This window comes from Lithobates pipiens, unplaced genomic scaffold (assembly GCF_037356315.1).
Source record: "Lithobates pipiens isolate NorthernLeopardFrog02 unplaced genomic scaffold, aLitPip1_a1.2 Scaffold_1, whole genome shotgun sequence".
NCBI classification, from domain to species: Eukaryota; Metazoa; Chordata; class Amphibia; order Anura; family Ranidae; genus Lithobates; species Lithobates pipiens.
The window spans coordinates 64,771,663-64,843,751 of NW_027507685.1; the positions used below are offsets into that span (position 1 = coordinate 64,771,663).

A 72,089-nucleotide genomic window follows, 5' to 3' on the forward strand; every position below is an offset into this window, starting at 1 on the left:
TGGCACCTGCACTCTGCATATAACTAGCTTGGTGTAAATCAAGAACACCCATAAACATAAGTAAGCAAATAAACATAAGTAAACTGGATAGAAGCCCGGTGGGCATAACACTCCCAGTCTGACGTCATGTGATGTCACTTACAGTCTTCTGTAGAAAGCAACAAAACAAGTTCGGCCACTGGTCTTAGGAATACTTTGGCCTCATTCTGCCGGAAGATCTTGACTTCAACTTTATGGACATGCTTGTCTTCACTTGGTAGAACTCTAGTGACCAGACCAGACCTAAAGGCTACTCATTCCTTCGTGTCTGGCAATCTCTCATGAGCACATCACCAGGTTTAAGATTAGGTTTTTCAATATGCCATTTTCTCCTTGGTTAAAGAGTGGAGATATATTTCCTCCACTGACTCCAGAAGGTATCAGCAAGGGTTTGTATTTGTCTCCACTGATGTTTGTAAAGGTCCTTTTCACAAAACTCTTCAGCAGGAGCACCAACAAGGCCAGTCTTTTGAGTGAGTAACATAACAGGTGTGAGAATCACTTGATCCTCAGAGTCACTTGAAATAGATGTCAAAGGTCTGGCATTAATGATGGCTGTGACCTCTGCCATAAAGGTCACTAGGCATTCATGTGTAAGCCTTGCAGTTCCTACTTGCAAAAAGATGGAGTCCAGAATTCTGCGGGCTATGCCTATCATCCTTTCCCAAACACCTCCCATGTGAGAAGAGTAAGGTGGGTTGAAAGTCCATGTGCAGCCTTGCTTACTCAAGTATCTTTTTACACTGAGAGTGTCCAAGTTGGAAGGAATTTGCAGCTCCTTTGCTGCTCCTACAAAATCAGAACCTCTGTCAGAGCGAATAAGTTTCACTGGGGCTCTGATTGCAATGAAACGTCTAAGAGGATTAATGAAACTTGAAGTGTCTATTGTTTCAATCACTTCAATATGGACAACTCAAATAGACATGCAGGTCAATATGACTGCCCAGCGTTTACTGTCTGAATGTCCCCCTTTGGTGTACCGGGTGGTGACAGACCAGGGACCAAAAACATCAAGTCCAACATTAGTGAAAGGCGGATTCATGCTAAAGTCTGTCAGATGGTATATTGGCCATCTTTTGTGTCTGTAACATTCCACAAAATTTATGGCAGATAACACACATGAAGAGGAACCTGCTCACTTTATTGTCCGTGTAGAACTCAGCTTCTTGAATCTCTATCTTTGTCTCCGTTGCAATTAATTCAGCTAGCTCTACAGCCAATACTGCAGCACAAAGTTCCAATCTAGGTATGGTGTGTTCAGGGAGTGGTGCAAGTTTTACTTTACCCTTTACAAACCCGATATGGCATTGCCCTTTAGTGTCTATGGTCTTGAGCTAGGCTACAGTAGCATTTGGCTTAACGGAAGCATCAGAAAATACACAGAGTATTTGCATCTGAACTTCTGTTGATGGCATGGAGGCATATGGGAGTGGAACTTTGAGGTTAGATAGGGCTTTTAATGAGTCCTTCCACTCTACCCATAGGTTCTTCCTGTTGATGGGGAGAGGGTTGTCCCAGTCTAACATCTCACAGGTTATGTCTCTTTTTCCCCATACACACTATCAGATTTTCTGCAGATTTTATCCTTCAAGTTTACCAAAATCATCAATGCCTGATTGCATACAAATTGAAACTCCTAAGGTTTGACTTCATATTATATGGTTTTGGTAAATCTGAAGCAGAAAAACTGATAGTGTGTATGGGGCTTAAGTCGTGTTTTACCCCGGATGATAACAGGTGCTGAAAAACCCATAGGATCATATGGGCTGTTTATGGTAGACAGGACACCTCTATGGATAAAGGGCTTTTCCTCTGTGTTTACTTGGAAAGTAAAAATGTGACATTTTAATTCCCAAAGCAAACCAAGGCTGCATTGTATGGGAAGTGAGTCTGTGCCCTAATCTAAGTCTTTTAACTCACTAGAATGATCTTGGGCAGGAAGGGCTTCTATAAGATTTTCTATAACTTCCCTACTGTTTGAAGCAATCTTATGAAGTCTTAAGTTGGAGCAAGCAAGCATTGCCTGAGCTCTTTTGAGGAGACTGATTGCGGCTTCATTTGTGATGTAAAAAACATTTGCAAAGAGTGGTTGTATTGCCTTTACTTCTACTTTGTTTTTATATCTGCCTGAAGTGCACTTTAGAATAAAATATTGGAAACTTATAAAAAACATTAAAATTAAATTAAAATTAAATTAAAATCTCACCAATCCAATCACAGCACACTCCCTTAAAGTGTGGTATAAACTGTGGACCCCCCATATTCTTCAATCCCCCCACAACCCATTACAATCCTACCTTAAGAACCCGTCTTTTTACCCAGCAATAGCCTCCCCCTCCTCATTTCAAGCCTGGTGTTCAGTTCGTCTTCTGCACCTCCATACTTTTACCACCAACTCTGACTTCAAATCTTTTCTCACCCTATTGATGTAAAACATACTTAACCCACTGTGAAATCCTTTATCTACCTAAGTAATCAGATCTTCTGCCCCTGACAAGTAATGTCTTGTATTGCCTAGCACCCATAGATCTGAATACCTTATTGTACCCCCAGTTCTCCTGTTGTACATTTTTCTTTTTTGTTGCTCTTGTACATCTCACAATGGTTTCCTTGCCCACAGTATATGTTGTTAACTAAACCCTTCTTTCCTAAAAAAATGTTTGAACAAGAAAAAAAAATTACATTTTTTAAATTTTATGTTGTATACAGCATGCTGTAGTTCTGCTTTACCTGCCACAGTGTGAGATCTAGTGTAAGATATTCCAGCATCATGTTTTTGTTCATTCTTTCTGCAATACTAAGGGAGGGTATATTACTTTATATATATATAGCTAGTATAAGCCTCCACTGATGAATAGACATCTATAAATATTACCAAATCCCATTAGTGTATACATACAGGGGAATAATTTTACTTAATGTTATATGTAGGAAGGGAATACATTCCTAAGAAAACTTTTATATCAATTATTTAATTCAGTAACACAAACTTTGAATGTGAACCTGCAATGTTCACTAAAGTTTATAAAGTTAATATTACTGGTCCATACCTGTGTTTGTCTTCAAATCAGTTTCCTGTTAGTCTGGGGAGATGCCTCGATCCTAACGCCATATTGTATAGACTGCCTTGACTGTTTTCAAGGTCAAAAATAAAAGAAATCTGTATAGAAAGAAATATAGGGATTACATTACTGACATTTCCTCTCTAAAAAATGATTAATTCTAGTATTTTTAATACGTTGTAAGTTATTTAATACTTTGTAAGCTCTAAAAATTCTTGCTGAACAGGAGTTTTCTTTCATGGCAGTAACTCAAAAAGTACAGACCCAGATAAGCATTATGATAGCCAGGCAACCAGCATTTTCATAAGGAGGTCAACAATAGCAGGCTAGATATTTCTGTCTTCACGTGTTTCTTTCAAGTCCTGCCCTTATGGCACTAAACTCTGACCCCCATTATTGTACAGTCAATGTAAAGGATTCGGGAGTTTGGGGAATGTAAAACATAGCACAATGAGAGAATTATGACAGTACAGTGTTGGTTAGTGGGGAAGGGCTTTGTTGCACATGTACCAATGTAGAAAGCATTTTAATACCATGTAGTGGGAATCAGGCTTTTACGTTAAATATCAGGGTTATGGCTGCAGCTAGATGCCCTAACTCCGGTATCGTTTTTTCCCCTTAGGCAGCGCGCTTTCCGATAAAAGTGATCCCAGTGGCAGATTTGCCGTAAGATCACTTTTAGAAGCAAGAGATTTGCTCCCCCCACCATTTCCTGGTCATTTCCGGGCTTACTGGAACTGTTGATAATGCCCGGAGGTAATCCAATGTGACCGATGCCTGGGCAGGAAGTCGAGCGAGGGCAAGATGGCCCCCACTCAGCTCTATGCTTTTGGAGGACCCAAGCGACCTCTGACTTCACTTCCAGTTGCCAGGCATAATCACATTATTTTTAATTATTTTTAGTCAAAATGTTAATTTTTTTATTTTTTTGCCTTTGCTTTAAAAGATAAATGAGGTATTTTTGTGCCCATGATCTCTTAATAAAGAGGGCCTGCCATTCTTATTTCTATTACAAGAGATGTCTATATTCCTTGTTATAAGAATAAAAGTGATAAAAAAAAAAAAGTTAAATAAATAAAGAAAAAAAAATGTAAAGTGCCCCATACCTCCGTGCTTGCATGCAGAAGAGAACATTTATGTAAGTCGCGCCCGCATATGTAAACGGTGCTCAAACCACACATGTGAGGTATCGCCATGATCATTTCAGTGAGAGCAATAAATGTAGCAAAAGACCTCCTCTGTATCCCTAAACAGGTAACCTGTAAAAAAATTTAAGCTTCGCCTACTACTTTTTAGGTACCGTACTTTGTCGCCATTTCACGAGCGTGCGCAATTTTAAAGCATGAAAAGTTAGACATCAATTTACTTGACATAAATTCATCTTTCACAATATACAAAAGAATTGGGGTAACTATTGTTTCTTTTTTTTTTTTATTCATTAAAGTGTATTTTTGTCCAAAAAATTGAAAGACTGCTGTGCAAATACAGTGTAACATAAAATATTGCAATGCTCGCCATTTTAATTTCTAGGTTTTAAAATATATGTATGATATTCGGGGGTTCTAAGTAATTTTCTAGCAAAAAATACTAATTTCAACTTGGAAACAAAAAGTTCCAGAAAAGGCCTGGTTAGCAGTGATGGAGCACTGAGTATTGGGACATGGAGGAAAATTGAGAAACTTTCCTCTGTGATCAGAGTGGATTGGTGGCGGGGAATAGGGATGAGCTTCGTGTTCGAGTCGAACATATGTTCGACTCGAACATCGGCTGTTCGCCCGTTCGGCGAATTCCGAACGTTATGGGCCGTTCGCGCCAAATTCGTGTGGCGCTCACGGCCCACAATGCACTGCGATGGCGCAGTGCATTGCTGGCTCATGATTGGCCAAGCATGCACTGTGACCCCGCATGCTTGGCCAATCACAGCGCCGGCAGGGAGGAGAACCATGATTGGCCACAGGCAGGATGCCTGTGGCCAATCATAGCTCAGGCTGTGTAGTACACGCCCCACACTATATAAGGCCGCCAGCGCGGCGGCCTTGTGTAGTGTGTTGGCGTCTGAAGCAGTTAGTGGGTGTTCTGTGTACCTTCAACACAGTATACACCGATCGTTATCAGCCGATTTTTCGTTCTTGCTCTTCTGTAGTGGTTGTTGTCTGCGTGCCCTGACCGCAGTATACACCGCTATATTCACCTATATAGCTAGCGATATATCTATCTTTTATAATAGAGCTTGTAGTCAGTGATTGTGCGTGCTGTCGGCGTGCTATATCCACCTATATAGCAAACTATCTTGCTCGTTTTAAATAGAGCTTGCAGTCAGCGGTAGGAGCTTGTGCGTGCTGTCTGCATGCTCTGAACCCAGTATACACCGCTATATCCACCTATATAGCAAACTATCTTGCTCGTTTTAAATAGAGCTTGCAGTCAGCGGTAGGAGCTTGTGCGTGCTGTCTGCGTGCTCTGAACCCAGTATACACCGCTATATCCACCTACATAGCCCTTCTCTACTTGAGCCATCTGCCATCTGCAGGAGTTAGTGGAAGTTGTGTGTGCTTCCAGTACAATATACACTACCCAATTGCTGTTTTTCCCAACTCCCTTCAGGCCATTACTACATCTGGAAGGCCAGCAAGGAGAGGCAGACAGGCGCGAGCCGATAACAGAGGGCAAGCAGGCTCTGTGTGTAGAGACAACAGAGCTGGTCGTGGACGTGGTGCATCGTCATCATCAGCACGTGGCCATGGGACACGCTTGTCCTTCTTTTCGGCAGCTGGACATGTTGAGCCGAGAGAGGGGATGCTCAAGAAGGACAGCAATCTGGCAGTCATGTTCCACAAGCTGCAGCATACTGCCAGGTTTGCTCCAGCAAAGAAGAGGGAGGGGATGATGAGGTCCACGTGGGTGCCTGGTAGGAGAGAGGAGGAGGAGGAGGCACATGTCCAACGAGGCAGGATGCAGGATGCCCTCCGGGGGCCAGCTTAGAGGCAGCACACCGACTGAATCACACCGCAGAGCTCCGTCTGTGCAGGGCGCTGCCTCTGCGCGTTATTAAAGTTCTTTGGTGTGGGCCTTTTTTGAGACAAGTGCATCAGATCGCACCGCTGCTATTTTCAACATATGTCTCAAGCGTATCTCGCATGGCCAAAACATCAGCCGCTTGGGCACCACATGCTTGACCAGACATATGTTGACCTGCCATGCAGCTCGTTGGCAAGCGTACCTCAAAGACCCACACCAAAGAACAAAGCGGACCTCTCCTTGCTCCTCATCAGCTGGGATCTCCAACCCCACTAGACCTTCAGTCCTCTCTGAAACCTGCTCTGAGAGGAATCAAGGTGTAGAATTAGGTGTGTCACAGCCAAGTGCTTCCGGGCACTCTGCTAGCAGTACACCCACATCCGATTATAGCAGGCAAATGTCCCTGCCCCAGCTGCTAGACCGGCGAAAGAAGTTCACTCCCAACCATCCACATGCTCAGCGGTTGAATGCTAGCTTGGCTAAATTGCTAGCACTTCAACTGCTGCCTTTTCAGTTGGTAGACTCGGCCCCCTTCCGTGAGTTTGTACAATGTGCGGTTCCTCAGTGGCAGGTCCCCAAACGCCACTTTTTCTCACGGAAGGCGATTCCGGCTCTCTACTGGCATGTGGAAGGCAATGTCCTTGCCTCGCTGGACAGGGCGGTCATCGGTAAGGTGCATATTACCGCTGATTCATGGTCCAGCAGGCATGGACAGGGACGTTACCTGTCTTTCACGGCCCATTGGGTCACTCTTCTGGCAGCTAGGAAGGATGCAGGACAAGGTGCAGTAGTGTTGGAGGTTGTTCCGCCACCACGCCTCCAAAATGCTACTATTGGTTGTGACACACCTCTCTCCTCCACCCCCTCCTCTTCTTCTTCCTCCATGGCCTCTTCCAGTGCTCTGTCCTCAGAACCAGCGGTGCTCCGTAGGCGTTCCAGGGGCTACGCAAGTACGCAGGCAAAACGATGCCATGCGTGCTTGCCCTGGTTGTTTGGGGGACAGAAGTCACACTGGGGCGGATGTTTTGTCAGCTCTGCAGGGGCAGGCCGAGAGGTGGTTGACACCATGCCAGCTTAAGCCAGGAATGGTGGTTTGCGACAATGGCACCAACCTCCTCTCCGCCCTCCGACAGGGACAACTGACCTATGTGCCCTGTGTAGCTCACGTTCTTAACCTGGTGGTGCAGCGGTTCTTGGGCAGGTACCCGGGCTTACAGGATGTCCTGAAGCAGGCCAGGAAAGTCTGTGTGCATTTCCGCTGATCATTTAATGCCTGTGCTCGGCTGGCTGAGCTCCAAAAGGAGTTGAACCTGCCCAAGAACCGCCTTATATGTGACATTCCCACCAGGTGGAACTCAACGTTGGCCATGCTGCAGCGGCTGCAGACGCAGCAGAGGGCCATCAATGAGTACCTGTGCGACTACGGCACCAGGACAGGGTCAGGGGAGCTCGGTTTTTTCTCATCATGCCAGTGGGACATGATCAGGGATGCATGCACTGTCCTGTCACCGTTTGAGGAGGCCACAAGGATGGTGAGCAGTGACAGTGCATGCATCAGTGACACTGTACCTCTTGTCCACCTCTTGGAGCATACGCTGTGTGGAATAATGGACAGGGCACTTGAGGCAGAACAGAGGCAGGAAGAGGAGGACTTCCTTGCCTCTCAAGGCCCCCTTTATCCAGACAGTGTTCCTGCTGTGCCACCCATCACACAGGAAGAGGATGAGGAGGAGGAGGAGGATGATTGTGTCAGCATGGAGGTGGAGCCTGGCACTCAGCATCAGCAGCAGCAGTCTTGTAGGGATGATTTACAGTCCCAAGAAACCCGTGGACTTGTACGTGGCTGGGAGGAGGTAGCTGCGGATCATGTTGTCCTTAGTGACCCAGAGGACTCCGGACCGAATGCCTCAGCTAACCTACGCTGCATGGCCTCCCTGATCCTGCAAAGCCTGCAGAAGGATCCTCGTATTCTTCGGATCAAGACTGGCCGGCCACTCTCCTTGATCCACAGTACAAGGGTAAGGTTGCCGACCTTATCTTGCCGTCGCAGAGGGAGCAGAGCATGAGACATCTCCGGGAGGCCTTGCAGAAAGGTCTGTGCAACGCGTTCCCAGAGACTGGGAGGTTACAAACTCCTGGTCTTGGACAACGTGTTGCTGAGGCATTGGTCAGAAGGAGCGATGGAGAAGGTGGCCGTCTGACCGATGCTTTCAGACAATTTTTTAGTCCGCAGCCCCAAGGTATGATCGGTTCCAGCAACCATCACCAGCGTCTGATTTACATGGTGCAGGAATACCTAGGGGCAAAGTCAGACTTGGACACCTTTCCCACCGAAAATCCTCTGGCTTACTGGGTCTTGAGGATGGATCATTGGCCAGAGCTTGCACAGTATGCAATTGAGCTACTGGCCTGTCCTGCATCCAGCGTTCTTTAAGAACGCACCTTCGGTGCTGCTGGTGGCTTTGTTACCGATCACAGGGTGCGCCTGTCCACCGAATCAGTTGATCGACTGACCTTCATCAAGATGAATCAGTCTTGGATCACCCACAGCTACCAAGCACCTGAAGCTGATGTAACCGAATATTTTTTTTTTAAATATCACATCCCTTCAAGACTGCCTATGCTGATGCTGAGTGACTGTCCTGTTATGTTGATTGTCTATCCTCTTCCTCCTCCGCTGATATGTTGGAAGAACATTTTTGGTTCTGGGTGATGCCATCAGCCCAATTTTTCTGCCCCTGTTTAACAGGGGCGTTTAATTACAATTTTTGATGCAATGCTTTGCAGCAGGGCTAATTCCTGCACTACAACTAGAGTATATGGGAGAGGTTGCAGTGTGGTGGCACCAGCACCAGTGCCTAAGGCCCAATTTTTCTGCCTCTGCTTAACAGGGGCGTTTAATTACAATTTTTGATGCAATGCTTTTGCAGCAGGGCTAATTCCTGCACTAAAACTAGAGTATATGGGAGAGGTTGCAGTATCGTGGCACCAGCACCAGTGCCTAAGGCCCAATTTTTCTGCCCCTGTTTAACAGGGACATGTAATTACAATTCTTGATATAATATTTCACAGGAGGGCCCGTTCCTGTGCCCACCCAGAGTAACTGTGAGGACTTATAGTGTTGTGGCACCAGAACCACAACCACCAAAGGTCAATTTTTCTACCACTGTTCAACAATGGCATGTAATTACAATTCTTGATATAATCATTCACAGCAGGGCGCTCCAGCGCCCACCAAGAGTCACTTTGAGGGCTTACAATGTTGTGGCAAAACCAACACCTTGTTCCGCCATTTCTGCAGAGCATATAGGGCAGGCCCCTACTTTCAAACATCCAACTTACAAACATCTCCTACTTGCAAACGGAAGGAGACAACAGCACGTGAGATGAAAAAAGATGGACGACAAAACAAATTATACAGGGGTGATAACCCTTCCCTATGTTTTCCAAAAAGCTTAAAAATCATTTTTTTGACTGGAGCTACACTTTAAAAATGTACCAGTTGAAAATTACAAACATTCAACTTAACACAACAAACCTACACAGTCCCTGTCTTGTTTGCACCGCCTGTATACTGCTGTTCTGAGTATATAGGGCCTGGGGGCCACACGCATTTCCTTTTTTTAATATGGGTACAGGGTTCCCCTAAATATGCGTACAAGACCCAAAGGGGCTGGTAATGGGCAGGGAGGGCTACCCATGCCATTTTTCTCAATGATTTTCAACCATATTGCAGGAACCAGATATAATATTAAAACCGCAAGCAGTTTTAAATGATGTTATTTCCGTTAAATGTCATTTTGTGCAGGGACTGTTCTAAACACGGGAAACACGTGGCACTTCACAGGCATACTACAGACACCCCCCAGGCATGATATTTAAAGGAATATTTAACTTTTTTTTGCACTTTAATCGTCATTAAAATCAGTGCTCCCGCCAAAACGGCCATTTTTAAAAACATTTTAGGCATTGACCCATGTCCCCTGGGGCAGGAGCCAGGTCCCCAAACCCTTTTTAGGACAGCATCTTGCATATTAGCCGTTAAAATTAGCACTTTTAATTTCGAACGTTCGAGTCCCATAGACTTCAATGGGGTTCTAAAGTTCGTACGAATTTGGGGTCCGTTCGAAAGTTCTGGTGTGAACCGAACCGGGGGGTGTTCGGCTCATCCCTAGCGGGGAATCTCAAGCAGAGGAAACCAATCTTGCAACTATTTGGGTGCAGTGTTGAAATCACAATAATGATCATACTTTGGTGCATACAAGTGCAGTATTTGGTAAGTGTTTACTTTGTTTATTTCAGTGATGTGATTTACACTGTTAACCACTTGCTTACTGGGCACTTAAACACCCTTCCTGCCCAGACCAATTTTCAGCTTTCGGTGCTCTCACACTTTGAAGGACAATTACTCAGTCATGCAACACTGTACCCAAATTAATTTTTTGTCCTTTTTTTCCCACAAATAGAACTTTCTTTTGGTGGTATATGATCACCTCTGGGGTTTTTATTTTTTGCGCTATAAATGAAAAAAGACCGAAAATTTTGAAAAAAACACATATTTCTTTGTTTCTGTGACAAAATTATGCAAATTATTAATTTTTCTTCATAAATTTTGGCCACAATTTATACTGCTACATATCTTTGGTAAAAATAACCCAAATTAGTCGATATTATTTGGTGTTTGTGAAAGTTAGAGAGTCTACAAGCTGTGGTGCGAATCGCACAAAATTGATCACATCTGATGTACTGGTGGCCTATCTCGCTTCTTGTGACCCGAACAAGCCAGGAAAGTACAAATACCCCCCAAATGACCCCTTTTTGGAAAGTAGACATTTCAAGGTATTTAGTAAGAGGCATGGTGAGCTTTTTGATGTTGTCATTTTTTTCCCACAATTCTTTGCAAAATTAAGATTTTTCATTTTTTTTATTTTTTTCCACAAAATTGTCATTGTAATAGGTTATTTCTCTCACATGGCATGTGTATACCACAAATGACACCCCCCCAAAAAAATTCTGCTACTCCTCCTTAGTATTACAATACCACATGTGTGGGACTTTTTCACAGCCTGGCCACATAGAGAGGCCCAACATGCAGGGAGCGCCATCAGGTGTTCTAGGAGCATAAATTACACATCTAACTTGTTGACTACTTATTACACTTTTGAAGGCCCTGGAGCACCAGGACAATGACACGTGACACTTATGACAGATGGCACTGATACGTGGCAATGATGACACTTATACGTGGCACTGATGACATGTGGCACTGGGGACAAATGGCACTGACAACAGGTGGCACTGGGGACAGATAGCACTAACAGGTGGCACTGGGGGCAGGTAGAACTGGGGTGGATGGCATTGGGGTGGATGGCACTGGGGGAGGATGGCACTGGGGCGGATGGCACTTTTTTTAACTTTGTTTTTTTTTTTACACTTACGGTCGCTGCAGCCGTTCACGCTGTCTGTGTGAGGAGGGAGAGCGGCGCTGAGAGATGATCTCATATGTTTACATATGAGATCATCTCACATTGGACACGCCGATCACACTGTAAACGGCTGCTGTGATTGCCCGTTTACAACAATCTGTGTTTGCCTGTCTCCGGGGGACACGGCAAACACAGAACTTCCCCGATGCGCACCCGCGGTGGCGCGCATTGCGGAAGTAAACACCAGGACGTCCAGGGACGGCCTCCCGGACAAAAGCGCCTGCTCTATAGCCGTCATTCGGCTATAGGGTGGGCAGGAAGAAGTTAAGATCCTGTACAGGATAAGACTTTCTTCATGTTTAGATTATTCTGGTGAGTTCACAATCTCCTTGGTGATTTTGAACAATGAAGACATTGAAGATTTTTGTCCATGTACATTTATAAACGTTTTATATGTGTTATTTTTAGAAGAACACATAGGATTTCACTTTATATGTTTTGATTGTAACACTTGATGTTTTGAAACACAAGAGTTTTGTTTTTGTTTTGATTGTAACATTTATGTTTTATTGGGGCTGCAAGTTTTACCTTTTATGCCATAAGGGATTCACATACAGTATTTATTATAATAAAATAATATATTAAAAGAAACACTTTTTCAAAAAATAAAAACAACTGTAAATATTAATAATAAGAAAAACGAATTTACAAAGAAACATGATCAAATTATTGTGTCAACATCTAATTCTTAATTAAAGAAGAATTGTGGGGTTTATTAAAAAAAAAAAAAAACACGCATACTCACCTCTATGCTTTGATGTGATGCTGCAACTGTCCCACATCATCTTATATCTGAGAACTGAGCGATCACATGACTGCTGATCACTCAGCTCTTGGACTGCTCAGAGCAGAGAACAGTGATTGTCAGCCATTGCTCTCCACTCTGCTCCTCCAGTGCTCTCTGGAGAACCAGGCAGGGGAGCAGGTAGGTGCAGCTATTAGTAACTTAAAGTAGAAGTATAGGTAAAACTTTTTTTTTTCATTTTGGATAGAGTAAGGGAGGATTATAACCCCTGATAGACTATTTTCTGCCATCTGTGTCCCATTGGTCACATTTGCCTTGGTCAGATTTGCCTTTGCTTCCTGTCCCATATCCAAAACAGGTAGCAGGGGGAAATCTCTAAATAGTTAAGGCAATATCAGAACTAGTGTCCCCATTGAAAGGTTTCTCCTTTAGACCCCTTTCACACCAGGGTGTTTTGCAGGCGCTATAGCGTTAGAAATAGCGCCTGCAAAACGCCCTAAAGAAGCTGCACCATTGTGTGTAGTGTGAAAGCCCGAGGGCTTTCACACTACAGCGGTGCGCTGGCAGGACGTCAGAAAAAAGTCCTGCCAGCAGCTTCTTTGGAGCGGTGCGTTTACCGCTCCTCCACCGCTGCTCCCCATTGAAATCAATGGGGCAGCGCTGTAATACCGCCGGCAAAACGCCGCTATTGCGGCGTATTGCCGGCGGTTTTAACCCTTCCGCAGCCGCTAGCGCCCAAAATCCGCCGCAAATCCGGCGGTAAAATGCCGCTAAAAATTGCGGCGTTTTACCGCCCACGCTATCGGCGGTGTGCTGTGAAAGGGGTCTTAGTACTTTCCAGGGGACAACCCAAAATTGGGATTTTTCTTTTACTTTTGATGATAATGGTAAACAGGACAAGTAGGGAGGGTGAATCTCCATAACGGGGGGCACAGACAGTAATAAAATCTGACAGGTGTCCTTATCCCTCTCCACTCCATCCAAAACTAAAAAATAGTTTTACTATAAGAGCATCAATAAAAGGTATCACCTGAACTTTATATTAATAAAGTATTGTATAAAGTTAATTAATGTCATTTTAATTTACTTATTTCATTTGTTTAAATTATCATGTTCTTGGCTGTGAATACTCTTTTCTATAAATATCTATAAATATCTGCTGTGTCCCTTGTTACTACTTAAAATAAATTTCTGGCAAAGCATAATTATTTATCTCTTTGTGTCTGCAGATAATAAATGAACATAGGACTAATCAGTAGAGTGTAAATACGTCTGAGATGTTTAATTTCACTAATTATAAAACTTCTGTTTTCATTCTTTACCATGGCTTATTTTATTTTTTGTAAACAGTACATATATCAATAGAGTGCTAAAGCTAATAGTAACAAATCATAAAATTCATAAAATTTTGTACTTTATTATCATAGTAACTGACACAATTAAAGGTCATCTGCAATTCAATGCTAGGGGTTTCTATGCGCTTAGCTTAGTCCACTTTGATCATTATATCAAGCAAGTCCAAAAAAATACATTAATCGAACAATTTAATTAATTATGATGTGAATGGGAATAATTAATTAAACCGATGTAATCAGAACACAAATATTACTTTCAAAGATTGTCAAAGTAAAACCAAAAAACTCTTCAATTCGTATTTTTTTTTATTTCAGTTTAATATGTAAAGTGGGTTAACATAGTGTATTTTTTATTTTTTTACAATTTGCTTGTTTGCCATCTTTGTTTATTAGCATGTATGTGGATATTTGGATCTCAGCATGGTAGAGATTACTCAAACAGGTTAGAACACTTGTGATGAATGTATATTTAAATACTTACAATATCATATTCAAAGGCTGAGTCCTTTGTGAGATCAGTTGAGTTACGGACCGATTTATGGAACCCCATAACAATTAATTTACTATACATCATAAAGCCAGATTAGACTATGGTGTTGATTTTCCCAAAGAATAGAGACTGTTCACTTAGAAGAGTGTATGCATACCTAGCTTAGACACCCAATCACATGCAAGCAAACACTTGTTTTTTTTGTTTTTTTTCTTGGAGATTAGGCATTTAAAGTGAACATAATCTCACCTTATTTACTAAGCTAAGTGACCATTCACAAAGTTATTTTGGCTATACTTCCCCTATGTATAACAGGAGTGCAGCTTGTTCTGCATACCTCTGACCCCTTTTATAGCCTCCAGCATTCGGGACCCACCCAGATGCCTGGACAGGCAGCTGGCTCAGCCTCTCAGCATGCCGTTGAAAGCCTAAGCCTGCCCCTACCTCTCCACAGCCCAGAGCTGCCAGTCACCACTCTCTGCTAGGAGCAGAGCGGTAGAACTGATCCATCAGCTTTTTTTGTCATTCCCATACTTCTCTTTTCAGTGCCTCTATTCATTTGGTAAATCAACCAGTGGCTTCCATTTTAAGGCTCCAATGGGCCTTTACCAGTTCCCTTTTTCTCAGGTGAGCCGTGTCAACCACAAGGCAACATAAGCAGTAGAGTAGGACCCAATGTCAAACCCAGCTACAACATTCATTCTCCTGCAGTAAGCAAGGGGGATAGCTAATTGGTCAAAGCTCTGCACATGACTGTCACTCCACTAGAGAAGATGTTCTAGTTGGTGTCCGATGGGGCCAGTACAAACAATGCACGTAAGAGGACATCTCTGTGCCACAATCCTTATTAATGCCAGTAAAAGAGATGGGGGAAAAGCTGTTGTTTAGCCAAGGACCTCATTTTGTCTTAATCTGTCTCTGGTCCTGTGAAATAGATTGCCAATATACAGTAGATTCTCAGGATCTTCAATAGAGTAGTGACATCACCATGCTGTCTCTCCACCTTGCCCATTCAGCGAACACCTTATATTCATTGAAAAAATACAAGATGTTTTGTGAATAAACACAGTGAAGAGTGAGTGACCCCTTATGATTACTATGTGAAAGAAATAGGGGGTAGAAGTGGCGCTATTAAATCCAAAAGAGAAATTTGCTGTCTAAATGCTTTTACCAAAATATATTTTCCTTTGATTATAAAAAAATAAATGCTTTTACCAGAATATGTCTTCATTTAATTACAAATAAAAGTAGAGAAAGGAAATAAATTAAAAGATTTTTTGAGAATTTTTTTGCCTCCAGGGTTTTGCCACATTGTGCACGAGTCACTTTTTTCGACTATAAATTTAGCTGTTTACACATTTATATATTTACTTCATTTTTTCATGCACTTATTGGTTTAATTGTGTTGTAACTTGCACGTTTTTTTTTTTTTTTCACTCAGATTTCACTCAGATTTTTAATATTGAATTTTCACATAGTTTTTAACATACCGTTGCAATAATAAAGCATTGATTAGGCACGTAGGCTTGTCACAACAATCATATTTATATTGGCAGTAGCCACAAATTTCCAACACCATACAGAGGGTCAAACACAAGTTTTTATTTTTTGTATTCCACTTTCATAATTTAATCATTTTTTACTCATAAACCCACCACTTTTCACCATTTGAATATAGGACCCCATATTTAAATACTGAATACTTATTCACCTTTTGTTTTTTTCACTTACATGTGGAATCTCTTTGGTAGCAACAATTTCTGGTCACTTACAAGGCCGGTCCAGAAAGGAATAACGTTTTTTTTCTCCAATTTTTGGAGTAACCCAAAACCCACCAGGGGGTCTAACACCATCAATAAAAAATTCCTTTAAAAATATTATTTAAAAAAAAAATGTTTTCAAAATAATTTCTCAAAAAATCTTTTAATTTATTTCCTTTCTCCACTTTTCTTTATAATTAAAGGAAGAGATATTCAGGTAAAAACATTTATTTTTCTTTATAATCAAAGGAAAATATATTTTGGTAAAAGCATTTAGACAGCAAATTTCTCTTTTGGATTTATTAGGGGATAGCGCCACTTCTACCCCCTATTTCTTTCACACATTTTATTCCACCCAAAAGGGTAAAAATAAATGGTAGAGGCAGCTTTTAACCTTGTAGTACTTATTATCGTATGCCTGTATTATATGGCATATGGTATTCCAATGTGGCATGTTCTACGTTGGAAAGTCCAAAAGACCATTTTTCCATAGAATAAGGCTGCTTTCACACTGGGGCGGTATTCAGGCGTTACAGCGCTAAAAATAGCGCCTGTGTAACGCCTGAAAAAAACCGGCCCCTTTAACTCCAGTGTGAAAGCCGGAGGGCTTTCACACTGGAGCGATGCGCTGGCAGGACGGTGAAAAAAGTCCTGCCAGCCGCATCTTTGCAGCGGTGAAGGAGCGGTGTATTCACCGCTCCTATACCGCTGCTACCCATTGAAATCAATGGGACACCGCGGCAATACCGCCGGCAAAGCGCCGCTGCAGCGGCGCTTTGCGGGCGGGTTTAACCCCTTTTCGGCCGCTAGCGGGGGTTAAAACCACCCCGCTAGCGCCCGCGCACCGCCGCTAAAACGACGGTAAAGCGCCGCTAAAAATAGCGGCGCTTTACCGCCGACGCTGCTCTCGCCCCAGTGTGAAAGCAGCCTTAGGGATCACGTGGGATTGGTTAATGCAACGAATTTTGAGAGCCCTATAATCTGTCACATGGGGCTGTACCATCAATTTGATGCTACAAAGATGACATTTTTTGCTTTAGAATATATTCTCCTAAATGAGAGGGGGTGATGTAGATAAATTGCTTCTACAATGAGCAACAAAATGGATCTTTAATTTGTCTGCTAAGTACTCAGTGTTAAATGATGCGCTCAGCTTTAAGCCATTCTTACAAGGCCATTTATGACCTCTGGATGACTATGACAATCACCCCGATGTGTCTTCTTTCCCTCTTTTTTCCCTCCCTTTTTTCTATCTTTGAAGACGAAGGGGATTATGTAATAGTTGATTTGCATTTTAAGTGTATAAAATTAGTTAATGTTTTTGTGAAGTTTATCTGATGTTTGCTATCTTGTTCCTGATGTGGTTGTGGACTCCTGTGGGCCTCTCTGGCCCGTGGTGGGTTCAATGGAGTGGGTGGTCATACGAACATCCAGGACATCATTCTGGGTGCGTAGGTTCTTCACACTTGGGGGAATTTCCTCGCTGTTTCCTCTTCTTTCCCCTATGGTCTCCGCTTTTTGCTGCAACTTTGCCTATTATTCATATTTTTGTTTCACATATTTTTTACATTTTTGGATAGCTTCTATGCTTCCCTTCTTTCTTTTTTCAAGTTTTCCCTGTTCCTATTTTTTTCTGGACTGTGGTTATGATCATTGATTCTATTTCTGTTTACCTCATGGTCAAATATAGTGTAGTTGATATTGAGTTATTGTTGAATAGACTAAGTGCTCCTGCACTGACCAGGTATATACACAACTGGCACTAACATCTTTCATTTATAGTTTGATGTATTTAGATGTAAATGCATTGTTGTGGGTTCTCTCCTAAGTGGTTGAGGGAGATTCTTGTTGCTCATGTCCTTCCCTTTGCTTTCTGGCCCCTTATTTGGTGTTAGTTCTGGATAGGTGTGTTTGACACAATTGCGGCTTGTTCACGCATGTGTGGGATCCGCTGTAAGGAAATAAGGAGTTTCCAAAATGGCCACGGCGGTTTTGCGCATACACGGACTTGCATGTTTTCTGTTTACAAATCTTCTCCCATTGCAAATTGGAGACAGATGGGATGAGTTTTGGTCAGCCAATGGAAGTCTGCATCCTAGCGGTGGTTTTGCTGTGGCCGTTCGCCCTATCTGATATCTGCAGGGATGAAATTGATGGTTTAAAGTAAGTTGATTCATGGCAGTTTGGTTTGAGTTTAAGCTGATTCTATATGCCTAGTCTGTTTGATACTAATTTGATTATACTATAACTTATAGGGGTTACTCCCTTGGGAATGATTCACTAATTGGATCTTCCCTGCCCTAAAGGTATCACCCTGATGTAGAGGTAAGGAATCTGGTTACCTTTGATGAAGGAATTGTTTAGGTAAGAGGAGTATACCAGATTATTTGCTTCAGATAGGTTAAACTAGTCAGGACAGATTTTTGTGATGGTTTATGTGTCTTTTTAGATGGCATGGTCGTTCTCAAACTTGATACCTTTATTTGAAATGCATATCAGTAGTGATAGGAATATCAGCTTTTTTTATTTTTTTATTTTGTGACCTCTTATCAAAAAGGGTAGGTCAAACTAGACTATATAGGTACTAAATATTGTATGTGTTTCTGCAGGTTTGATTATAGGGTTGTATCTCCTCTATGGCACACAGATACTCTGCCGGACCACCTAGGGGGTCTTGATGGTCCTCTGGAGCCATACTTATGTTTGGGGTGAGAGTGCATCCATCAGATGATCTACAGTGCATTGCAAAAGTATTCATCCCCCTTGGCTTTTTACCTATTTTGTTACATTACAGCCTTTAGTTCAATGTTTTTTTTAAATCTGAATTATATGTGATGGATAAGTCTATAGTCTAAGTCATATAAAAATGAATAATTGGCATGTGCATATGTATTCACACCTTATAAAGACCATAAAAAGTTCTGGTGCAACCAATTACCTTCATAAGTCACATAATTAGTGAAATGATGTCAACCTGTGTGCAATCTAAATGTCACGTGATCTGTCATTACATATACACACCTTTTTGAAAGACCCCAGAGGCTGCAACACCTAAGCAAGAGGCACCACTAACCAAACACTGCCATGAAGACCAAGGAACTCTCCAAACAAGTAAGGGACAATGTTGTTGAGAAGTACAAGTCAGGGTTAGGTTTTAAAAAAATATCCAAATCTTTGATGATCCCTAGGAGCACCATAAAATCTATCATAACCAAATGGAAAGAACATGGCACAACAGTAAACCTGCCAAGAGACGGCCACACACCAAAACTCACGGACCGGGCAAGGAGAGCATTAATTAGAGAGGCAGCATAGAGACCTACGGTAACCCTGGAGGAGCTGCAGAGTTCCAGAGCAGAGATTGGAGTATCTGTACATAGGGTGACAATAAGTTGTACGCTCCAAAGAGATGGGCTTTATGGCAGAGTGGCCAGAAGAAAGCCATTACTTTCAGAAAAAAACAAAATGGCAAATTTGAGTTTGCGAAAAGGCATGTGGGAGACTCCCAAAATGTATGGAGGAAGGTGCTCTGGTCTGATGAGACTAAAATTGAACTTTTTGACCATCCACGAGAGCGCCATGTCTGGTGCAAACCCAATACACATCACCCAAAGAACACCATCCCAACAGTGAAACATGGTGGTGGCAGCATCATGCCGAGGGAATGTTTTTCAGCACTCAGGACTGGGAAACTGGTCAGAGTTGAGGGAAAGATGGATGGTGCTAAATACAGGGATATTCTTGAGCAAAATCTGTACCACTCTGTGTGTGATTTGAGGCTAGGACAAAGGTTCACATTCCAGCAGGACAATGACCCCAAACACACTGCTAAAGCAACACTTGGGTGGTTTAAGGGGAAACATGTAAATGTGTTGGAATGGCCTAGTCTTTGCCCAGACCTCAATCCAATATAAAATCTGTGGTCAGACATAAAGATTGCTGTTCACAAGCGCAAACCATCCAACTAGAAGGAGCTGGAGCAGTTTTGCGAGAAGGAATGGGCAAAAATCCCAGTGGTAAAATGTGACAAGCTCATAGAGACTTATCCAAAGCAACTTGGAGCCGTGATAGATGCAAAAGCTGGTTCTACAGAGTATTGACTTTAGGGGGGTGAATAGCTATGCACATTGACTTTTTCTGTTATTTTGTCCTATTTGTTGTTTGCTTCACAATAAAAAAAAATCTTCAAAGTTGTGGGCATGTTCTGTAAATTAAATGATGCAAATCCTCAAACAATCCATTTTAATTCCAGGTTGTGAGGCAACAAAACATGAAAAATGCCAAGGGGGTGAATACGTTTGCAATGTATATACTATTGTATTGATGTAAATATAGGAATTGTAGATCTTTAGACACATATGGTCTCTATATATATATTGATGTTTTTTTCATTTTCTTGTATGTCTATTTCTGTTTATTTTTATGTTTAGTGATATTGTATATAAGGTCTTAAAAAAGCTCCAGAGGAAGCCATGATTATGGCGAAACATGTAGAAGCAACAATCTTTTGTACTGCGCCGCATGATGTTCTGGTTTTAAATGTAACATATTTTTAATAATGTCTGTTTAATAAAATGATGAAATTGATATTGTTTCTAATCTGTTTTGTGTACCTTTAAACACCCATTTTTGTTTTTTCACATTTCTCAATTGCATTATGGGGAGGTAGTGCTTGAAGCAAGACCTCTTATCTCTGGTATCAAACGTATTTCTTCCTGCAACTACACTATATTACCAAAAATAATTAGGACATTTTACACGCACATGAACTTTAATGGCATCCCAGTCTTAGTCTGTAGGGTGTTCAATATTGAGTTGGCCCACCCTTTGCAGCTATAACAGCTTCAACTCTTCTGGGAAGGCTGTCCACAAGGTTTAGGAGTGTGTTTACGGAAATGTTTGACCATTCTTCTAGAAGCGCATTTGTGAGGTCAGGCACTGATATTGGACTAGAAGGCATGTCTCGCGGTCTCCACGCTAATTTGTTTGATAAGGGTCTGCTGGGAGAGTTCTTGGAAGATTTGGTAGCGGTGTCCCTGGAACATCAGGGAATCTTTGCTGCAAGCAGCTTCCATTAATTGTTCTTTGGTATGGAAGTAATGTAGTTTTATGACAATGTCCCTGGGGGAGCCTTCTTCCTTTCGGACTAAGGGCCCAGCCCCTGAGAAACAACCCACATCATAATCCACTCTTCAACAAATGATTTGGACCAGTGCACAAAGCAAGGTCCATAAAGACATGGATTAGTGATTTTTCCAGTCTTAATCTCAACCTGATAGAATATGTTTGAGATGAATTAGAGCAGAGACTGTGAGCCAGGCCTTCTCGTTCACATCAGTGCCTGACCTCACAAATGTGCTTCTGGAAGAATGGTCACACATACCCATAGACACACACACCTAAAACTTGTGGACAGCCTTCCCAGAAGAGTTGAAGCTGTTATAGCTGCAAAGGGTGGGCTAACTCCATATTGAACCCTACTGACTAAAGCCCCATATACACTATCATTCCTTATTCAGTCTTGATAAGAGGAGATTAAGGGGGATATGATCAACATGTACAAATATATACAGGGTCCATATAGTGAACTTGGCGTTGAGTTATTCACTTTACAGTCAACAAAGAGGACAAGGGGGCACTCTTAACGTCTAGAGGAAAAGAGATTTCATCTCCAAATATGGAAAGGTTTCTTCACAGTATGAGCTGTGAAAATGTGGAATAGACTCCCTGCAGAGGTGGTTCTGGCCATCTCAGTAGATTGCTTTAAGAAAGGCCTGGATTATTTCCTAAGTGTACATAATATAACTGAGTACTAACATTTATAGGTAAAGTTGATCCAGGGGAAATCCGATTGCCTCTCGGGGGATCAGGAAGGAATTTTTTCCCCTGCTTTAGCAAATTGGATATCCTCAAACAATCCATTTTAATTCCAGGTTGTGAGGCAACAAAACATGAAAAATGCCAAGGGGGTGAATACGTTTGCAATGTATATACTATTGTATTGATGTAAATATAGGAATTGTAGATCTTTAGACACATATGGTCTCTATATATATATTGATGTTTTTTTCATTTTCTTGTATGTCTATTTCTGTTTATTTTTATGTTTAGTGATATTGTATATAAGGTCTTAAAAAAGCTCCAGAGGAAGCCATGATTATGGCGAAACATGTAGAAGCAACAATCTTTTGTACTGCGCCGCATGATGTTCTGGTTTTAAATGTAACATATTTTTAATAATGTCTGTTTAATAAAATGATGAAATTGATATTGTTTCTAATCTGTTTTGTGTACCTTTAAACACCCATTTTTGTTTTTTCACATTTCTCAATTGCATTATGGGGAGGTAGTGCTTGAAGCAAGACCTCTTATCTCTGGTATCAAACGTATTTCTTCCTGCAACTACACTATATTACCAAAAATAATTAGGACATTTTACACGCACATGAACTTTAATGGCATCCCAGTCTTAGTCTGTAGGGTGTTCAATATTGAGTTGGCCCACCCTTTGCAGCTATAACAGCTTCAACTCTTCTGGGAAGGCTGTCCACAAGGTTTAGGAGTGTGTTTACGGAAATGTTTGACCATTCTTCTAGAAGCGCATTTGTGAGGTCAGGCACTGATATTGGACTAGAAGGCATGTCTCGCGGTCTCCACGCTAATTTGTTTGATAAGGGTCTGCTGGGAGAGTTCTTGGAAGATTTGGTAGCGGTGTCCCTGGAACATCAGGGAATCTTTGCTGCAAGCAGCTTCCATTAATTGTTCTTTGGTATGGAAGTAATGTAGTTTTATGACAATGTCCCTGGGGGAGCCTTCTTCCTTTCGGACTAAGGGCCCAGCCCCTGAGAAACAACCCACATCATAATCCACTCTTCAACAAATGATTTGGACCAGTGCACAAAGCAAGGTCCATAAAGACATGGATTAGTGATTTTTCCAGTCTTAATCTCAACCTGATAGAATATGTTTGAGATGAATTAGAGCAGAGACTGTGAGCCAGGCCTTCTCGTTCACATCAGTGCCTGACCTCACAAATGTGCTTCTGGAAGAATGGTCACACATACCCATAGACACACACACCTAAAACTTGTGGACAGCCTTCCCAGAAGAGTTGAAGCTGTTATAGCTGCAAAGGGTGGGCTAACTCCATATTGAACCCTACTGACTAAAGCCCCATATACACTATCATTCCTTATTCAGTCTTGATAAGAGGAGATTAAGGGGGATATGATCAACATGTACAAATATATACAGGGTCCATATAGTGAACTTGGCGTTGAGTTATTCACTTTACAGTCAACAAAGAGGACAAGGGGGCACTCTTAACGTCTAGAGGAAAAGAGATTTCATCTCCAAATATGGAAAGGTTTCTTCACAGTATGAGCTGTGAAAATGTGGAATAGACTCCCTGCAGAGGTGGTTCTGGCCATCTCAGTAGATTGCTTTAAGAAAGGCCTGGATTATTTCCTAAGTGTACATAATATAACTGAGTACTAACATTTATAGGTAAAGTTGATCCAGGGGAAATCCGATTGCCTCTCGGGGGATCAGGAAGGAATTTTTTCCCCTGCTTTAGCAAATTGGATCATGCTCCGCTGGGGTTTTTTGCCTTCCTCTGGAACAACTGTGAGTATAAAATTGGGTATATGGGATTGTTTTTTTGTGGTTGAACTGGATGGACTTGTGTCTTTTTTCAAACTGACTAACTATGTAACTATGTAACTATGTAACTATCAGATTTTCTGCTGATTTTTTGTTTCAAAATTACCAAAACCATATAATATGAGGTCAAACCTTAGGAGTTTAAATTCGTTTGCAATCAGGCAGGCCTTTGCACTACATGGTTTTGGTAAATCTGAAGGAAAAAATCAGCAGAAAATCTGATAGTGTGTGTATGGGGCTTACGACTGGGATGCCATTAAAGTTCATGTGCGCGTAAATATATGCCAATTAGTGTATTTTTTCAAATTGGAAAACAAATCTTTGAACAGTTTTCTTCATGGCATTGTGTACCTCCTGGTTGCGCAAAGTGTAGATAATTGGGTTTAAAAGAGGAGTCACTATTGATGGGATGATGGAAACGATTTTATTAAGGTGCATAAGGCCACCAGTACTGGGTCTGACAAACATAAAGATGATGGTGCCATAAAATAGCAAAACAACAATAAGGTGTGAGGCAAAAGTAGAAAATGTTTTGCGTCTTCCAAAGGCTGTTGGAAACATCAGAGTTGTTTGTATAATACAAATATAGGAGATAATAATTAGGAAAAAACATCCCAATATTATGAACAAGCTAAGACAGAAAAACAGTTTTTCAATGCTCGAAGTCTCTGAGCAAGACAGTTTAAGCAAAGGGGCCAAGTCACAGTAGTAATGATCAATTTGGTTCTCCCTACAAAATGAAAGGTTTGCAATCTGTACACATGGAGTAATCACTGCAAGAAAACCACAGGCCCAGGACCCAAGTATGAGTATGGTGCAAACCTTAGGACTTATAATAATTAAATAGTAAAGAGGGTTGCAGATGGCCACATAACGATCATAAGCCATCACGGTAAGGAGGAAGATTTCAGTTGCTCCAAGAGAAAAATGGAAATAAAATTGTGCCATGCACCCAGCTGGGGATATTGCTTCTTCTTTAGTTTTAAGAGACCACAAGAGCCTGGGGACAGTGACTGAAGGATACCAGATCTCAAGGAAGGAAAGTCCACCAATGAAGAAGTACATAGGTTTGTGAAGACGTTTTTCACTTTTGACAATGATAATAATAATGACATTGGCTATTAAGGTAACAACATACATAACTGAAATTATTATGAAGAGATAAAATCTTGTCTCTTTCAGAATGGAGAATCCGATGAGAAGAAATTCTTTTATGACTGTTTCGTTGTTATGTTTTATTGACAACATGATGAACTACAAATAAGACAAAGAAGACAAAATTAATATAAGGCTCCATGCACAATGGACATTAAAATAATGTTCTAAAAATGCCAGTAACTTCACAGTGAGTCTTTCAAATTTTTTAATGCTTTTGCAATAGCATTTATTAGCTTTTTTCAACCTTTTTTCCGCATTAACATTTTTTAGCTTTTTTTGGAAATGTATTTTTATGGATCAAAAACGTTAAAAAACACTGGTGAGCCACATTTTTAAGCATGTTTATCAGCGTTTATGAGCGTTTGCCATTTTTTGTGATCAGAAAAACGACTCCTGAACGCGATTTTATGGCGTTCAGAAAACAGGCCATAAAATACACTACTGATAAACATCCAAACACGTTCATGTGTGCATGGACACATAGGATAGAGCGGAGTTTATGGGCTGTTAAAAAAACGGCAAAACTCCCAAAAACATCAGTTTATGAGCTTCAGTGTGCATGGAGCCTAACAGGGTTTGTTGGTGTTTTGGCACCATCATGCCTTCATCAAGGTAAGCATATGATGATGTCATTACAGATATGTGTCATAGGGATTCTTCAGGCTCATCTTAGTGCACTGATTACAATGTTGAGAAAACTGCAATTTCTCAAGTAGGGATTGGTTTCTTCACCTTCCTCAAGTGCGCAATACAGTTTAAAACTTGGGCTCACAGAGATGATGAGAGAGTTGATGATAATACTAAACAATAAAATATGTACATGTGCTTAACAAGAAACACAAAATCTTTAAAACAATGGCCTCTGTAGCTGCAAAAATTGTGGAGTAACTAATCCTTAAAGCAGAAGTTTGGGGTTTCTAAAAAAAAAAAAACATACATACTCAACTCTATGTTGCAGCTTCAGTGACTGTGGCAGGTGTTCCATGCTGGTACCAAGCCCTAAGCGGTCACATGAATGTTTCATTTTCGGTCTGCTCAGAGCAGAGTGGTAAGTGTCAGTCACCACTTTCCTCTCTGCTCCTCTTGCGTTCACTGGAACATCAAGCTGAGGAGGGGGTAGGCACTGACTCTGACTCCTGATCTGATCCTTCCAGAGCCTAGAGTGGCTCGGTCATATCAGCTGAAAAAAATCTTTGGGCATATTTCTCTTTTAAAGATTGTAAAAGACACTCTAAAGCCCTGTACACACAATAGGATTTTCCGACAACAAATGTTAGATGTGAGCTTGTTGTCGGAAAGTACGTTTGTATGCTTCATAGAACATTTGTTGTCGGAATTTCCACTAACAAATGTTTGAGAGCAGGTTCTCAAATTTGTTGTCGGAAATTCCGAGTGTGTGTACACAATTTCGACGCACAAAAGTCCACGCATGCTCGGAATCAAGCAGAAGAGCAACACTGGCTATTGAACTTAATTTTTCTCGGCTCATCTTACGTGTTGTACATCACCGCGTTCTTGACGTTCGGAATTTCTGACAACATTTGTGTGACTGTATGCATGCAAGACAAGTTTGAGCCAACATTCTTTGGAAAAAATCCACCTCGGAAAATCCTATCGTGTGTATGGGGCATAAGTTGGATTTCAGTCAGTTTCTAACAACTTACCAGTGGCGGTGCTTCCATTAGGGGCGCACGAGGAATGCCTCCTCTCTCCAGCTACCCCCTCTGAGTAGAAGGATAGAGAATTGCATGAATCTATTCATGGGCACTGTAGCCACCCCCTATTCAGGCGTCCGACCCCGTTTCGGACATAAGTGCTAATAGGCTTCAAAAACCTGATTGGCTGAAGGCAGAGGCAATCCCATTGGCCGCCGTGCAGAATAGGAAGAAGATGCACACGGAGCACACAGGAGCCACAGCTCGCCGCCTGTCCTGTTGCCTGACCCACCACCATGATGGGGTAAGTGCCAGCCAGACAGTGGGCGAGCAGGCAAGGGGCACAGTGGCTGCATAATATGGGCACAGTTGGCTGCATATGATGGGCACAGTTGGCTGCATTTGCTGGGCACAGTGGCTGCATATTATGGGCACAGTTGGCTGCATATGATTGGCCCAGTGGCTGCAGTTGATGTTTAAGTTTCAATATTTTTCAGAATTTTTCAGTTTGCGCCCCCCCCCCCAGAATTTTTGAGCACCAGCCGCCATTGCAACTTACAGTACATGCTGTTTAGATTATAAACCTGTCGGGGTCAAGCCCAAGCTGCTGGAAAAAATGAGGCCAACGTCATGTGGAAAGAACTCACCAGCAACAGGATCGCTAGAATATGCAAAGAGAACACTCACCTGTGTGTCATTCTTTTGTTACCTTTAGCAGTGAAGTGTCACTGCTTTGCTGCTGAAAATGCTACAAACCTAAATTTCTGGCAAAAAAAGCGACACCTGCTCCATGCATCTGACAGGGGGGGGGGGGGGTGACACCCACAAACAGGTATTTCACCTCCTTGCTATTTCTTTCATAGTGATTGCAAGTGTGACATCAGCCTAAGGGAGAAGGAGCTGTGATTTTGGAGTCTCAATTGTGAACTTCAGAAAATTATTTTTTCCATAGTGCCTGCAGCTACAAAGACAGAAGGGTCTTCTTTCTAACCAGTGGCTATCATTAATAATTTTATGTTCATAGTCTGGACACTGATACATTTGAAGCCCAAATCTAGAAAAACTGGCTAGAGAGGGGAACAGTTAGAGCCTCCACCAGGTTTTTATTGCCCTCTGTGACCCTATTGAAGAGATTTCTCCTCCCTTCCTGTCAAGACAATAAGTAATAGGAAATCAATTTCTATTTTTAAGCAAAGAAGGAGGAGGAATAAAAACTTCTTAAAAACTGTGTATGCCTTCCTATTCTAATGATGACTGCACCTCTTATTTGTACAGGTGACACTGGGAAGAAGTGAAGGAAAATCTCCCCAGTGGGGTCAACAACAGGCACAAAAACATTAATTTTGAATCTTCCCTACCACATCCAAAAAATGAAAATATCTTGGTAATTATCTGGGGTTAGGCTTTACATCTTGTTCTGTTAAAAAACATTGCCATCTTGATTTTTTGGAATATAATGGTTTGCGTAGCTCTCTGGGCTCTGTTTTTGTTGACCTGTACCCCACACCATACAAACCAGTCTGTATGCCCACCATTCAGGACCTGCATTGAAATGTTTCTGAAAATCAACCTTAGTTTGATGCCTCCTGCTTACTTGTCAATGTACTGCAGTAGTAGATCACATGGGTATCCTCTATTTTACCTTTTCCATATGGTCCAGCCCCAGCAAAGCTTCTCTGCCCACTCTCTCTGCAATCAGTGTAAGCGAATGGACAGGTGGTGAAAGACTGAACAGAAAATATTTAATGGCGACAAATGGGCCACAAAGAACATATTCACAGGCTAAGTTGTTTTAGCCCATGCCCATTTGTTCATGAGCCAAACAATATCAAATACAGATGTTAATACATTTACAATTGTTTAATACAGTAAGAATTGGTATTGTATTAAAGAAGAGGTCTAGGTAGGTCCAAGCACCTGGATTAAAATTTATTGAGACTAATCATGTGCTTTATATACATATGCTGTATATTCCTCCAATCCCATATCTTAATTTTGAAATTTGAGGCACAAGTACTTTTCCACTCCCGGTAATCAGAAGTTGTTGTTAGCCACTTAGAAATCTGTGTGAAAAACCCTGTCATCCAGCCACCTGCAAACCGGAGTACAGCGAGTTGGATTGTAGCACAGGGGTTAACCGTCACCATGTTGCATTGAACAAAGGTCCCGAAATGTTGGCTTTTTTGACTACTATTAGATTGCACTAATAAGATTGCACTGTATATGTCTGCAATTTTTTGCAGTTGGCATCTCATCATTTTACTGTGATTTACGTGGTGCCATCCGGTATTTTTTTACTGGAGAGAGTGGGGAAGGATTACAAAGCCTGTCAGGTGTTTACTGCTATCTTGGGCTCTGTTAAAGAGATTGCTTTAAATATCTTTAACCGAGATGCGGGCAGTAATAAAAACCCACCGATGGGGCTCTTTTTTTCTGATGGATCTCTTGTGAACGTAACAATTGCATAACCTCTACCATGATACCTAGAGTAGAACTGTGAGAACACTTCTAGACATAAGAAACCCATGTTCTTCTTTTGTTGGTAAGAAATGCACTATTTAGGAAAATAAAATTACACATTAGCAAAATGTTCCAATTGTTTAATAAAATAAGAAAGTATTTACAAGGTGTTTTTGATTTGTATGCAGAAATTTATCAAACAGAAATAAATGTTGTTTGCCTAATCAAAAATCAAAGTGCTTTACTTATACGTTTTATACTATACAGTAGCAAGCTACTATTATTTAGTTTTGGATTTACATATAAATCAGTTGGATAATTTACAAAAAGAATTGAGAGTGCAGTTAGCATAGTGAATATTAGCAAAAAAGTGTTATTTTTGAATATCCAACCATATAGAAAAAATAAGGAAAAAGACAGGATACTGCTACCAAATGATTAGGTGATTGACGTGAACAGAGCTTTGCCCTATTTACAAAGCTCAGTGAACGTTCACTTTGCTAAGAGAACAACCTCTACTCTGACCCCAGTGTGTCAGAACTACTGAAGCCACTGGAACACTATAAAAGCCAGGCAACTATCATTTCCAGAAAATAAGGCCAGCCTCTATAATCTCTCATTGCAGGATGTAACATAAAACACACTTTTTAGTCTAACAGATCTTTTGACATTTACTAAATAAAGCAGATAGTATTTAATATAATCTGTTATATTTGCAAATATACACATAATAACTTTTTTCACAATAAGTGTGCTTTTTTTTTAGTTTTTGCAAAGAAAAAACAAAATGTACCACAGTTGTCATGCTTTTTAAAGTTACCAATATACATATGGAATGGTATGGCTGTAAATAATTAACATCACATATATAGAATATTGAAGAATCTTTTTAAGAAAACATTACAGTTATTTATATATATATATATATATATATATATATATATATATATATATATATATATATATATAAATTATTTTTTACCTATACAGATTTGGGGATCTTTTGTAAGATACTCCAGCTTCAAATTTTTCAAATGACATTCTACATAAATAAACACTCTTTATATAACAAGGTAACAATGGCTTTTACTCATGGATATGCAACTCTGAAAAAAAGTCACATGTACATGCAGATGGGAATACAGTTATAAGAAAAGAAAAATGTTCTGAAGAAAACTTTTACTATGTGTTAATTGTTTGTCTCAATAGACCTTCTTTTGCACAAACTTCTCTTCTAAATGAATTTTATTCTAGTGCACAAGTTTATCAGGTGATACAATGCCTTTAAAAGGTATTCATAATCAAGGTAATCAAATTTTCCACATTTTGTCATGTTACAATCAAAAACGTAAATGTATTTTATTGGGATTTTATGTCATAGACCAAAACAAAGTGGCACATAATTGTGAAGTGGAAGGAAAATGATAAATGCTTTTCAAATTTTTTTACAAATAAATATGTCAAAAGTGTAGTGTGCATTTGTATTCAGCCCCCCGAGTCAATACCTTGTAGAACCACCTTTCGCTGCAGTTACAGCTGAAAGTCTTTTTGGGGATGTCTCTACCAGCTTTGCATCTACGGTAGTGACATTTTTGCCCATTCTTCTTTGCAAATTAGCTCAAGCTCTGTCAGATGGAGAGCATGGAGAGCATCTGTGAACAGCAATTTTCAAGTCTTGCCACAGATTCTCAATTAGATTTAGGTCTGGACTTTGCCTGGGCCATTCTAACGCATGAATATGCTTTGATCTAAACCTGTGTAGCTCTGGCTGTATGTTCAGGGTCATTTTCCTGCTGGAAGGTGAACCTCTGCCCCAGTCTCAAGACTTTTGCAGACTCTAACATGTTTTCTTCTAAGATTGCACTGTATTTGGCTCCATCCATCTTCCCATCAACTCTGACCAGTATTCCTGTTCCAGCTGAAAAAAAGTATCCCCATGGATGCTGTGTTCAGGGTGATGTGCAGTGTTAGTTTTCCAACACATATAGCGTTTTGCTTTTAGGCCAAAAAGTTACATTTTGGTCTCATCTGATCAGAGAACCTTATTCCACATGTTTGCTGTGCCCCCCCCCCCCCCTCATGGCTTCCCACAAACTGCAAATGGGATTTCTTATGGCTTTCATTCAACAATGGCTTTCTTCTTGCCACTCTTCCAAGGATGCTCTCCTTGTCTGACCTGTCGGTTTCGGTGGATGGCCATGTCTTGGTAGGTTGCACTCAGTGGCGGCTGGTGTTTTTTTGTTTGGGGGGGCGGCAAACAACCCCCCCCCCCCGCACCACCTCACACCCCCCACCATCTCACCCCCGCTGTTTGCCGGTCCACTGGCACTTACCCGATCGGTGAGGATCATCGGGCGGGGGGACAGGCTGCAGCAGGATACCAATCAGGAACCACGTAACATACGCGTGCTTCCTGACTGGAAGAGAGGCGATTCAGTGTTAGAAAAGCAAATATTAATTTGCTTTTCTAACACATCTGGATGGACTGCGAGCACAATGCTCTGCGCTCTAAGTCCATCTTTTTTGAAGCCTACTAGAGCCTATGACCAAAAAAGGGCTGGACGCCTGAATAGGGGGTGACAGTGGCAGCCATGGATAGATTTGTGCTATGCATAGAGGGGGGTGGGTGGATAGAGGGGGCCGTGCCTGTGTGCCCTTAATGCACAGGCCGACACTGTTTGCATTTGTGCCACACTCTTTCCATTTTCGGATGATGGATTGAACAGTGCTCTGTGAGATGTTCAAAGCTTGGGATGTTTTTTTATAACCTAACCCTGCTTTAAACTTATTCACAACTTTATCCCTGACCTGTCTAGTGTGTTCCTCGGCCTTCATGATGCTGTTTTTTCAGTAAGGTTCTCTAACAAGCCTCTGAGGGCTTCACAGAACAACTTTATATATATACTGAGACTAATTACACACAGGTGGACTCTATCTACTAATTAGGTGTCTTCTGAAGGTAATTGGTTTCACTTGATTTTAGTTAGGGGTATCGGAGTAAAGGGGGCTGAAAATGCACACCACAGATTTCAGATATTTCTAATAAATGTTGACAACCATTTATCATTTTCTTTCCACTTCACAATTATGTGCTACTTTGTGTTGGTCTATCACAGGGATATGCGATTAGTGGACCTCCAGCTGTTGCAAAACTACAAGTCCCATCATGCCCCTGTCTCTGGGTGTCATGCTTGTGGCTGTCAAGAGTCTTGCTATGCCTCATGGGAATTGTAGTTCTGCAACAGCTGGAGGTCCACTAATTGCATATCCCTGGTCTATCATATAAAATCCCAATAAAATACATTTAAGTTTTTTGGTTGTAACATGACAAAATATGGAACATTCCAAGGGGTATGAATACTTTTTCAAAGCACTCTAAGCCTGCCACATGTTATTGGAAGTCTTCTAGCCTTCTTCCATGCATTAAATCGATCCCTTGACTATGGAAAATACCAGGTTTGTTTTAATGCTTCCCTTTGCTACCCCACAACTCTTTTCTGTGTAAAGAAATGCCAAGTACTTCTGGGTATAAGGAGCATGTGACTCACTTGCCATCTTCCCATGTAGTGGCTCTTGTGCTCTGTGATGGTTTCTCAGAAACCCATCAGTGCTATTAACCACAACATGCTTTGATTCAGTGCTGAATCCTCTGCCATTCATTGCATCTTGGTAAAAGATCTATAAGTACTGCTGCAGTACACATTCAGCAAAGGAACTAGTATACTTATTCCTATACTATTTATGTTTACTGTTGATGTATGTACTGACTTGAACTAAATGGGTTTGCCTAAATACAGATGCAGCAGTATTTAGGGACTCCACCCATGCCTAGTGGAGTCTATGCCTATTCACACCACGCTAATCTACCTTGTGATCGGCAGATTGCCTTTTATCCAGGATTTTTTACTCTATTGTAGGACTTGTTACATTATATGATTTCAAATAAACCACTCGGTTTTTATACTATATGGTGAACTTTCCTCTTTTACATTTTAATCACGAATGAGAGAGAGATGGAATAACCGGTGCAGTTGATGTCATTGTCACGTATTCGGTGGATAGATCCCTCATTCTGCATTGAACCCATGCTTTGCTAGGCTCCTATAATGTGGAGTCTGGCCATCTGGTAAGGATACAGCCTTTTCTTATCAGGGTGGAAGGTACTCTTTGGATCATCAGATTTTCATCTATTTGAGACACTATTTACAAAGGATTGTTTTCTAAACATTATTCATTCGAACACTTTAATGTACTGATCACACTTATTTATTGTTGTTCACATAGCAGTTTTTGTTTTTTTTTATAAATAGTTAGGAGCATCAAAGAGCAGGGTTAGTTTACCAGGAGGAGAAAATCTCAGCCAGAAGGGCTGCCAAACCTTCTTGGCTGTCCTGTTAAGTTTTTTGCCTGTCTCATTGAGGTCTCAGTTGTGCTTAGCTGGAGGGCCTTTCCCTCTACAAGTCCTTTGGGAGCCAAAAGTGCGGTGTCATTCGGGATCTGATCTGGGGGCTTTAAAGAGGAGTCTACCTGCCTAAGTCTGTGGGAGACAACCAAGCCTTGGGAAGCACAGACCCAAGGGAAAAGGATCTCAGTGACTCCTGCAGTTGGTAACCCCCGCAGCACCTATTTTAAGGCTTGTCTGGCATGGGACATTGCCAATGGTGTCTCGGCACTGTCCATTTCCTGTCTTACTGCTGAAGGTTCTGTTCTGAGAAGCTGCTGCCAAGTGGAGAGTGTCCTTACATTCCTGTTCTAGTGTTCTGGAGTATCCCACAGCTCCCTCAACCCCATCCAAGTTAATCTGCAATACATTTTTAAAAAGGCAACCTCTAGACTATTTCTGAGCCAGTGGAGTCAAATTGCCTGGCTGTTTCTCCACAGAGGGAAAAAAATCCTGGGACACAAATTAGCGGCCCTTGCTGGGGTAGGGCTACACTGACCTTTGCAGCTGCTTATACTTTCTTTGATTTCCCACCACTGTGATCACACTCTGAGATGACTTGTGTATGGACCAAATCACACTGCTTGGTTAATCGTAAGGTTAATCATTAGTTTCTCAAATCAGCAGGAATGATTCAAACAGATTATCAATAAATACTGGCACATTTTAACTCTGGATCCTATAGCTGGATCCTTTGTGCCCAAACATCCGGCATTTACATTTAGGAGAGACAAACTTGTCTCCAGCGAATTCAGAGCGGGCAGTAAGGATCCCTGCAAAAGGTCCAGTACATTTAAAGTGGTTCTGCACCTAAAAAAAAAATATTAAAAGCCAGCAGCTACTAATATTGCAGCTGCTGACTTTTAATAAAATCACACTTACCTGTCCCAGAGTCCAGCGATGTTGGCGGCAGATGACGAGCGATCGCTGGTCTCGCTGCTGCCCCCGCCGCCATCCTCTGTCAGGGAATCGGGAAGTGAAGCGTTGCGGCTTCACTGCCCGGTTCCCTACTGCGCATGCGCGAGTCTCGCTGCGCGTCTCTTCCGGTCCCCGCTGTGTCCTGGGAACTGTGTGTTTCCCAGAACACAATGGGGGGGGGCAGGGCGTCTGCGGGGGTCTGCGGCGGTCTGTCCCGGAAGTGGGTGCAGATACCTGGATTATCCAGGTAACTGCACCCCCCTCCCCCCTGAAAGGTGCCGATTGTGGCACCGGAGGGGGGGAGGGATCAGATTAGCGGAACTTTCCCTTTAGGGTGAAGAACCGCTTTAAATGCGGGAGATGTGGGTACTGCCATTATGTGGATACTTCCACACATCCAACTCTCCCCAACAGAGTTAAATTTACACCTAGACATTACGGCAATTTTAAAACTAGGTGTATACCTTTTACAATGTGACTGTTCCTGTTTCTATGTGGGAAAGACCAAAATGGAATTCTGTCAGAGAGCATACTGCCATATACTTAGTATGCAATCTTGTAACCCAGATCTACCTCTGGGACGTCATGTTACAGAACTCCATGGCGGTATTTTCCCATGGGTTAAATTTCTAATAGAAAACTCATAATAAAAACCCTGTTTGGGCTCAACCGACTCCAATGACATAAAAGGGATAGGAAAAAGGAAATACACAGCCCACTGCGCAAGTGCAAAAAGTCAAAATGTATTATATCAAAAACACATAATGAAATATAGCCAATGATAAAAACGGAATCGTTCGCAACGTGTCAATCATACTGTGATAACATCTCAATGTCCACCATTCTTGCCCCTATACAGTGACAGTAATATATATATATATATATATATATATATATATATATATATATATATATATATATGTATATATATATATATATATATATATGTGTATATATATATATATATATATATATATATATATATATATATATATATATATATATATACATAGTGAGGAATGTGAAAGTACAATATCATCAATCCTGAGTAGCAATAATAACTTAAAACATAGAAATTGCATGCATGTGAATAGGATGTGGAGCTAAGTTGGCTCCCAATGGGAAATGGATCCTAGGTAGACCAGACCTGGATCCTGGGAAAGAGGCATGCTGGCATATTGTGGTAAATGTTGTTAATACCTGTATCCAGAAGAGGGGGGGAAATTGCTGAGATATGAAAAGGGGAAGGGACGACACCCTGGGTCAGCAGTGGTCTAGAGGAGGTATATGGAATTGAAAGATACAGTCACAGTATGTATGTGGCATGAAATGCCAGAGATTTGAGTGCAAACCAATATCCTGTAACCTCCCTCTCACTGTTGAAAAAAAATATATGATATCCAGAGTGTGCATGCAGGATCAAAGCATATAGTCCAAAGTAGAAAGAGAGTAAATGGATACTTTTTAGGTGCTGATGAAAAAACAATTATTCAGTGCCAGCACCATTGCCGATTTCCAATGAGGCCCATCAGGCTTAATTAAGTGTTCATATACTCCAGTCACAAGGGCAAGGTGGACAAGGAAACAAGAGCGCCTAGCCGGTTTTGCCGGTCACTACTGGCTGTGCCAGAGGCAGCGTGGTCCCATCTATGCAAAAAAGTACACTGAGCTTTTAAATAGCAAAAGTTTCTCCAGGTGTGCAGCATCAACATAAATCACATCATCACTTAGCTGTGTATCATCATGTCATCACTTCCGAGTGAACCCAGAAGTGTATCAACAACTGACAGGGATGTATCATGCTGCACACCAGGAAGTAGACACTGAGTATAGTGGCCAGTCCTGGCACAAATATATGTTGCACTCTCAATGATCTCCACAAGAGGGAGCATCTGTAATATACCCCTGGAGTGTCCACATGCAATTCAAGCAAAGTCGGGCAGGTGTCAGGGACGGGTATGAATGGCTAAATACCAAAATATACTATTTGTTTATTGCTGAAAACAATATACCTAAACCAAACATATATGAAGCACAGTGAGCTGAGAAAAAAAAAACGAAATGATAATATATATTTAAAAAAAAATTAAAAAAAGAGGAAAAGGTTACTTAATTGTTTTAATATTTTAAAAAGGGCATACAACTGATGCTATTATTCAGGTTAGGGGCTTTAGTAGCCTTCAGTTCCCAAATCCATCAGGTTTCATGTTGGAGTACCAATTGATCAAAATTCCCCCTCCCCCTATTATCCTGGGGGACAACATCAAGGACCCAAACCTTGAGGCATCCGGGGTCTCTGTCATGCTTTAGGCATACGTGCCTAGCAATAGGAGCCTTCAAATGGTAAGTCTCGGGGGCCTGGCTTGCGTGCACAGGAAGATGGGCGCTTAAGCCCAGAGCTCCCCACAGCCAACCGGATTACCGTGATTAATGGGCAGGTGAATAATCAGATCGTTATACCGACCGTACCAAAATACTTTCCAGCTATCAGAGACCATTATGTCTCGTAAACGGGGTCAAGAAGGGGGCACGAAAAAGCTCACAAACTTCTCATTTAAACAGAGCGGTGCGCTGAGGAAAAAACAAAATGGCACCACCGGAGCTGAGGAGAATAATACAGCGCTATTTATTGATCAAAAACATGGCCAAACAAATGAAAACTGTACAGGATTATCATCCTCTTATATTACTGACTCTCCTCAAACATCACCAACCTCTCAGAGTCCTGCAAAATCGCGGATGAAAATGGACTCATTTCACCAGAACACTAATGCAGTGAATACAGTAATACAAAGTGAAAGTACCATATCTTCATTACAATCATCCATTGCTGCTTTCCCTACCTCAGGACAGACAGTTTTGGATACTACAATGAAAGATATGCTAATGTCATTGCAGTCCTCAATTGTATCAAATTTATCCTCCTTAATCCACAACTTCTCCCTAGAAATTAAACATATGGATGGGAGATTACATTATATGGAAGATAAAATGGAGGAATGTACTGTAACAGTTAACGAACTAGTCGATGCATATACGGAACAAAAGGATGATTCCTTGTGGGTCAAGGCAAAACTGGCAGATCTCGAGGACCGTTCTCTACATAATAATATTTAACCACTTCAGGACCGCCGTATTGCCAATGTACGTCAGCACAATGGCACAGGCAGGCACAATCACGTACATCTACGTGATTGCCTTCCAGCGGGTGGGGGGTCCGATCGGACCCCCTCCCGCTGGTTACGGCGGTCCGATTCGGTCCAGGAGCGCTCCGTGATGAGGGGATGGCCGTTGGTTTTCGGCCACCCCCTCTGGATCGCTCCTGGCCAATGAGAAGCTTCCTCCCCTGTGTATTGTTTACACAGGAAGGAGGAAGTGATGTCATTCTCCTCGGGGCGGTCTTTTTGACCGGACTACGAGGAGAAGAGTAAAAGTAAGTGTGCACCAACACTACACTGACATGTAGGTACACACAGGCACACAACCCCCCCCCCCCGATCCCCCCCCCCGATCGCCCCCCGATCCCCCCCCGCCCCCCCTCCCCCCCCAGTCACAGTGTCACTGATTGCATTGATCATTTCTTTACTGATCAATGCATTCAGTGTCAGTTGTGACAGTAAAAACTGTCAGGACAGTTAGTGTTAGGTCCAGGGTAGCCCCCTATCACCCCCCAATAAAGATTTAACCCCCTGATTGCCCCTAGAGTTAACCCTTTCACCCCCTTTTGCCAGTGTCACTAAGCGATCATTTTTCTGATCGCTGCATGTGTCGCTAGGTAGCTAGTTATTTTTTTAGGTTCACCGCCAGGTTTTTATATCGCTAGGTACCCCGATATACTACCCAATAATGGTTTTAACCCCCTGATTGCCGCTAGTTAACCCTTTCACCCCCTTTTGCCAGTGTCACTACGCGATCGTTTTTCTGATCGCTGCATTAGTGTCGCTACAGTCGCTAGGTAGCTAGTTATTTTTTTAGGTTCACCGCCAGGTTTTTATAGCGCTAGGTACCCCGATATACTACCCAATAATGGTTTTAACCCCCTGATTTCCGCTAGTTAACCCTTTCACCCCCTTTTGCCAGTGTCACTAAGCGATAATTTTTCTGAACGCTGCATCAGTGTCGCTAGTGTCGCTAGGTAGCTAGTTATTTTTTTAGGTTCACCGCCAGGTTTTTATAGCGCTAGGTACCCCGATATACTACCCAATAATGGTTTTAACCCCCTGATTGCTGCTAGTTAACCCTTTCACCCCCTTTCACCAGCGATCACAGTATAAGTGTCACTGGTGACGCTGGTTAGCCAGTTAGTTATTTAGGTTCCCCGTCAGGTTTTTATATAGCGCCAGGGACCCCCATATACTACCTAATAAAAATTTGAACCCCCTGATTGCTCCTAGTTAACCCTTTCACCACTGATCACCGTATAAGTGTTACGGGTGACTCTGGTTAGTTTGTTTTTTATAGCATCAGGGCACCCACCATTTATTACCCAATAAAGGTTTAACCCCCTGATCACCCGGCGGGTGATATCAATTAGGTTTTAGGGTCAGGGTCTGCGTCGCCCCAGGCAGCGCTAGGTTAGTGCCAGTACCGCTAACACCCACACACAAAGCATACACCTCCCGTAGTGGTATAGAATCTGAACAGATCAATATCTGATCTGATCAGATCTATACTAGCGTCCCCAGCAGTTAAGGGTTCCAAAAAAACGCATTGTTAGCGGGATCAGCCCAAATACCTGCTGGCACCTGCGTTTTGCCCCTCTGCCCAGCCCACCCAAGTGCAGTATCAATCGATCACTGTCACTTACAAAACACTAAACACATAACTGCAGCGATCGCAGAGTCAGGCCTGATCCCTGCCATCGCTAACAGGTTTTTTGGTAGCATTTTATATTCAAATCCGGAAGGCAGTGCTTGGTTTTCGGGGTCCCGTACGTGGCTAGGCTCCCAAAAAGTCCCCCACATGTGGTATCCCCGTACTCGGAAGAAGCAGCAGAATTTATTTTGGGGTGTAATTTGACTTCTGCCCATAGCATGTGTGAGCAATATATCATTTAGTGACAACTTTGTGCAAAAAAAAAAAAGTTTGTAATATTCCCGCAACTTTTGGCAAAATCTAAAATATTCCATGGACTCAACATGCCTCTCAGTAAATAGCTTGGGGTGTCTACTTTATAAAATGGGGTCATTTGGGGGGGTTTTGTGCTATTTTGGCATTTTATGGACTTCGAAACTGTGATAGGTAGTGAGGAGTTAAATCAAAAATTTGCACCCTTAGAAATCCTGAAGGTGGTGATTGGTTTTCGGGGTGCCGTGCGCGACTAGACTCCCAAAAAGTCCCACACATGTGGTAACCCCGTACTCAGGAGAAGCAGCAGAATGTATTTTGGGGTGTCATTTCACATATGCCCATAGCATGTGTGAGCAATATATCATTTAGTGACAACTTGGTGCAAAAAAAAAAAAAGTTTGTAATATTCCCGCAACTTGTGGCAAAATATAAAATATTCCATGGACTCAACATGCCTCTCAGTAAATAGCTTGGGGTGTCTACTTTCCAAAATGGGGTCATTTTGGGGGGTTTTGTGCTATTTTGGCATTTTATGGCCTTCGAAACTGTGATAGGTAGTGAGGAGTTAAATCAAAAATTTGCACCCTTAGAAATCCTGAAGGTGGTGATTGGTTTTCGGGGTGCCGTGCGCGACTAGACTCCCAAAAAGTCCCACACATGTGGTATCCCCATACTCGGGAGAAGTAGCGGAATATATTTTGGGGTGCGATTCCACATATAACCATGGCATGTGTGAGCAATATATCATTTAGTGACAACTTTTTGTAAAAAAAATTTTTATTTTTTTTTTGTCATTATTCAATCCCTTAGGACAAAAAAAATAAATATTCAATGGGCTCAACATACCCATCAGCAATTTCCTTGGGGTGTCTACTTTCCAAAATGGGGTCATTTGGGGGGGATTTGTACTGCCCTGCCATTTTAGCACCTCAAGAAATGAGATCGGCAGTCATAAATTAAAAGCTGTGTAAATTCCAGAAAATGTACTCTAGTTTGTAGACGCTATAACTTTTGCGCAAACCAAAAAATATACGCTTATTGACATTTTTTTTACTAAAGACATGTGGCTGAATAAATTTTGCCCTCAATGTATGACTAAAATTTAGTTTATTCGATTTTTCTTATAACAAAAAGAAGAAAATATCTTTTTTTTTCAAAATTTTCGCTCTTTTTCCATTTATATCGCAAAAAAAAAAAAATCGCAGAGGCAATCAAATACCATCAAAAGAAAGCTCTATTTGTGGGAAGAAAAGGACGCAAATTTCGTTTGGGTGCAATATTGCATGACCGCGCAATTACCAGTTAAAGCAGCGCAGTGCGAAATTGCAAAAAGACCTCTGGTCCTTAAGGTATTTATTGGTCCGGAGCTGAAGTGGTTAAATAAGAGGAGTATTGGAGTCCATTCCACCCAAGGAATTATGTAACTATGCCAGCACAATGTTTTCATCATTACTACCAGATTTATCTCCAATTGAACTTACTATTGACTATATTCATAGACTTCCCGAAACCGCAACACCTAGAAGAATAGATTCCCAGAGACGTCATTCTACGAATTCACTTCTATCAAGCCAAGGAACAAATCTTATCGAAAGCCAGAGAATTAAAAATTCTCCCAGCTCCGTATTCAGATATAAAACTCTTTGCAGATCTCTCGCAATCTACATTGCAAATGAGACGTCAACTAAAGACGATAACAAAAGCAGTATCAAACCATAAAATTATATACAAATGGCGCCACCCGGCCACTATACTAACCCCCTACAATGACAAACAGCATGCCATATCTACTATTGATGGCGGTATGCAGCTACTCTATTCATGGGCTATCATACTAGACCCCCCACAAAATGTTCCTGAACTGCAAAGGAAAACCAAAAGTTTTTCATTTCGGACACAACAAGGAACAGAGTAAAGCCTAATTTAAATGAAACCTTTCTGACGGATAATTATTAATTAATAGTTACATGTCCAGTCAGGCTTTTTGGCCTGGAATCTTATTATCTGAACTTTCCCCCCTTCTAGGTCAGCACCTCCTAGAGATATTTACTGCTGACTTTGTGTCTGTCCTTTTGGAACTATTATATATATATATATATATATATATATATATATATATATATATATATATATATATATATAAAAGTTTTGATATTGATCATTTTCTTTCTTTTTTTTCTTTCTTTCTTGAATAATATGTGCCCACTAGTAACGTATATTAACTATTTAGTATATATAGTGAATTAACTATATATTAAGGTATTGTATCTCATTTCTCTACTCTTTACTCATATCTAGCAATATAACCGAGAATTACTTTTAGGAATATATTTTCTATAATTGTATCTAACTAGATATTTTCAGTAGGTCCATTAATGTATTGTCCCTAAATGCACATGGACTGAATCATCTCGCAAAACTCTCCTCTATGTGGAGAGCTGCTTTATCACTCAACTGTGATATTTTGTGTGTCCAACAGACACATTTTGTTCAAGATGCATCTCCCCAATGTAAACACAAACCGTTTCCACGTATCTTTCAATCAAATTACTCAGAAAAAAAAAACAGAGAAGTGTGTTGATAGCTGTCAGGAATACCCTTTCTTTTCAAGTAGACAATTGTATCACAGATCCGGAAGGTAGATATATCTTTTTAATCTGCACTATCAATAACATACCTTACACCTTGGTGTCCATTTATGCTCCAAATGTACGACAAATGCACTTTATTAAAAAAACTGTATGTGCAGCGAAAAAAGTCCAAAAAGGACATCTCCTAATTTGTGGGGATTTCAATTTAATTCCTAATAATGATATGGATTCCACTGCTGCTTCCAAAAGATATGCTTCTCCACTAACTGAGTTTATCACCTCTAATGATTTATTTGATGTGTGGAGATGCTGTCATGCTAGCAAACGAGATTATACCTATTTATCACCACGTCATAATACTTATTAGAGAATAGATTTATTCTTAACAGAGAAATGGTTACTTCAGAACATTTCATTGCTAATAGCCCCTATTAGCATTACTTTAGCCACTAAATTCTCTCAATCTAATTCGTACATTTGGAGAGCTAATAATTATCTCCTCCAAAATGATTACTACTCCACGATCCTTCAACAACACCTAGATTAATTTTTTCAATCAACTCAACAGATAGGTCCGATCCGATGGTGGTGTGGAATGCTCATAGGTGTTATGAGAGGCGTGTTTATACAACTAGGCGATAGAGCAAAGAAAAAGAGAACCCAGAGATTAGATGGACTTACTAAAGAAATTATTCATACTGAAGATCTCAACAAAAACACTCCTTCTCCTCACCTTAAATCAAAAAAAAAATCATTACACCATGAATTGAGATCCTTACTTTTAGAAAAGTATGAAAAGTCATTTAAAAAATTCAAAGCTAATACATACTCAACAGGAAACAAAGCTGGGAAAGCAATGTCATTGTGAATTAAAGGTTATAGATCAAAAACTAGAATCCCATTCCTTTATCATCCACATAATAATGAGAAACTGTTCAAACCTGATTCTATTGCTAATGTATTCAGTACATATTATGCAGAATTGTATAACATTAAAGACCATGCTACTACAAACCAACCTTCCCAAGAAGTAATTAATAATTTCTTGGATAGTGTTAACCTTCCTTCCATCTCACAACAAAAATTAGAACATCTTAATTCTCCATTCACTGTCCAAGAAATACTACAAGTCATCCGTAACCTTCCTAATTCTAAATCCCCTGGTCCAGATGGCTTCACTGTAGAATACTATAAAAAATGTCAATGTACCTTAGCTCATTATTTGTGTAAGGTCTTTAATTTAGCCACCGATACTTCATCATTCCCCATTGAAATGCTTAACGCTTTAGTTGTGACCCTTCCCAAACCAGATAAAGAGCCCTCATCGCCAAAAAAAAATCCGTCCTATAGCCCTGCTTAACTTAGACTTAAAAATATATGTGAAAACTATAGCCAAACGATTAGAAAATATTCTTCCTTCTCTTATACATAGAGATCAATCAGGTTTAACGAAAGGTCGCCAAGCATCAGATGCTACTAGAAGAGTAATAAATGCGATCCACCAATGCAGAAATGACAAAGACACCATACTTATTTCTATCACTTGACGCCAAAAAAGAATTTGATACAGTACATTGGGGTTATCTATCATCAACTCTCAAAAAATTTGGATTTCAGGTTCAAATACATAAAGCAATTATGGCCTTATACTCTGTACCTTCAGCTTGAGTATACACAACAGATTCCCTATCGCTACAATTCCAAATAACTAATGGTACAAGACAGGGATGCCCCTTATCCCCTTTAATTTTCAATCTTATAGTTTCATAGTTAGTTAGGTTGAATAAAGACACCAGTCCATCCATTTCAACCTGAGTGAGTGTCTACAATTGTCCCTATCCCTGTACATTGCACACTCACATTGGTCCCTACCCTCAAGGAGCCCACAATCCAAGGTCCCCATTCATATACTAGGGCCAATTTTGGACAGAGGCCAATTAACCTACCTGCATGTCTTTGGATTGTGGGAGGAAACCGGAGTACCCGGAGGAAACCCACGCAGGCACAGGGAGAAAATGCAAACTCCAGGCAGGTAGTGCCGTGGTTGGGATTCAAACCAGCGACTGCTAGGTGAGAGTGCTAACCACTACACCACTGTGCTGCCTTATTATGGAACCCCTGGCTGAAAGCAATAGGACCAATCAGAAAATCTTAGGAATTTCCATTGTTGACCAAGAACATAAAATCAGCCTTTTTGCGGATGATGTTATCCTCATGGTTATAAATCCCTTAATCTCCTTTGGTTTAGTAATGTTTCTTATTATAAAATAAATGATAACAAGTCATACATTCTCAATTTGGCTATAGACAAACAGACCAGCAAATTTTAAAAACACAATTTCTTTATTCTTGGGCCGAAAATACAATAAAATATTTAGGGATTCAACTGTCTACATCTTCTAAATCATTATTTTAACATAATTATATAACACTCTGCACGAAATTACAGGGAGACCTCGCCAAACTAGCAACATATGAATTCTCCTGGATGGGTAAATTGGCAGCCTTTAAAAGGCTCTACCTACCTCAAATGTTATATTTCTTTAGAACTCTCCCTATTCCAATACCATCTACATACTTCAAATCCCTTTCATCTATCCTCTCTAAATTTAATTGTCAGGGTAAAAAATCTAGATGTGGTCATGGAAACATAATAAAACGTCGAGAAGCAGGTGGTACAGGCTATGTGGATTTTGAAGATTATTATTTGGCCTCGGTACTCACGCAATCCAAGGAATGGTTTATGTCTTCTCAATCCACAATATGGGGGAAGATGGAATCTGCTAAAATTCCAGGGGGTAATTTATCTTTATGGATACTTTCCACAGCACTTTGTTCCAATATTCCATCTCGTATGTCTCCAACAATATCGGCAACTCTTAAATCCTGGACTCAATTTCTAAAACTTACCTCTTCTTATCCTCTTCTAACCGCAGCCCAAATTCCCTTGGAAACATTACATAATTTTATGAAATCAACTTCCCTTACATCTTGGGTACAAAAAGGTATAAAATATCTAAGTGACTTAATTGATAATGGGGAAATTAAAACATTTCCTTCACTTCAAAAATAATTTCACTTGCCAAATTCAGACATATTCCTTTACATTAGAACTAAGAACTGTATTAACAAACTTCCTTCATGGTATTACAATGTTCCAACAGAGACTTGGTCCTTCCTCAAAATCCCCACTCACCCTCGAAAAGAAATTGCTCTCTTTTATACTCTTCTTCAACAAAAAAATATATTTGTTAAATCCGCTCCAATACTTAGATGGGAAGAAGATTTAGGACGCACCTATACGGTGGATCAATGGGAAAAAGCTTGAAATTCCATGTATAAAGCCACCTGCTGTTCCACACTATGGGAACTATCCATTAAAATATCTCAACACTGGTACCTTACTTCTGAAAACATTTCTACATTTAGCGGAAATTCTGAAAATAAATGTTGGAGACTATGTGGACAGAAGGGTGATATGTTTCATATGTTTCATATTTCATATGCAAGTCCAGATTTCATATTCTGGACTTGCCCCAAACTTAAATTATACTGGGAACATATTTTTCAGTTACTCTCTGTATTCCCAAATAGAAACATACCTTTAAATCCTTCTCTACTGTCCCTTGATATTGATTGTTATCCTACTCCAGTTAGAAATGTCTTAACACGTGTCCTATTATCAGCTAGAATTAGTATTACAAGGAAATGGAAAAAATCTGATCCCTCTACGGTATTGGAAGTAGTAGAATCGACCCAAACACATCTTATCTATCAATTAACATTAGCCCTCCGACAAACTAGTAAAGAACCTATCTATAAATTATGGCAACCTTGGTTAAAATGGACTAACTTCCAAGATATTGTTCAGGTCTTCTGTTCCTAACTTCTGTTGAATATATATTTTCTTTTTCTTTGAAGTATCAGAGAGCATACATTCCTCTCGGACACAGTATAGCTCCCATAGGGGTGTCCGAGATAATAATTTTCTTTTTTACCTCCAATTCACTTGAATTACCATTTTTTGTATCAATGAAAGGATACTTCTTATATAGCTGCTGTTTTATTATCTTTTAAACAGGTATTTCATGAGAGTATTATCTCTTATTTGATACTGATGTTTATCTTTATATATGTTATATATACGTTGTAACAATAGCTTCTTATCTGTTATTATATTTTCTTTTTTTGTTATTTATCTGGATAAACTTTCAATAAAAACTATTGAATCGAAATGGTAAGTCTCAATCTCATACAAATGCTCCTGAAAATGCTTACACACAGGTCAGATGGTCTTGCTTATGTAAAAGGAAATACAGGAGTATATGATGATTTAAATGACCCCCATAGCATCACAACTAGCCCTCTGTCTACAGCTCAGGACCCTGCCTGTGGGAAGTTGGAGCTGAAACACAGAGAACCGGTGTCTTGTCAAATAGGGTCCTCCATCAGATGCTGTCCTCTGCGTACTGCGCATGCGCAGTACACAGGAGCACAGATTCCGAAAATTGCCGAGGACGAACGGCGCCTGCGCCGTGAGTCCAGGTTCTATCCCCCACTATCCAAGTGGACATAGAGTTAGAATAAAAAAGAGCCGAGCGCAGCGAGGCCGAGCCCGAAGCGTGGCGAGCGAAGCTCGCCCGCGAGGGGCCCTCTAAAATTCTAAACCCTATGTCCGCTTGGATAGTGGGGCTACCTCCTCCACTCACGGCGCAGGCGCCGTTCAGCTTCGGAGATTTTCCGAAGCTTCGTCTGCTCCGTACTGCGCATGCGCAGTACGGAGCGGACACATATGGATGGCCGGACTCTATTAGGCAGAACACCGGGATCTGTGTGTGTAAACTGGTTCTGGTTCTCTGAAGGGAGAACAGACAGATTGTCTGTTCATACAGAGTATGAACAGCAATCTCTCATCTCACCTGCACAGTCCACTCCCCCCTTTAGTCCTGCTAAAAATTGGTGATTGACACCATTACTAGTAAAAAAAAAACTAGGGAAAAAATTCATCCATTTTTTTTGGGTACAGCATCGCACGACCGCGCAATTGTCAGATAAAGCGACGCAGTGCTGTATCACAAAAAATGGCCTGGTCATTAAAGGGGCAAATTCTTCTGGTCCTTAAGTGGTTAAAAGTAAAAGGAAAGATAAATTAGGTATTAACGTAACTTAACTTTTTTTTTTTTTTTTACAGGTCTGAATAGATAAAGCTTTGAGGAGATTCCTCCTGCCTGATCTGTACAACTGCATATAGAACTAATTTGAGAAAGTCAGCGTCAAAAGAAAAGGCTATTGCTGTGTTCCCTCTTCAGAATATCTATTATATTTACTATGAAACCAACATCATGGGTATACCCTGTAGTAAAGTGGGACTTCACTCACCTCATGATATTTTATTTTTATCCTTGCTTACCAGGTTTGGTGGGTTATCCTCGAGTTCACATACAAGTCCTTCAAATCTACAAATGTTTTGCGGCACACCAGGTCCCAAATCGTAAATAGTTATTCCTGCGCTGCTCCTAATAAGGGTTATTTATATGAATAGCTGCATACACCGATATGGCCCAAGCCGTGTCCACTAGGGAAAATATGTAGGAAAGTTGATGTTGCACTATTCTTACTCTATTGCTTACTCTATTACTCTATCTTACTCTTACGCTATCTGATTGCATTCAGCCAACACTAGGCAATACATGATGCATTCAGATAGCTTTTAGTTCTGTTTAGTATATTGAAGTAGTTGCACTTATCTTTTGAGCGTCTGGCATTTTTTTACGTAATATTGATGTCATTTAAAGACATATAGTTCACCAGGTGAAAAGTTATATGCATATAATAGTTGCCTCTGTAGTGCGTTTATTTATTTTATATTATTCATATTAATTATTATTTTTTAGTTTTATATACACCCAACATTACTGGGTGGTAGCACCTTTGTAAGTATATTTACAATTGCAATTTCAATAATCTAGTCCTTTTTTTGGCACCTTATTTTATAGTTTTTTCTATAAAATACCCACACTACAATCATACAAATATATACGTTTTGAGAGTCATTTACACATTACTAAATAGAGTAGAAGGTGTAACAGCCCCCTACCTACAATAGAGTAAGAATAGAGCGACATCAACTTTCCTACACCAGGTCCCAAACTGTCTTGTGTAATGATATAATTGGGAGCCAGCTGTCTCCTCTGGGCTTGGGTAGCTGGCCCCCTGATGATGCAAGCCAAGTCCACCCTCCTTCAGTGCTATGTAGAAGCTTTGAGGCCTTTAGGAATATTAGATATGCATATCCCAGGAGATACCAGGAGCAATGACACATCATTCTCACCTAGGAGAAAATTGAGGGGGGTTGAGTGAAGCGCAAAAAAAATAAAAAAATGAATAAACAGAAAGAAAAGAGAATGTGAAAATGTATAAACTTAAAAATGAAAATCAATTGACCTAAAACAATAATGATAACAATGATACAAATGATAATTGCAAAATACTTGTAATTGTTAAATGATTATAAAGATGATCATTGTTAAAACCGGACGTGTAAAATACATAAATACATACCGTATATACTCGAGTATAAGCCGAGATTTTCAGCCTCTTTTTTGAGGCTGAAAGTGCCCCCCTCGGCTTATACTCGAGTCATCGCCGTCTGCCTGCTCGATCAGCGTGTCGAGCAGACAGACGGCGGCCATTCTAACTTTCAAAAGCCGCGCCTCCGCCTCCGCCTGTGATAGGCGGAACACTCAATTTCCCAGCAGTCAGTGTTCCGCCTATCACGGACATCCGCTCATCCTCGTACTACGGACGAGGATGAGAGGATGTCCGTGATAGGCGGAACACAGACTGCTGGGAAATTGAGTGTTCCGCCTATCACAGGCGGAGGTGGAGGCGCGGCTTTTGAAAGGTAGAATGGCTGGAAGGACGGAGGCTCGGCTCGGCACGGGACGGAGGAGGCACGGGACGGAGGAGGCACGGGACCACGGAGGCACGGGACCACGGAGGCACGGGACGACGGAGGCACGGGACGACGGAGGCACGGGACGGAGGAGGCACGGGACGGCGGAGGCACGGGACGGAGGAGGCACGGGACGGCGGAGGCACGGGACACAGGTAGGCTGGACACACAAGGCTGCACGGACACACACACAGGGATAGATGGACACACACACAGGGATGGATGGATGGACACACACACAGGGATGGACGGGACACAGGGATGTCTCACCCTCGGCTTATACACGAGTCAATAAGTTTTCCAGTTTTTTTGGGGTAAATTGGGGGCCTCGGCTTATATTCGGGTCGGCCTATACTCGAGTATATACGGTAAATTACTGCAGTTGTGCATTCATTCACTGATTTATATATCCTTCTGAAAGCAACTAGCATGAGCACAGAAATCCGTCTTGGTAGTAACATTGACCATCCCTACCCTATCAAAAACTTGAAGAAAAAACTATTTTGGCTTTACACTTTTTGGTTGATTTACTAAAGGGCAATAGATTGTTCACTTTGCAAAGAAAGTTTCACTTTGCAAGGGAATTGTTCCCAGTGAATGAGGTGAAGCTCTACTGACTTCTGTTATTAAATCATGTGCTAGCAAAAATCCTGTATTTTCTATTTTCCTTGCACATGATTGGATATTCTTTACAAACTGCATGTTTTTTTTTTTAATTCCGCTCTTCCCTTAATCGACTTTGATATGACTTTGGTGTGACTTTTTACACTCTGTGGCATTTGGACCAAAGTAGTGCACAAACCTTTTCTAAAGTTGGACAGACTTGTGTAGTAACAGTTAAGACAGCTCTCATAGGAAAATACTGAATTTCACGTGCCATCCGTCTTGGGGTGTCACAAGTCGGATCCTATGTCACATTAGTGTGAACCGAGCCTGAGCCAGATACAGGCACCAAAAAACAGTAAGACATGTAGCAGACACAAAAGTAGCATAAGGTCAATATTATAAAGAGTAGAGAATTTTTGACACAGAGTGAACCCTACTGGGATAAAATTATTAGACATGTGCATTCGTTTTCGTCCGAATGCATTTTCGTCCGAATTTCAGCTATTTTCGTTTTCGTTTTTGACAAACGATAACGAAAGCACAGAATCCAAAAAACAAAAGATCCGACATAAATAAATGCTTTATTTTCATTTTCATTGTTACAACAGTTCGATATAGAATAGGAGATTCTACGGGACTCTGACAATAACAATCTGTCTATAGAACCTGTGGTCGAATGTGCCTAACCTTACCTCTATTAGTCCAAGATTATATAGAGAAAATATTCGACAGAGAAAAAAGATTTGACAGAGAGAAAAGATTCTGCAAGTTACTGTCCTAAAAAGTGTTTGGGGACCCGGGTCCTGCCCCAGGAGACATGTCTCAATGCAAAAAAAAAGTTTTAAAAACGGCAGTTTTTTCGGGAGCAGTGATTTTAATAATGATTAAAGTGAAACAATAAAAGTGTAATATTTCTTTAAATTTCGTAGGGGGGGGTGTCTATAGTATACCTGTGAAGGGGCTCATGTTTCTGGTGCTTAGAACTGTCCCTGCACAAAGTGTCATTTATGCAGGAAACAAAAAGTCCTTTAAAATCACTCGCAGCTATTATGAATTGTCGGCTCCATAATACAGAGAACACTCGTTGAAAGTCATTGATAAAAAAATAAAAAAAAAATAAAACAAAAAGCGTGGGGGTCCCCCAAATTCAATTAATTAATTGAAAAAAAAATTGACGTGGGGGTCCCCCTAAAAATCCATACCAGACCCTTTATCCGAGCACGCAACCTGGCAGGCCGCAGGAAAAGAGGGGGGACGAGAGAGCGGCCCCCCCTCCCTCCTGAACCGTACCAGGCCACATGCCCTCAACATTGGGAGGATGCTTTGGGGGTCTGTGACCCCTCAAAGCACCTTGTCCCCATGTTGATGAGGACAAGGGCCTCATCCTCACAACCCTGGCCGGTGGTTGTGAGGGTCTGTGGGCGGGGGGCTTATCAGAATCTGGAAGCCCCCTTTAACAAGGGGACCCCCAGATCCCGCCCCCCTGTTTGAAATTGTAAGGGGGTACAAAAGTACCCCTACCATTTCACAAAGAAAGTGTAAAAAATAGTTAAATAAGACAAACACACTTTTGAAAAATTCCTTTATTAAAAATAAAAAAAAATTAAAATAGATTCCAGCGGTGGTAATCCACTCTTGCTATCCAGCGACGGACGGTCATCCCTCCAGCGATGGCTGATCTAAATCAGCGCAGCGAATCCATCCTTCTTCTGTCTCCACGGAGGAGACACTGCAGGGATTCCGGCGGCCTGATGTTTCTTATATACGGAGGGCGGGGCCACCCGTCACCTGACCCCGCCCCCCTCTGACACAAGGGGAAACATGGGGTTCCCTGTGACGTATGGGTGACCCCGCACCCCTCTGATGTAACACAGGCAGCTTTCCGTTACATCAGAGGGGGGTGGGGTCACCCATACATCACGGGGAACCCCGGGTTTCCCCTTGCGTCAGAGAGGGGCGGGGTCAGGTGATGGGTGGCCCCACCCTCCATATATAAGAAACGTCAGGCCGCCGGAATCCCTGCAGTGTCTCCTCCATGGAGACAAAAGAAGGATGCTGCGCTGATTCAGATGAGCCATCGCCGGGCCCCGGAGAGATGATCGTCCGTCGCTGGATAGCAAGAGTGGATTAGCACCGCTGGAATCTTTTTAAAAAAATTTTTTGTTTTTAATAAAGGAATTTTTCAAAAGTGTGTTTGTCTTATTTAACTATTTTTTACACTTTCTTTGTGAAATGGTAGGGGTACTTTTGTACCCCCTTACCATTTCAAACAGGGGGGGTGGGATCTGGGGGTCCCCTTGTTAAAGGGGGCTTCCAGATTCTGATAAGCCCCCCGCCCGCAGACCCCAACAACCACCGGCCAGGGTTGTGGGGATGAGGCCCTTGTCCTCATCAACATGGGGACAAGGTGCTTTGAGGGGTCACAGACCCCCAAAGCATCCTCCCAATGTTGAGGGCATGTGGCCTGGTACGGTTCAGGAGGGAGGGGGGGCCGCTCTCTCATCCCCCCCCCTCTTTTCCTGCGGCCTGCCAGGTTGCGTGCTTGGATAAAGGGTCTGGTATGGATTTTTAGGGGGACCCCCACGTCAATTTTTTTTTAAATTTGACGCGGAGTTCCTCTTAATATCCATACCAGACCTGAAGGGTCTGGTTATGGATATTTAGGGGGAACCCCATATCAAATTTTTTCTTAAATTTGAGGCAGGGTTCCCCTTAATATCCATACCAGACCCGAAGGGCCTGGTAATTGAATTTGGGGGACCCCCACGCTTTTTTTTAATACATTTTTTTTTTTTATCAATGACTTTCAACGAGTGTTCTCTGTATTACGGAGCCGACAATTCATAATAGCTGCGAGTGATTTTAAAGGACTTTTTTTCCTGCATAAATGACACTTTGTGCAGGGACAGTTCTAAGCACCAGAAACATGAGCCCCTTCACAGGCATACTATAGACACCCCCCCCCCCCCTACGAAATTTAAAGGAATATTACACTTTTATTGTTTCACTTTAATCATTATTAAAATCACTGCTCCCGAAAAAAACTGCCTTTTTAAAACTTTTTTTTGCATTGATACATGTCCCCTGGGGCAGGACCCGGGTCCCCAAACACTTTTTAGGACAGTAACTTGCAAATTAGTCTTTACAATTAGCACTTTAGATTTTGAACGTTGGAGTCCCATAGACTTTAATAGGGTTCTAAAGTATGCTCTATACTAGCTCCGTTGAATCTTCTTTATACATTCGACAGACACCATAAGCCTTCAAAGACAGATTCGATCGTAATTCATGTGGATTTTCGGACGAATGCAATTTTTGAACGAAAAACGAAATAAATAAAAACAAATTTCGGGAGTAACTAAATAAACGAAATTCCGAAACGAAATATTTTACTGCACATGTCTAAAAATTATCGTCAAAATAGAGAAATCATACTTCAATAAATCAGGTTTAAGAAGGACAGTCAGCAATATTGTAAGAAGAGGAGATCCACAATCCCCAAATGTTGTCAATAAGAGCTGGGTGGCTCCTATTTACAAATGTCAGTTCATGCATTAGGAGAACAAAGTTAGGCTTTATTCACATGGAATCTCAAACCCATACAGAGTGAAGAGTCCACTGTTTGTTTGTTTTTGAAGCAGCACAGAGCTGTGTGAAGGCCTCCTCCTGGGAGACTTTGAAGCAGGACTGATAGCCATGTAAGCCTGAAGCAATGTTTCTCAACATTTTTCAAGTCAGGGACTCTTTAAAATGAAGCACAATTTTGAGGCACACACATAGGACAACCAACATTAGAAATGTTTATTTCTTGCAAATCAAATACACTTTTGCGTAGCTCAACTGTTCCTGATTTCAAGGGACTGTCCCTGATTTGAAACAAAGTCCCTCCTTCCTCCTAATTTGTCCCTCATTTTGGTCTGATCTATATAGTTGTAAATAAAACGCACTATTTATCTTGTAAAAAGTATTTTCCAGTGCTAAACCTTCCATCCAAATTCTAAAGTATTGCATTTGTGAATTTCAAAAGCCAATATAAAGGAATAGTAGTGGTAAAAAAAGCACTTGTAGGTAAATCTTTTTTTTGTATAATTCTCTTTTAAGGGTGTTTGGCAGGAGATGTGTCCTATGCCTACATACTTTTGCTAATAGGTGTCCCTCATTCCCGTCTCAAAAGGGTATGCTTTTGCACACTGGTACTGATGCTGTTAATGTGACCCCAGTGCTGACAGAGAAGGGTGAGGGGGTCAAACAAGGATGATGTCCAGGTGACAGACATCCTCCTTATCAACTGATGGCATCAGCAGTTGTTTGGGTGCTGGCGGCTGGCCTACACAGAACCCAGGTTGTAATGTTGCACAATGAAAACCTTTGGCTTTGCGTAACAAAAAGGCAGGCTTGATCCACCTGCTGGGTTGTACACAATTTTTGGGCAATTTTTAGACATTTTGTCAAAGCGCCCCTGAAGAACCCAGAAGACACCCCAGAATGGTTGAAAAAAGCTGGCCTAGGGAACACAGTTTTACTAGAGTATAATTAATCTGATGAAACAGTATATGTTGTATGACCTAGTTCTTAGCTGGGATGTTTGGTATATGTTCACCAAACATTTGAGTTATTGAGATTCGTTTACTAAAGGCAAATACCTTGTTCACTTTGCAAGTGAAGTTGCACACTGCAAGGGAATTTTCCTTAGAACTTAGTGAATGTATTGAAACTTCACTTTTCAAAGAATACCCAATCACTTGTAAGAAAAATAAAAAAATATAGATTTTTTTCTCTTGCAGAGTGCAACTGCACTTCAAAGTGAATAGTCAACAACATATTTGCCTTTAGTAAACTCTTTTTTTTCTTCTAAATTTCAGCTTCCCTATGTACCAATATACCATTAATGTACCTCTGTTGCAGAAAAGAAAACGCTTTCCTAAATTCCAGGGCAAATTACCTTAGCCTCTAGTTTCTTCTATAGAAAACGGCTTCACTAACTGCCTGGTATACATTGTACAGGACATTAAACTATTAGCAGAATGAGGAAGTACTTCAGCAGCTGACCTCATTAACCACTTGCTGACCGCCGCCCGCAATATGCTGCGGGTGATTGGCGGCTGTAGGCAAAGCAGCACACCGTTATGTTACTGCCTACTTCTGGGTTTAGGACACGCATGCGAGCCCTCCTCACGGCTCCCACTGTGTTTGTACACAGCAGGAGCCTGTCAGCTGATCAGTTGTGTGCAATTACAGCCCAAAGCTTTGGGTTGGTAAACAATACAGAGCTCTGTCTTGAGGGAGCAATCTGTCCATTTCTCAAGTCTTGCAAAGCAGAAATGAGAAACTGAGAGATCTTTAGTAAAAAGCAGCACATAATACACATATTACACATAGTTAGGCAGACTGCTAACCCCTTGATTGTCCTAGATGTTAACCCATTCCCAGCCAGTGTCATTAGTACAGTGACAATGTATAGTATTATAACTGATCTCTGCATTAATGTCACTGGTGATGTCAGTGGCAGTTAGTCATTTAACCCAAGCATCAGTTAGTGTCAGATTGTCCGCAATACTATCACAGTCCCACTATAAGTCACTAATCGCTGCCATTAGTATTATAAAAAAATTACAGTATATATATATATATACCATAGTTTGTAGGCACTATAACTTTAATGCTAACCAATCAATATACACTTGTTGGGATTTTTTTTTATTAACCTAGCAGAATACATTTTGGTCAAAATTTATGAAGAAATTAGATTTTTAAATTATTTTATTGGATATGTTAAGAAAGTAAAAAATATTTTTTTTTTCTAAGATGTCAGTCTTTTTTTTCGTAAAAACCATAAAAAAAATACAATATGTGTAAGTGTGTCATATGACCACTCGATTACCAGTTAAAGTAGTGCAGTGCTGAATAGGAAAAAATGGCCTGGTCACAAAGGAATAAAATCTTCCAGAGCTTAAGTTGTTACAACACACTCTATATCTGCCCTCCCCCTCTAGGAGATTGCTCCCACCCACCTCTGTACTTACATACTTTTTTAAATTCTCCTTGAATACATAGCTAGTGTCTTCCTCTGTGGATCAATCATTTGCATCTCTCCTTCTCTATGATCACATAACAGCCTATGTGGGTAAAGCTGCAGTATTGAAAACAGAAGTGTGTCCCTGAAAGTCTGTAAAGCTCACCACACACTATACAATCTGATTGTACAAGTTCTTTAGAGCTACCATCAACTATGTAGCGCAATGGGCAGCTTGATTGGATACAGAATGATTGTATAGATAGGTGTGTCCTCTTAATAAATAGTTTTTGTAAATCTAAAGGAGATTGTACAGAGATTGTACAATCAGATTGTATAGTGCATGGTCACCTTTATACACCTAAAATTAACTACTAACATTAATTGTTAACGACACAATCCGCAATGCGCCAAAATGTGCGTTGCAGTGTTGCCTACCTACCATATTGAAATTTACTGACACAACACCCAACATTTACTGACACAGCCAAGATTTTACTGGCATTTCCAAAAGTTACAAAATTACAGTATTTAGGCTACAAATAAATAAAACATGCAATTAGCAATATGATTTAAGGTAAAAGGCAAAAAACATATTTCTTATTTTATTTTCAATATAGTAAGTAAGTATCTAAGGGACAGGCCTCAGGAAATTAGCATTGGCGGCACACACATAAAATTGTCTCTCACAGTGACACTGACAGCAGTGTGCAGTAGCACAGATGAGGATGAGACCTCACTGACACAATACGTTCCCTCCTGAGTCACAGTGACAGTCTCTCTCCAAGCCAAGCACTCCCTCCAGTCCACTCCAGTGTAAACAGCACTGATGGTCCCTGTCCCAGCTTCCCTTTCTTCCATACTGCAGACCCACATACGAGGCTCTAGCCGCTCTGCTTGGCTCCATTTCACCCTGAAATTACACAACATGCTCAGGCACCGCCTCCACCAGAACTGCCCGATCACACTGTAGAAGGCACTCGGATGGTCTCCCCTGGCTCCGGACCAAGCTGAGAGTCACAGCCATATGTTTTACTGGCAACCTTTTACTTTTATGGGCATTTACTGGCAGGAGAAAATTGACTGTTTTTTTACTGGCTGCCAGTAAAAATACTGACGGTTGGCAACACTGGCCCAATGAGCTACTTTGCTGCATTTGTCCTGCACAGGGCAGCCCATTGAAATCAATGGGCTACTCTTTTACCACTTAAGCCCCGGACCATTTTGCAGGCCAAAGGCCAGAGCACTTTTTGCGATTCAGCACTGTGTCGCTTTAAATGACAATTGCGTGGTCGTTTGACGTGGCTCTCAGACAAAATTGACACAAATAGAGCTTTCTTTTGGTGGCATTTGATCACCCCTGCGGTTTTTATTTTTTGCTCTATAAACAAAGAGTGACAATTTTGAACAAAACGCATTTTTTTTTATATTTTGCTATAATAAATATCCCCCAAAAATATATGTATAAAAAAAATTTCCTCAGTTTAGGCCGATACGTATTCTTCTACATATTTTTAGTAAAAAAAAATCTCAATAAATGATTATTGATTGGTTTGCGCAAAAGTTATAGCGTTTAAAAAATAGGGGATAGTTTTATGGCATTTTTATTAATAATTTTTTTTTATTAGTAATGGCGGCGATCAGCGATTTTCATCATGATTGCGTCATTATGGCAGACACATCGGAAATTTTTGACACATTTTTGGGACCATTGTCATTTATACAGCAATCAGTGCTATACAAATGCACCGATTCCTGTGTAAATGACACTGGCAGTGAAGGGGTTAACCATTTCACTGGCAGTGTAGGGGTTAAGTGAGCCCTGGGGAGTGATTATAACTGTGGGGGGGCCTGGCTGTGTATAACACATCACTGATCTCTGCTCCAATCACAAGGAGAAGAGATCAGTGACAGTGTCACTAGGCAGAACGGGGAGATGCTTGTCTACATTTGCATCTCCCCGTTCTTCCTCCCTGTGAGACGATTGCGGGTAGCCCCACAGCGATCGAGTCCACGAGACTCGTGATTGGACTCACAGAGGTACGGACCGGCGGCCCACGCGTGATGGCACCACAGCAAATTTAAAGGGACGTACCTGAACGCCTATTTGCCTGTCCGTGCCATTCTGCCGACGTACATGCGCGGGTCGGCATGTGGTTAAATGGTGTAGGAATAATGTGCCAAAAAACTCTATGCTAGGTGTGAACGTGAAATTGGTGTGTTTACTCCCTCCCCTCCCTGAACTGGAGCTTGATTACAGGGACATTGACAGCTGAATGTCTCCCTCCCATGTACTTGTATAAAGCTGGCCATGCACTATGCAATCTGGTTGCATGATCTCTGTACAATTTTCTTCAGAATTACCAAAACTATGTAATAGGAGGACCCACCTGAACAACCTATTCAATATGTATTAAAGCTGGCAGGCCCTTGCAGATTGTACAGTGTATGGCCACAGAAGTAGGAGTGGGTGGAAATAAAAATGAGGTGGTATAGTGATAAGGGAGGTATGGTCCAGAGAAGGGATGAGCCGAACACCCCCCGGTTCGGTTCGCACCAGAACTTTCGAACGGACCGAAAATTCGTGCGAACTATAGAACCCCATTGAAGTCTATGGGACTCGAACGTTCGAAATAAACAGTGCTAATTTTAATGGCTAATATGCAAGATATTGTCCTAAAAAGGGTTTGGGGACCTGGCTCCTGCCCCAGGGGACATGGGTCAATGCCTAAAATGTTTTTAAAAATGGCTGTTTTTTTGGGAGCACTGATTTTAATGACGATTAAAGTGAAAAAAAGTGAAATATTCCTTTAAATATCATGCCTGGGGGGTGTCTATAGTATGCCTGTGAAGTGGCATGTGTTTCCCGTGTTTACAGCAGTCCCTGCACAAAATGACATTTAACGTAATAAAAGTCATTTAAAACTGCTAATGTAATATCTGGTTCCGGCAATATGGATGAAAATCATTGAGAAAAATGCCATAGGTAGCCCCCCTGCCCATTACCAGCCCCTTTGTGTCTTGTACGGATATTAAGGGGAGCCCATTTAAAAAAAAGGAAAGGTGTGGCGCCCCCAGGCCCTATATACTCAGAACAGGGGTATACAGGTGGTGCAAACAAGACAGGGACTGTGTAGGTTTGTTGTGTTAAGTAGAATCTGTTTGTAATTTTGAACTGGTACATTTTTAAAGTGTAGCTCCAGTCAAAAAATCTATTTTTACGCTTTTTGGAAAACATAGGGAAGGGTTATCACCCCTGTATAATTTGTTTTGCCGTCCGTCTTTTTTCCTCTCACTTCCTGTTGTCTCCTTCCATTTGCAAGTAGGAGACGTTTGTAAGTTGGATGTTTGAAAGTAAGGGCCTGCCCTATATGCTCTGCAGAAATGGGGAGCTAAGGTGTTGGTGTTGCCACAACACTGTAAGCCCTCAAAGTGACTCTTGCTGGAGCGTCCTGCTGTGAACGATCATATCAAGAATTGTAATTACATGCCATTGTTGAACAGTGGTAGAAAAATTGGGCCTTTGGTGGTTGTGATGGTGGTGCTGGTGCCACAACACTATAAGTCCTCACAGTTACTCTCGGTGAGCACAGGAACGGGCCCTGCTGGGAAATATTATATCAAGAATTGTAATTGCATGCCCCTGTTATACAGAGGCTGAAAAATTGGACCTTAGGCACTGCTTGCTGGTGCCACAACACTGCAACCTCTCCCAAATACTTTAGTTTGAGTGCAGGAATGAGCCCTGCTGCAAAGCATTGCATCAAAAATTGTATTACATGCCCCTGTTAAACAGGGGCTGAAAAATTGGGCCTATACACTGCAACCTCTATCATATACTCTAGTTGGATTGCAGGAATGAGCCCTGCTGCAAAGCATTGCATCAAAAATTGTAATTACATGCCCCTGTTAAACAGGGGCTGAAAAAATGGGCCTTAGGCACTAGTGCTGGTGCCATGAAACTGCAACCTCTCCCATATACTCTATTTGTAGTGCAGGAATGAGCCCTGCTGCAAAGCATTGCATCAAAAATTGTAATTACAGGCCCCTGTTAAACAGGGGCTGAAAAATTGGGCTGGTGGCATCATCCAGAACCAAAAATGTTCTTCCAAGATATCAGCAGAGGAGGAAGAGGATAGACAGTCAACATAACAGGACAGTCACTCAGCATCAACATAGGCAGTCTTGAAGGGATGTGATATTTAAAAAAAAAATTATTCGGTTACATCAGCTTCAGATGCTTGGTAGCTGGTGGTGATCCAAGACTGATTCATCTTTATGAAGGTCAGTCGATCAACCGAGTCGGTGGACAGGCGCACCCTGTGATCGGTTACAAAGCCTCCAGCACCACTGAAGGTGTGTTCCGAAAGAACGCTGGATGCATGAAAAATTGGGCTGGTGGCACTGGTGCTGGTGCCACGACACTGCAACCTCTCCCATATACTCTACTTGTAGTGCAGGAATGAGCCCTGCTGCAAAGCATTGCATCAAAAATTGTAATTAAACGCCCCTGTTAAACAGGGGCTGAAAAATTGGGCTGGTGGTATTCGGTTACATCAGCTTCAGATGCTTGATAGCTGGTGGTGATCCAAGACTGATTCATCTTTATGAAGGTCAGTCAATCAACCGAGTCGGGGGACAGGCGCACCCTGTGATCGGTTACAAAGCCACCAGCAGCACTGAAGGTGCGTTCCAAAAGAACGCTGGATGCAGGACAGGCCAGTAGCTCAATTGCATACTGTGCAAGCTCTGGGCAGTGATCCATCCTTAAGACCCAGTAAGCCAGAGGATTTTCGGGGGTAAAGGTGTCCAAGTCTGACCTTGCCCCTAGGCATTCCTGCACCATGTAAATCAGACGCTGGCGATGGTTGCTGGAACCGATCATACCTTGGGGCTGCGGACTAAAAATGTGTCTGAACACATCGGTCAGATGGCCACCTTCTCCACCGCTCCTTCTGACCGATGCCTCAGCAACATGTTGCCCAGGACCAGGAGTTTGTAACCTCCCAGTCTCTGGGAACGCGTTGCACAGACCTTTCTGCAAGGCCTCCCAGAGATTTCTCATCCTCTGCTCCCTCTGCGACGGCAAGATACCCTTGTACCGTGGATCAAGGAGAGTGGCCAGCCAGTAATCGTTCCTCTCCTTGATCCGAAGAGTACGAGGATCCTTCCACAGGCTTTGCAGGATCAGGGAGGCCATGCAGTGTAGGTTAGCTGAGGCATTCGGTCCGGAGTCCTCTGGGTCACTAAGGACAACATGAGCCACAGCCACCTCCTCCCAGCCACGTACAATTCCACGGGTTTCTTGGGACTGTAAATCATCCCTACAAGACTGCTGCTGTTGATGCTGAGTCCCAGGCTCCTCCTCCATGCTGACACAATCCTCCTCCTCCTCGTTCTCTTCCTGTGTGATGGGGGGACAGCAGGAACACTGTCTGGATAAAGGAGGCCTTGAGAGGCAAGGAAGTACTCCCCTTCCTGCCTCTTTTCTGCCTCAATTGCCCTGTCCATTATTCCACGCAGCGTGTGCTCCAACAGGTGGACAAGATGCATGCACTGTCACTGCTCACCATCCTTGTTCCCTCCTCAAACGATGACAAGACAGTGCATACATCCCTGATCATGCCCCACTGGCGTGGTGAGAAAAAAACAAGCTCCCCTGACCCTGTCCTGGTGCCGTAGTCGCACAGGTACTCATTAATGGCCCTCTGCTGCATGTGCAGCCGCTGCAGCATGGCCAACGTTGAGTTCCACCTGGTGGGCATGTCACATATAAGGCGGTTCTTGGGCAGGTTCAACTCATTTTGGAGCTCAGCCAGCCGAGCACTGGCATTAAATGATCGGCGGAAATGCACACGGACTTTCCTGGCCTGCTTCATTACATCCTCTAAGCCCAGGTACCTGCCCAAGAACCGCTGCACCACCAGGTTAATAACATGAGCCACACAAGGCACATGGGTCAGTTGTCCCTGTCGGAGGGCGGAGAGGAGGTTGGTGCCATTGTCTCAAACCACCAATCCTGGCTTAAGCTGGCTTGGCGTCAACCATCTCTCGACCTGCCCCTGCAGAGCTGACAAAATATCTGCCCCGGTGTGGCTCCTGTCCCCCAAACAAACCAGCACATGCATGGCATGGCATCGTTTTGCCTGCGTACTTGCGTAGCCCCTTGAACGCCTACGGAGCACCGCTGATTCCGAGGACAGAGCACTGGAAGAAGCCATGGAGGAAGAAGAAGAGGAGGGGTGGGGGAGAGAGGTGTGTCATAACCAGTAGTAGCATTTTGGAGGCGTGGTGGTGGAACAACCTCCAACACTACTGCACCTTGTCCTGCATCCTTCCCAGCTGCCAGAAGAGTGACCCAAATGGGCCGTGAAAGACAGGTAACGTCCCTGTCCATGCCTGCTGGACCATGAGTCAGCGGTAATATGCACCTTACCACTGACTGCCCTGTCCAGCGAGGCAAGGACATTGCCTTCCACATGCCGGTAGAGAGCCGGAATCGCCTTCCGTGAGAAAAAGTGGCGTTTGGGGACCTGCCACTGAGGAACCGCACATTGCACAAACTCACGGAAGGGGGCCGAGTCTACCAACTGAACAGGCAGCAGTTGAAGTGCTAGCAATTTAGCCAAGCTAGCATTCAACCGCTGGGCATGTGGATGGCTGGGAGTGAACTTCTTTCTACGGTCCAGCAGCTGGAGCAGGGAAATTTGCCTGTTACAATCGGACGTGGGTGTACTGCTAGCAGAGTGCCCGCAAGCACTTGGCTGTGACACACCTAATTCTACACCTTCATTCCTCTCAGTGCAGATTTCAGAGAGGACTGAAGGTTTAGTGGGGTTGGAGATCCCAGCTGATGAGTAGCAAGGACAGGTCTGCTTTGTTCTTTGGTGTGGGTCTTTGAGGTAAGCTTGCCAACGAGCTGCATGGCAGGTCAACATATGTCTGGTCAAGCATGTGGTGCCCAAGTGGCTGATGTTTTGGCCATGCGAGATACACTTGAGACATATGTTGCAAATAGCAACGGTGCGATCTGATGCACTCGTCTCAAAAAAGGCCCACACCAAAGAACTTTTAGAATAACGCGCAGAGGCAGCGCCCTGCACAGGCGGAAGCTCTGCAGTGTGATTCAGTCGGTGTGCTGCCCCTAAGCTGGCCTCCGGAGAGCATTCTGCCTTGTTGGAGATGTGCCTCCTCCTCCTCCTCCTCTCTCCTACCAGGCACCCACGTGGAGTCAGCGACCTCATCATCCCCTACCTCTTCATCACTGGAGCAAACCTGGCAGTATTCTGCAGCTTGTGGAACATGACTGCTAGATTGCTGTCCTTATTGAGCATCCCCTCTCTCTGCGCTCACACTACTGCCTTCCTCTAGCTGAGTATCATCATCAGAGCCTACAAAACACTGGGCATCCTCCTGGAGCATGTACCCAACACTGTGCCCAAACAGTTCGGGGGACTCCTCAGGAGGACGTTGTGGGTCTAGGGAAGGAGTCACTGATTATGACATTGAGATGATGGAAAAGGATGCGTTGGCAGCTGCTTTGCTAGTACCCTGAGCCTGGGTGAGAGAGGATGAAGAGGATGAAGAGGGCTTGGTCATCCACTCTACCAAGTCTTCAGCATGATGCGGCTCAACACGTCCAGCTGCCGAAAATAAGGACAAGCGTGTCCCATGGCCACGTGCTGATGATGATGCACCGCGTCCACGACCAGCACTGTTGTCTCTAGACACAGAGCCTGCTTGCCCTCTTTTATTGGCTCGTGCCTGTCTGCCTCTCCTTGTTGGCTTTCCAGACATGGTAATGGCCTGCAGGGAGATTGTAAAACCAGCAATTGGGTAGTGTATATTGAACTGGAGGCACAAAACACCCACTAACTCCTGCAGATGCCTTTATTATAGAACACCAGCAATAAAGGGTAGATACAGGTGTATACTGTGCTGGAGGCACACAACACCCACTAACTCCTGCAGATGGCTGTATTAGAGAACAACAGCAGTAAAGGGTAGGTACTGGTGTATATTGTGCTGTGCTGGAGGCACACAACACCCACTAACTCCTGCAGATGCCTTTATTATAGAACACCAGCAATAAAGGGTAGATATAGGTATATACTGTGCTGTGCTGGAGGCACACAACACCCACTAACTCCAAATGCCTTTATTATAGAACACCAGCAATAAAGGGTAGATACAGGTGTATACTGTGCTGGAGGCACACAACACCCACTAATTCCTGAAGATGGCTGTATTAGAGAACACCAGCAATAAAGGGTAGATACCAGTGTATACTGTGCTGGAGGCACACAACACCAACTAACTCCTGCAGATGTCTCAATTAGTGATGGACGAACTTCCGACGGGACGTTTCGCGAAAGCGAAATGCGAACGGACCCAAACGTTCGCGAAACCGAACGTTCGCCGCGGGCCCCATTGACTTCAATGGGAGGCGAACTTTGCAAACCTTCATGTCGAATTTGCGGCCACGTGGTAATTATTAGGGGGTAAAACGTAGTCCCACCATCTGGACAATGACATAATACATGTATGAGGTGAATTTGGGATCGATAACTACAAGCATTTTTATTTTATTTGGGAAATTGTTCTAACAATTCAGGACTATGGAGCTAATGAAGGCAATGGAGGAGAGGGAAGGTCAGGGACCAGGGTAGGCAAAGAAGAGGGTGCAGGAGATGATCACCAGCAGCGTGACATACCGGAATGACACATGCACCGTGATAGAGGCATCTGACAGCAGCACCGTAATACAGAGCACTGACAGCAGCACCGTGACATACAGCGCTGACAGCAGCACCGTGACATACAGCGCTGACAGCAGCACCGTGACATACAGCGCTGACAGCAGCACCGTGACATACAGCGCTGACAGCAGCACCGTGACATACAGCGCTGACAGCAGCACCGTGACATACAGCGCTGACAGCAGCACCGTGACATACAGCGCTGACAGCAGCACCGTGACATACAGCGCTGACAGCAGCACCGTGACATACAGCGCTGACAGCAGCACCGTGACATACAGCGCTGACAGCAGCACCGTGACATACAGCACTGACAGCAGCACCGTAAGCAGCCCCAGGAGGAAGTCAGCACAGCACAGGGATGGTGTGATCCCCTCATAATAAGAACCCCCAGGAGGAAGTCAGCACAGCACAGGGATAGTGTGATCCCTTCATAATAAGAACCCCCAGGAGGAAGTCAGCACAGCACAGGGATATCATAAGCAGCCCCAGTAGAAATATGACACCGCTCAACCTCTTCAAAGAGGAGGGTAGGGGCATATAGTACGGTGTGCTTTTTTGGGTCAAGGAAGTGAGCCAAATGAATTAAGAAGGTCTGTGTGCTTGATTAAAAAAATAGTTTATAGACATATACATGGTCTACTGGTCACATGTGTTGAATTCCTCCGAGATCCATGCCTCATTCATTTTTAGAAATGTGAGGTAGTTAACACTGTGGTGAGCTAGGCGAGTACGCTTATCGGTCACAATCCCCCCTGCTGCGCTGAACGTCCTTTCGGACAGGACACTGGATGAGGGGCAAGCCAACAGTTCGATTGCAAATTGGGCAAGCTCTGGCCAGAGGTCAAGCCTGCCCACCCAGTAGTCTAGGGGTTCATCACTCCTCAGAGCGTCCACATCGGCCGTTAACCCAATGTAGTCGGACACCTGACGGTCTAGGCGTTCCCTGATGCTGGATCCGGATGACACCTGTCGATGGGTCGGCTGAAAGAATGACCTCATATCCGAAGTCACCAACACATCTTCAAACCGGCCTCTTCTTGCAGGCGCTGTTGGATTGGTACCCGCAAATCCTTCTCTGGGAGTGGGAATTGCTCCTCTGCCAGCGCACGCAAAAGCAGAATGCAGCATTTCTCGAAGCAAGGCCTGGAAGTGCTGCATTCTGACAGCCCTCTGCGACGGCGGTAACATTTCCGCCATTTTGTGTTTGTACCGGGGGTCTAAGTACGTTGCCACCCAGTACTGGTCCTTGACCCTCATGCTTTTTATACGGGGGTCCCTATTAAAACACTGGAGCATGAAGGCCCCCATTTGCACTAAAGTGGAAGCGGTGTGGTGGCCTGGCTCCTGCTCATCATCCAGGATAATGTCGTCCTCTTCATTCTCCTCTCCCCATCCTCGCACAACAGGGATCCCAGAAAGGTTTAAAGCATGCTCTTCTTGCTCCTGCTCATCCGCCCCGGCACCATCCTCCTCTGACTCCTCATCAGACTCCTGTTGTTGACTTGTCTCAGATAGAGTAGCCCCCCTGGGAATTCATCCAGCATTGCGACTTCCTCATCTTCCCGCTCCTGCTCCTCCACAGCCTGATCAATGACACGACGCAATGCACGCTCCAGAAAGAAGGCATAAGGTACCATGTCACTGATGGCGCCATGGCTGCGACTGACCAGTTTGGTGATCTCCTCAAATGGCCGCAGAAGTCTGCATGTGTCGCGCATGAGCAGCCACTGGCGCGGTGAAAAAAAACCCAGCTCCCCAGAACCGTTTCTTTCGCAGAGTTCATACAGGTAGACGTTAACTGCACGTTTCTGCTGGAGCAGCCTATCAAGCATATAGAAGGTTGAGTTCCATCGCGTCGGGCAATCGCAAATAAGACGTCTGACCGGCAGATGGTGTCGCCGCTGAATGTCAGCAAGGCGAGCCATGGCCGTGTAAGATCTTCTGAAATGGGCCGAGATTTTCCTTGCCTGCCGCAAGATGTCCTGGACCCCAGGGTATTTGACAAGGAATCGCTGCACGACCAAGTTTAAGACGTGTGCCATGCACGGCACGTGCGTGATTTTGCCCTGTTTCAATGCGCTAAGCAGATTGGCACCGTTGTCACACACCACTTTACCAACTGTCAAATTGAGCGGTGTTAGCCACTCATCTGCCTGTGAACGCAAAGCTGAAAGGAGTGCCGGGCCAGTGTGGCTCTTTGCTTCCAGGCACAACAGACGCAGCACGGCATGGCAACGTCTCACCTGGCATGTGGAATAGGTTCTGGGGAGCTTGGGCGGTGCAGTGGAAGAGACGCTAGCAGCGGAAAAGGAGGAGGCAGCTGAGGAGGAGAGGGAGGAGGATGGAGTAGGAGGAGGAGAAGAAGAGTCAGGCCTGCATGCAATCCGTGGCGGTAAAACCAAATCTACACGGGTGCCACGGGTTACATGCTTGACGGCCGTCAGAAGGTTCACCCAGTGGGCAGTAAAACTGATATACCTTCCCTGCCCGTGTTTGCTAGACCACGTGTCTGTGGTCAGATGTATCTTGGCACCGACACTGTGTGCCAGAGATACATTCACTTGCCGCTGAACATGGCCATATAGCTCTGGGATGCCCTTCTCTGAGAAATACTTCCTTCCTGGGACCTTCCATTGTGGTGTTCCAATGGCCACAAATTTGCGAAAGGCCTCCGAGTCCACCAGTTTATATGGCAGTAGTTGGCGGGCTATGAGTTCTGACAAGCCAGCCGCCAACCGTTGGGCAAGAGGGTTATCCGGCGTCATCATTTTTTTACGCTCAAACATTAGGCCCACGGAAGCCTGCCTTTTTGCAGAAAAATGTGAGCTTGGCGTGATGGAAGGTGGAGTGGAGGACAATTGTGAGGAGAGAGGAGAAGGAGAAGTAGAAGACGAGGCTGGACGGTGAGAGCCTGCAGTGTGGCTTTGTGTGTTCCGTTGCTCCCACTGGGCTCGGTGATGGCTGCTCATGTGCCTTCTTAAGGCGGTCGTCCCTAGGTGAGTATTGGGCTTACCGCGACTAACGCGTTGACTGCAAAGATTGCAGATGGCAACGCTATTGTCAGCAGCGGACACGTTAAAAAAAGCCCACACTGCGGAGCCATGTGCCGGTGTCCTGGGAGCGCCAGATGTGACCGTACATGGTCGATGACTCGCTCCTGATACATTTGCAGTCTGCTTTGTCCCTGCTGTGCAATGTAAGTCATTGCTGCTTCTCCTCCCTATCTGCTGGTCCATATCTCCCTCTGAACTCCCCTCCTCTTCCTCTCTTGTGGGCACCCACGTGACATCACTAGACACGTCATCATCAACGTCACCTTCCCCACCGCTATAAGTAGAGATCTCGGAGTAGGCAGCAACACCGGGGACCAACCTCCTCCTTGGGCTGATCTGGGTACTGGCGTCAGACTGCTGAGTAGCGCTTGTTGCTACCTCCTCTTCCTGATCCAATACCAAGAGTGGCTGCGCATCAGAAATGTCCTCTTGATATGGATCGGAAAATAATTCCAGTGACTCAAGCGGAAGGTATGTGGTGGTGGTGGTGGTGGTCGTGTTGTTGGTGGTAGTGTCTTTGGGGGTGCACATAGCAGAGAGTGAAGAAGAGGGTGCAGATCGAGAGGATGAGGAGGGTGCAGAAGAGTAAGGCTGAGCGAGCCACTCAACCAAGTCTGGTGCATCCTTTAAAGTAATTGAACGCACCTTCTGCAACTTCCCACTTTGGCTCAAGCCTGTTGCTCCTGCCCTACCCCTACCACCCCTGCGGAAGGGCCTGCCTCTTCCTCTGCCTGTCATTTTTTAAATGACCCTGTGACAAAACTCTTAGTCCCTATACCGATGAAGGACTGCTGCAGTATAGGGCAGCGGTCAGCAGTGGTGCACGTCAACCCTATCTATTGTGGACCGATAGCGGTCCTTACAGAACAGCAGACTGTACCGCACTCAAGCCTATGTACCGTAGCACCCTATACCAAGTTACCAGTCCTTATAAGAACTTTTGTGGACCAAGCAGGTTGTGTATTAGTGTTTAGCAGACTGTACGTCAGTCCCTATACCGCTGAAGGACTGCTGCAGTATAGGGCAGCGGTCAGCAGTGGTGCACGTCAACCCTATCTATTGTGGACCGATAGCGGTCCTTACAGAACAGCAGACTGTACCGCACTCAAGCCTATGTACCGTAGCACCCTATACCAAGTTACCAGTCCTTATAAGAACTTTTGTGGAACAAGCAGGTTGTGTGTTAGTGATTAGCAGACTGTACGTCAGTCCCTATACCGCTGAAGGACTGCTGCAGTATAGGTGAGCGGTCAGCAGTGGTGCACGTCAACCCTATCTATTGTGGACCTATAGCGGTCCTTACAGAACAGCAGACTGTACCGCACTCAAGCCTATGTACCGTAGCACCCTATACCAAGTTACCAGTCCTTATAAGAACTTTTGTGGACCAAGCAGGTTGTGTATTAGTGTTTAGCAGACTGTACGTCAGTCCCTATACCGCTGAAGGACTGCTGCAGTATAGGGCAGCGGTCAGCAGTGGTGCACGTCAACCCTATCTATTGTGGACCGATAGCGGTCCTTACAGAACAGCAGACTGTACCGCACTCAAGCCTATGTACCGTAGCACCCTATACCAAGTTACCAGTCCTTATAAGAACTTTTGTGGACCAAGCAGGTTGTGTATTAGTGTTTAGCAGACTGTACGTCAGTCCCTATACCGCTGAAGGACTGCTGCAGTATAGGGCAGCGGTCAGCAGTGGTGCACGTCAACCCTATCTATTGTGGACCGATAGCGGTCCTTACAGAACAGCAGACTGTACCGCACTCAAGCCTATGTACCGTAGCACCCTATACCAAGTTACCAGTCCTTATAAGAACTTTTGTGGACCAAGCAGGTTGTGTATTAGTGTTTAGCAGACTGTACGTCAGTCCCTATACCGCTGAAGGACTGCTGCAGTATAGGGCAGCGGTCAGCAGTGGTGCACGTCAACCCTATCTATTGTGGACCGATAGCGGTCCTTACAGAACAGCAGACTGTACCGCACTCAAGCCTATGTACCGTAGCACCCTATACCAAGTTACCAGTCCTTATAAGAACTTTTGTGGACCAAGCAGGTTGTGTATTAGTGTTTAGCAGACTGTACGTCAGTCCCTATACCGCTGAAGGACTGCTGCAGTATAGGGCAGCGGTCAGCAGTGGTGCACGTCAACCCTATCTATTGTGGACCGATAGCGGTCCTTACAGAACAGCAGACTGTACCGCACTCAAGCCTATGTACCGTAGCACCCTATACCAAGTTACCAGTCCTTATAAGAACTTTTGTGGAACAAGCAGGTTGTGTGTTAGTGATTAGCAGACTGTACGTCAGTCCCTATACCGCTGAAGGACTGCTGCAGTATAGGGCAGCGGTCAGCAGTGGTGCACGTCAACCCTATCTATTGTGGACCGATAGCGGTCCTTACAGAACAGCAGACTGTACCGCACTCAAGCCTATGTACCGTAGCACCCTATACCAAGTTACCAGTCCTTATAAGAACTTTTGTGGACCAAGCAGGTTGTGTATTAGTGTTTAGCAGACTGTACGTCAGTCCCTATACCGCTGAAGGACTGCTGCAGTATAGGGCAGCGGTCAGCAGTGGTGCACGTCAACCCTATCTATTGTGGACCGATAGCGGTCCTTACAGAACAGCAGACTGTACCGCACTCAAGCCTATGTACCGTAGCACCCTATACCAAGTTACCAGTCCTTATAAGAACTTTTGTGGACCAAGCAGGTTGTGTATTAGTGTTTAGCAGACTGTACGTCAGTCCCTATACCGCTGAAGGACTGCTGCAGTATAGGGCAGCGGTCAGCAGTGGTGCACGTCAACCCTATCTATTGTGGACCGATAGCGGTCCTTACAGAACAGCAGACTGTACCGCACTCAAGCCTATGTACCGTAGCACCCTATACCAAGTTACCAGTCCTTATAAGAACTTTTGTGGAACAAGCAGGTTGTGTGTTAGTGATTAGCAGACTGTACGTCAGTCCCTATACCGCTGAAGGACTGCTGCAGTATAGGTGAGCGGTCAGCAGTGGTGCACGTCAACCCTATCTATTGTGGACCTATAGCGGTCCTTACAGAACAGCAGACTGTACCGCACTCAAGCCTATGTACCGTAGCACCCTATACCAAGTTACCAGTCCTTATAAGAACTTTTGTGGACCAAGCAGGTTGTGTATTAGTGTTTAGCAGACTGTACGTCAGTCCCTATACCGCTGAAGGACTGCTGCAGTATAGGGCAGCGGTCAGCAGTGGTGCACGTCAACCCTATCTATTGTGGACCGATAGCGGTCCTTACAGAACAGCAGACTGTACCGCACTCAAGCCTATGTACCGTAGCACCCTATACCAAGTTACCAGTCCTTATAAGAACTTTTGTGGACCAAGCAGGTTGTGTATTAGTGTTTAGCAGACTGTACGTCAGTCCCTATACCGCTGAAGGACTGCTGCAGTATAGGGCAGCGGTCAGCAGTGGTGCACGTCAACCCTATCTATTGTGGACCGATAGCGGTCCTTACAGAACAGCAGACTGTACCGCACTCAAGCCTATGTACCGTAGCACCCTATACCAAGTTACCAGTCCTTATAAGAACTTTTGTGGAACAAGCAGGTTGTGTGTTAGTGATTAGCAGACTGTACGTCAGTCCCTATACCGCTGAAGGACTGCTGCAGTATAGGTGAGCGGTCAGCAGTGGTGCACGTCAACCCTATCTATTGTGGACCGATAGCGGTCCTTACAGAACAGCAGACTGTACCGCACTCAAGCCTATGTACCGTAGCACCCTATACCAAGTTACCAGTCCTTATAAGAACTTTTGTGGACCAAGCAGGTTGTGTATTAGTGTTTAGCAGACTGTACGTCAGTCCCTATACCGCTGAAGGACTGCTGCAGTATAGGGCAGCGGTCAGCAGTGGTGCACGTCAACCCTATCTATTGTGGACCGATAGCGGTCCTTACAGAACAGCAGACTGTACCGCACTCAAGCCTATGTACCGTAGCACCCTATACCAAGTTACCAGTCCTTATAAGAACTTTTGTGGAACAAGCAGGTTGTGTGTTAGTGATTAGCAGACTGTACGTCAGTCCCTATACCGCTGAAGGACTGCTGCAGTATAGGTGAGCGGTCAGCAGTGGTGCACGTCAACCCTATCTATTGTGGACCTATAGCGGTCCTTACAGAACAGCAGACTGTACCGCACTCAAGCCTATGTACCGTAGCACCCTATACCAAGTTACCAGTCCTTATAAGAACTTTTGTGGACCAAGCAGGTTGTGTATTAGTGTTTAGCAGACTGTACGTCAGTCCCTATACCGCTGAAGGACTGCTGCAGTATAGGGCAGCGGTCAGCAGTGGTGCACGTCAACCCTATCTATTGTGGACCGATAGCGGTCCTTACAGAACAGCAGACTGTACCGCACTCAAGCCTATGTACCGTAGCACCCTATACCAAGTTACCAGTCCTTATAAGAACTTTTGTGGAACAAGCAGGTTGTGTGTTAGTGATTAGCAGACTGTACGTCAGTCCCTATACCGCTGAAGGACTGCTGCAGTATAGGGCAGCGGTCAGCAGTGGTGCACGTCAACCCTATCTATTGTGGACCGATAGCGGTCCTTACAGAACAGCAGACTGTACCGCACTCAAGCCTATGTACCGTAGCACCCTATACCAAGTTACCAGTCCTTATAAGAACTTTTGTGGAACAAGTGAGTTGTGAATGTTTAGCAGACTGCAGCAGAAGGGCAGCAGTCAAGTATAATATCCTTTCTATATTTGGAAGAAAGAATATTATACATGTACAAGCC

At 43.0% G+C, this 72,089-nt stretch overlaps 2 protein-coding genes across 2 annotated transcripts in view; both read right to left on the bottom strand.

Moving 5' to 3' along the window:
- LOC143988132 (olfactory receptor 6F1-like) overlaps positions 1–2,822 on the bottom strand; it is a 16,978-nt gene extending 14,156 nt beyond the window's left edge. Inside the window, exon 1 of the mRNA XM_077487455.1 lies at positions 2,770–2,822. Within this exon, the coding sequence (XP_077343581.1) occupies positions 2,770–2,811 (42 nt within the window). The 5' untranslated portion in view covers positions 2,812–2,822. The remainder of the gene's footprint in view (positions 1–2,769) is intronic.
- A 20,194-nt stretch (positions 2,823–23,016) lies between these two features.
- On the bottom strand, positions 23,017–29,986 carry LOC143988138 (olfactory receptor 6F1-like). The gene is made up of 2 exons (XM_077487466.1): positions 29,873–29,986; positions 23,017–24,871 (listed from the first exon to the last, which is right to left on the bottom strand). Exon 2 carries the CDS (start codon positions 24,863–24,865, stop codon positions 23,906–23,908), a length of 960 nt encoding a protein of 319 aa, XP_077343592.1. The 5' UTR covers positions 24,866–24,871; positions 29,873–29,986; the 3' UTR covers positions 23,017–23,905.
- Positions 29,987–72,089: the final 42,103 nt, after the last annotated feature.

What these genes read in the sequence shown, in the direction of transcription:
- LOC143988138 (XM_077487466.1), bottom strand. Translation starts at nt 24,865, where the DNA reads ATGTTGTCAATAAAACATAACAACGAAACAGTCATAAAAGAATTTCTT.